Source organism: Gossypium hirsutum, chromosome A08 (assembly GCF_007990345.1).
Source record: "Gossypium hirsutum isolate 1008001.06 chromosome A08, Gossypium_hirsutum_v2.1, whole genome shotgun sequence".
NCBI lineage: Eukaryota > Viridiplantae > Streptophyta > Magnoliopsida > Malvales > Malvaceae > Gossypium > Gossypium hirsutum.
This window is the reverse complement of record NC_053431.1, coordinates 124,447,585-124,508,532: the sequence shown is the minus strand read 5'-3', so window position 1 is coordinate 124,508,532 and position 60,948 is coordinate 124,447,585. Positions and strand designations below refer to the sequence as shown.

General features: G+C 31.0%; 5 protein-coding genes across 9 annotated transcripts; 3 read left to right on the top strand and 2 right to left on the bottom strand.

Moving 5' to 3' along the window:
- Nucleotides 1–3,419: 3,419 nt before the first annotated feature.
- On the bottom strand, nucleotides 3,420–7,340 carry LOC121204742 (ADP-ribosylation factor). The gene is made up of 7 exons (XM_041075190.1): nucleotides 6,966–7,340; nucleotides 5,549–5,639; nucleotides 5,233–5,348; nucleotides 5,061–5,120; nucleotides 4,906–4,971; nucleotides 3,781–3,986; nucleotides 3,420–3,665 (listed from the first exon to the last, which is right to left on the bottom strand). Exons 1-6 carry the CDS (start codon nucleotides 7,020–7,022, stop codon nucleotides 3,795–3,797), a joined length of 582 nt encoding a protein of 193 aa, XP_040931124.1. The 5' UTR covers nucleotides 7,023–7,340; the 3' UTR covers nucleotides 3,420–3,665; nucleotides 3,781–3,794.
- A 1,706-nt stretch (nucleotides 7,341–9,046) lies between these two features.
- Nucleotides 9,047–21,758, bottom strand: LOC107909064 (protein EXPORTIN 1A). Of its 4 annotated transcripts, none has more exons than XM_016836442.2 (32): nucleotides 21,241–21,758; nucleotides 19,514–19,630; nucleotides 19,186–19,278; nucleotides 18,995–19,066; nucleotides 18,581–18,688; nucleotides 18,419–18,501; nucleotides 17,885–18,023; nucleotides 17,687–17,755; nucleotides 17,516–17,593; nucleotides 17,273–17,335; nucleotides 17,142–17,186; nucleotides 16,731–16,838; nucleotides 16,514–16,612; nucleotides 15,871–16,074; nucleotides 15,385–15,444; nucleotides 14,604–14,714; nucleotides 14,373–14,470; nucleotides 14,004–14,112; nucleotides 13,502–13,567; nucleotides 13,291–13,389; nucleotides 13,104–13,184; nucleotides 12,886–12,975; nucleotides 12,408–12,493; nucleotides 12,225–12,305; nucleotides 11,958–12,140; nucleotides 11,340–11,406; nucleotides 10,606–10,716; nucleotides 10,340–10,447; nucleotides 10,114–10,251; nucleotides 9,903–10,040; nucleotides 9,730–9,834; nucleotides 9,047–9,592 (listed from the first exon to the last, which is right to left on the bottom strand). In XM_016836442.2, the coding sequence occupies exons 1-32, from the start codon at nucleotides 21,337–21,339 to the stop codon at nucleotides 9,470–9,472; spliced, it is 3,231 nt and encodes a 1,076-aa protein (XP_016691931.2). In that variant the 5' UTR covers nucleotides 21,340–21,758; the 3' UTR covers nucleotides 9,047–9,469. The 4 variants fall into 4 exon arrangements, 3 of the variants coding, with proteins under 3 accessions (XP_016691931.2, XP_040931122.1, XP_040931123.1); XM_041075188.1 differs by having other exon boundaries at nucleotides 15,871–16,032; XR_005899938.1 differs by lacking the exons at nucleotides 9,047–9,592; nucleotides 9,730–9,834; nucleotides 9,903–10,040; nucleotides 10,114–10,251 and adding an exon at nucleotides 10,889–10,930 and having other exon boundaries at nucleotides 10,396–10,447.
- A 3,141-nt stretch (nucleotides 21,759–24,899) lies between these two features.
- Nucleotides 24,900–37,997, top strand: LOC121204741 (protein EXPORTIN 1A). 2 transcript variants are annotated; one of them, XM_041075186.1, is made up of 32 exons: nucleotides 24,900–25,406; nucleotides 26,821–26,937; nucleotides 27,173–27,265; nucleotides 27,376–27,447; nucleotides 28,280–28,387; nucleotides 28,466–28,548; nucleotides 29,267–29,405; nucleotides 29,537–29,605; nucleotides 29,707–29,784; nucleotides 29,999–30,061; nucleotides 30,152–30,196; nucleotides 30,426–30,533; nucleotides 30,653–30,751; nucleotides 31,277–31,480; nucleotides 31,818–31,877; nucleotides 32,512–32,622; nucleotides 32,762–32,859; nucleotides 33,094–33,202; nucleotides 33,497–33,562; nucleotides 33,682–33,780; nucleotides 33,882–33,962; nucleotides 34,094–34,183; nucleotides 34,588–34,673; nucleotides 34,780–34,860; nucleotides 34,945–35,127; nucleotides 35,600–35,666; nucleotides 36,271–36,381; nucleotides 36,600–36,707; nucleotides 36,795–36,932; nucleotides 37,002–37,139; nucleotides 37,219–37,323; nucleotides 37,465–37,997. In XM_041075186.1, the coding sequence occupies exons 1-32, from the start codon at nucleotides 25,308–25,310 to the stop codon at nucleotides 37,585–37,587; spliced, it is 3,231 nt and encodes a 1,076-aa protein (XP_040931120.1). In that variant the 5' UTR covers nucleotides 24,900–25,307; the 3' UTR covers nucleotides 37,588–37,997. The 2 variants fall into 2 exon arrangements, with proteins under 2 accessions (XP_040931120.1, XP_040931121.1); XM_041075187.1 differs by lacking the exon at nucleotides 36,271–36,381 and having other exon boundaries at nucleotides 24,957–25,406.
- Nucleotides 37,998–48,202: 10,205 nt separating this feature from the next.
- On the top strand, nucleotides 48,203–49,606 carry LOC121204740 (feruloyl CoA ortho-hydroxylase F6H1-3). The gene is made up of 2 exons (XM_041075185.1): nucleotides 48,203–48,788; nucleotides 48,879–49,606. Exons 1-2 carry the CDS (start codon nucleotides 48,283–48,285, stop codon nucleotides 49,450–49,452), a joined length of 1,080 nt encoding a protein of 359 aa, XP_040931119.1. The 5' UTR covers nucleotides 48,203–48,282; the 3' UTR covers nucleotides 49,453–49,606.
- An 8,764-nt stretch (nucleotides 49,607–58,370) lies between these two features.
- On the top strand, nucleotides 58,371–60,055 carry LOC121204739 (feruloyl CoA ortho-hydroxylase F6H1-3). Its single transcript, XM_041075184.1, has 2 exons — nucleotides 58,371–59,097; nucleotides 59,321–60,055. The coding sequence occupies exons 1-2, from the start codon at nucleotides 58,592–58,594 to the stop codon at nucleotides 59,892–59,894; spliced, it is 1,080 nt and encodes a 359-aa protein (XP_040931118.1). The 5' UTR covers nucleotides 58,371–58,591; the 3' UTR covers nucleotides 59,895–60,055.
- Nucleotides 60,056–60,948: the final 893 nt, after the last annotated feature.

Here is a 60,948-nt window from a genome sequence, read left to right as displayed (position 1 = left end):
GGTGGAAAAAATGGGGAAAAGAAGGTAAGGAGGACTGACATTGATAGATTTTCAGAAAAAGAAGAAATAGAATAGATATACAGAAAATGGAAGTGTATATATAGGACTAGGGCTTTGCTAAAATGGTTAATGTATGGCAACTAAGAATGTACCATAAAAGCATAATTTTTAAAAGGAAATATTTCTTAAATAGGCATAATAATTTAATTAAAATAAAAATGCCACACAAAATTGAGGTTGTAACTACCTTTTATTATTGAAATTTACCAAATATGGGTTTTTTTTTGGATTTTATCATTCAACAACACAATCATTAATCTTTAATTTTAAATACATATGTATATTGTCAATTTTTATGTATAATTATATTATTAAATTTTACCATGAATTTGTTGTATAAATTTGTTATTTTATATATTACTAAAGATAATACTTGGATTGATTTGATAGTAGTACAATATGTTATTCAATTTAACCGTTAAAACTATTAAAATTTTAGTAATACAGAATACATATTATGAAAGTGTACAAAACTAATATAAGTAAACTCGTTCGAAAAATAAATACACTACAGGAAAACTAAATTTAATTTCACTAATGACATTTCAAATGATTTAGTATAGGTTAATTGGGTTTAGTACCAATAAAGGCCCATTTCCGAAATTATTTATAGAAATGGGCTGTTTTAAAAAGTAATAACGGGTAGGGACCGAAAACTTAAAAACGCATTGATGTGGGAGCGTTTTACTAAAAAGCGTTGACAATGACGCGTTTTTGGTCGTGTTTTTCTCCAACGGTCACCTCTAACGGCTGTTTAAAAATTTGATCATTGGGCATCCAACGGTTAAGAAAAAAAAGAATAACTCCCCCTTCCCCCTTAAAAAAAAACTCATTTTACACCAAAATTTATTATTCTTCCAAATTTCTCTCTAAATTTCTCAAAAAAGCTCTCAAAGCTCTTTAAATTTTTTATTTTTGTTTGAATTATTATTTTTTATAATTTCTAAGAAATTTGATCGTGTTAGCAATGACCAGACAATTAATTCGTCTCGATGATAAACATATCTCCATCAACCAAATGCAAATGGTAAGGGTTAATTTCAATTTTTTTAATATTATTTAATTTTTTTATTTAATTTTTATAATTTAATTAATATTTTTAATTTTTTTTATAATAGCCGGTAGATCGAGTGTTACAATGTTTTATTCTTAATTTACCTGGTCCTCCATCACCATTGATTGAAAATTACTTGAGGGAAGCTGGTTTTTGGCACGTGGCCAATATAGGCCGAGGGTGCAAGTTGGACCTGAAACTCATCAGCACTTTTGTGGAGAGGTGGAGACCTGAGACGCACACATTCCATATTCCATGTGGGAAGTGTACCATCACTTTGGAGGACGTGCAGTTACAGTTAGGGTTATCAGTGGATGGGTCTATACTTACCGGGTCCGCTCAATCTGTTGATTGGGGAGCCATATGTTATGATCTTTTGGGTGCGATTCCAGATAATATTTATGGAGGTTGGATCGATATGAGTTGGTTACGAGAGACATTCCCGGTGCTGGGGGATGATTCGATTGAAGTACAAATAGTACAATACGCTCGGGCGTACATCCTTCAGATCATTAGAGGTTATTTGATGCCAGACAAGTCACGAAACTTTGTACATCTGAGGTGGTTGCTGAAACTCATCGATTTTAGAGCAGCTGGAGAACTCAGTTGAGAGTCTACCGTGTTGGCGACATTATACCGGGAGATGTGTCGGGCGACACAACCAAATAAAATTAAAATCGGAGGTTGCCTTGCACTACTACAATCATGGGCTCGGTTTCGCTTTTAATTTTTACGTCCTCAAGTGAACCACCCGTATACATTCCCACTCGTAACAAGGTAAATTTTATATTAGATTTTACAATTATTAAAAAGATTTAAAATAAAATATTATGCTAAAATTTTATTTAAATAGGTGGAACCATTCCCCAAGTTATAAGGGAATACCTACCGCTCTTGAAGACATACGGCTTCTATTAGACCAACGATCGGAAGCGCATGTAAGTATTTATTTCATTTTGAACTGTATATACATAACATAGTTGATTTCGTATTTAGTATTATGTATATAACTAATATTTTTATCACTTTCATATAGTTTCAATGGACACAATACAAGGATCCGGCAATTCGGACAGTAATTCCAGATGAATTCCTACAGAATTCGAACATCTAGCACGTTAGGGTCCCATTGGTTAGCTACGCTACCATCGAGATGCACCAGACGGATAGAGTGTTGCGACAATTCAGATTCCGACAACCGATTCCCATGGCACTTGAGGTGCTCGATGATGAGCACAAAATCGATTTACGACGACCAGATACACATTGGCCGCTCTTCCACTCGAAATATATCGAAATATAGGAAAATTAGTACAATAATATACCTACTCGTGAACCGATTATCGTTCCGGAGTTAGCGTGTAATCCGGATTACATGCTATGGTTTAGGATCCATGGCAAACCATATTTGCTCTCGGAAGAGGAGAGGCGTCAGCAAATCTGTCCCAAAAGGGAACGAAAGGGCCCTTTAAATCCAAGGACAAGGGGTGGCGTGGCGGGTCTATCAACAACACTCACGCAATCACTGGCCCCAAAAGAGCAAGCAGCGATGCCTACACCACAGCCCTTTCAGATTATGCCAAGTGCATATTCTAACCCTTATATGTATCCTTTTTCCACTCCTATGTCATGTTGGAATATATGGCCCGGTGCATCTCATTTCTCAATGAATTCAACTCAATCGATGATATATAGGCCATCACCGCAGGAGGGACCACACAAGGCACCATCAAAGAGCTCAACTCATTTCCAATAACCAGCATCGTGGGTGATGCAAACACCTACGAGATCCTTTTTCTTTCAAGGTGAGTCATCTTCCCAACGCCCACAATCAGAAGCTGGTCTCGAACAACCACAACCCTGGCCGGAAGTTAAACCAAGAAGAAATTCAACGTGTAACCGTCGACCACCCCCATTTGGCACTGATTCTGACCGATACATGTATTGATTTATTTTTGTACAAATTAATTTTATATTGTTTCATTTAATAAAATATAAGTTTTTCTTTGAATATTTTTATACAAATTATTTTTATATTATTTCATTTAATAAAATAAAAGTTTTTTAAAATTATCAGTAAAAAAAAAGCATCCAACTAGCAAGAATAAAAGATGAGAATAACAAGACTTAAATACATATTATACGAGTATCTGACAAAAGCTTTAATCATCTCCCCATTCAAATCAATACTCACACATTATTAATTAATTTGCAATCTGATAGTGACACAAAGTAATCACATACCAAAATGGTGATTCAAAATTTTACTTGCACAATTATAATTATATTGTAAAATAATTGTAAATATTCCTAGAGAGAGTAACAATTTCCATTGAACATTGTAGAGTAACCAGCTTTGTTAATATACACAATGGAGGAATTTATTCTTGTCTAACTTTCATCAGCTTTACACTAACAAAACAAATATTACAACATCTGGGTTTTAATTTCCCATTGGTAACACATGGCTTTTACAAGCAAGTCATTTATGGCTTTTACAAACATCTGGCTTTCACTGCCTCTCATGATGATTATGATGATGATGTAGTACCTGAAGAGATTAAATCAAGTCATTTATGGTACTGATATTATTTTTCTCATTGACAAGCTCTGATTTAATGCCATGCCATACATATAAAGCAAGGGAAGGGGTTCCAAGTTCCAACCTGTATGATAATGATTAGATCGATGATGCACCCAGCGACGAATATCCGGCAGCTCTCATCTCCTTGAGAGTTTCTGATAGCCAGTCTAATCCTTCATACAGGCCATCTCCTCGAAGCGCGCAAGTACCTTGTATGTGCCATTTCCGATTCTTTATATCGAATAGACCCAATCCCTCCGATACCTCCATTGGGGTCATGGCACCTTTCTGGAAGGAGGAACACAAGATCAGATAAGTGGAAAAGGCATACTTCATCGATAAAGCTTCGGTTTATGCACAATGAAGCTAAAAGGCAGTAATAGTTTATTCGTTTCAACCAGAAAGCTCAAAATATGAAAATTTTAATCAGAACCTGATAACTAAGTTACTCTGGTTCTTTTTCTTCTACTTTATATATAATATCAATTACATGAATTAGACGTATATTTGGACATAAGCATGGGGATATAGCACCTCCTAAGGACCTACCAATAAAAGGAAAAAACTTAATAAACTTTTTTGGGATACGTATCCGTATTCAACACTCACACCCAAATCTGAGTAACAGTCTAACAGCAACATGCCAACATCTATGTATTATAAATTCATCCGCCAAAAGCAATATTCAGTAATGTTTAGTTCAGGGAAGAAAAGCACCCATACTGCAACTTCATATGCTTTATCCATTATTATGCCTTGCATGATCCATTTAAGGGAATTACAGTTTTCAAACAATGATAAAAATGAGGCCTTCTTCAAGAAGCAGAACAAGGCGAAACATGTCAATCTAAGGGCCTTGGAGCTAAGGATTACATTCTATTCAGACACATTCTTAATGTTTGGTACACTGCTAACGAAGCATCGCATTATGTTAATCGAAAGCCAATAATACGAAACAAAACAATGAAATGAATGAAGTCATCAAAAATGCAGCTATAGACGACACTTCTCACTGACCACAAGAAAATGGAGGATCTATGCAAACAACAGCAGAACCTATTTTTCGAAACTAAAATATCCTTGACATTGGTACTTCCAGCAACTAAAAAATTGCATGTGTTCAGAGTAGTTCAAGCAAATACTGCATGCATTTTGCTATATACAGAAAAAAAAAAAGACGGGTCTAAAACAGCTAACTGAATCATACCAAGTCCTGCTTGTTGGCGAACACCAAGATGATAGCATTGCTCATAAACGGATCATTGATTATGGCCTGGAAAAAAAAAATTTATTAAGAACTAGAAAGATACTATGTTAAAACCTAAACCGCTAACAAGTTTGTGCTCATTCTAAATTTACAACCTGAAATTCCTGTTTAGCTTGGCGAATCCTCTCTCGGTCCAAGGAATCAACAACGTAGATCTGCAGAGACAAATATAGTAGAGAGAGAGAGAGAGGATTTTCATTACCGGTCCATCTGTGTCGTTAAAGGGAGAAAAGTTCCTTTTTTTCCTTTGAGAGAGTTAATTATTACCAGTCCATCCGTGTTGTTGAAGTAGTGCCTCCAGAGTGGCCTTAGTTTCTCTTGGCCACCAACATCCCAAACCGTGAACATCACATTCTTATATTGAACTTTCTCGACATTGAAACCTGGACAAGACAACCACACAAGAACTCAGTCGTTATATCAACTTGTCCATCCAACTCAACTGATATACACACTGAAATAGATTTCACACGACCACTTTGTTTGAATAACAGCTCCTCCGTGGACAAACATAACAGAAAACCATCAAAATGTGAGAGCCTCAATCATTTAAATCAACCATATCTAAAACCAAGTTGCATACCGATAGTGGGAACAGTTGATAGAACTTCTCCAATGTGTAGCTTATATAATATAGTTGTTTTGCCAGCTGCGTCGAGGCCTAGCATCACAACCTATATCAGCTCAAGAAAAAGTAAATGTAAGGACAGAGAATATAAAGCAGAAAAAAAAGAAAACAATTGCGGTATAAAAAGACATGAGAAATATGCTAATCCGTAAGTCAGATAGGAGAAAACAATATACTAATTTAACAACAATGCACTGGTTTGCATGCTAGATTCATATGGAAAACGGACTGCTAATATAAAATGTTCTCCTTATGCATTATCTATCGTACATGCTTATTAGAAACAGAACCTGTATCAAAGTTGTACACAAAGGTACATATATTTTGAGCCTTGCCTAGGGAGAAGAAAACAATGCAGGGGTACTTTTATCCGATGTTTTTGGAACCAGACTGATGGTTGAACCAGTTAAGCCACTGGTTCCTGGTCCGACCACTGGTCCAGTTTCAGTTAAATAAAGGTTAAAATATGCCATAAGTCCTAATACTCTTCACAATTTTGAAATTTAGTCCCTCTATTTTTCAGATTTCAAAATTCAGGTCCAACAGTTAAAGCTGTTAAATTTTGCAATGAACCTGAATTTAATAAAATAATTTTAACATTGTTAACAACTAGATTTGAATTTTGCAATTTGAAAAGGGACTAAATTCCTAGAAATAAAACTACAAGGACTAAATTCCAAATTTCAAGAGCTTAGGGACATATAGCATATTTTAACCTTAAATAAACTATTAAAAAAATCATTAAAAATTTCAAAAAATTTATAAAACCTGGTTCAACCGCTAGCTCAACCGATTTTTCCAGTCTAACTGGAATTTTTTTTTTCCAGTTTGGGTTATTTATTCGGATCATTTTTTGCAATGATCATGTTCGGGTTTGACTTTTTATGATCAAATCGAATCAGGTTTATCTGCAGGTTGATCAGGTCAGATTTTAGGGTTGGGAGTCAAAATTTCCAGGTCTATTCCAGCTAAAACAAGCTATAATAAATAGTTACAATACAATATATTTGGGATTATCTTCCTTCCTATCAACAACATTATAAATGTAAATACTTGCAGAATTCAACTAAAATTTATGATCTTCCTTTCTATCAACAACATTATAAATGTAAATACTGGCAGAATTCAACTAAAATTTATGATCTTCCTTTCTATCAACATCATTATAAATGTAAATACTTGCAGAATTCAACTAAAATTTATGATCTTCCTTTCAAACTACAATTAACAGTAACAAATTTCTTCAGTTCTACATTAACTATAAACCGGAAATTTCAGATTTTTTTTAAACGAACAATTACCAAAAGAATCAGTTCAAAAAAAAAACTAAAACAAAGAAAAAGAATTAAACAGAGAAAAAAAGAAGAAGTACCCTCATCTCTGTGTTACCGAAAAAGGTATCAAAGAGCTTGCGGAAAGCTTGACCCATGCTTCTTTTAAGCTTCGATTTTTCTTTTCTACCTTCAAAAAACAATTTTTTTCTTTTACTTCTGTTTTTGATTTTTTGTTTCTCTCTGTGATGAGAAAAGTTGGAAATTTAGATTGATCGAAGAGATAATTTTATAGAAGGAAAAAAAAAATTTGGCTGCTGTCTCTTTTTTTTTTTTTTTTCCGAAGATCAGATTTTTAAATACAGAAGTATAAGGGAAGTTTCTTTTTTAAGGGAGAAAAGGTCGCGTTTATTTGCCGAATGGGTTCTGTCTATGGGCCGGGGGTACCACCGGAGCCGTTCGGGCCAAACCGGATTACGAAATCCTGGTTTTGGCAGTTGCACTACTCTAATATTGTTAAAAAATGGTAAATTGTATCAAAGGTTATTAGTAAGCTTATATTTTGGTCATTCAACTTCAAAAAGTTACAAAATGACCCCTAAATTTTTCAAAAGTTTTTATTTAAATTATTTGGCTGTTAAAATCGTTGTTGTATGGCATTCTCTTATCACACCATCCGTGCTAATCAAAAGCTCTCATTATCATTCTTCTCTTCTATAGTTTAATTTTTTTTATTAAAGAGGTTTGAACATCATGAATTTACAAAACAAATTTAAATTTTTTGAAGTTGAGTGATTGAAATGTAAATTTATTAATAGTTCAGTGACAATGAGTGTAGTTTACTCTTTAAAAATTTTAAACATAATAAGTGAAAAAAAAGCTTAAACACTAAAACAAATTTGGTAAAATAATTAAAAATCAATCAAACTCTTAATTAGAAATGATAATCAATTGAACATTCAAAAGTTAAATCACTGAAATATAATTTCTCTTGAAGCCTCTAAAAGTGTGATTGGATAAAGAATTTTAAAAATTTTAGAATTCATTGATATAAAATGTTTGCATTTGTAATTATTTTGTTGGATAAATAATTATTTTAAGAAAAATAAAGTTATTAAAAATTTACAAAATAAAAAATAATTATAAAAGGAAAAATAAGTAGTATAAAAATATTCAATATAAATATTATTAGATTTGTATAAATTTGTACATATTTTTAATAAATTAAAATTTAAAAGTATATATCATATTTACGAGGAATTTTGATAAACCACCTCACTTGGTGAAAATTGAAAAGGAATTTGAGTTACTTAAATCCCTTCTTGAAATTCCTTCACAAATTTTGAAATTTCTCATTATTTTTAATCAAGTAAATTTATTTTTAGACCTTGATAAAAATAAAATATCTACCCAAATCATTTATCCAAATACACCCTAAGGAGTCATTAAGTAATGACGTGATAGGTGACATGAATAATGTTTAATTATTTTTTATGAAAGTTTAATTGATTTTTTAATTATTTAAACTTTAAAATTATTAAAATATTATTAATTAAGTCTTAGCTCGAATGTTGTTGTCACAAGAGATTATGAGTTTAAATACATTAAAGTACATTACCTTGTATTTAAGGGAGGTTGAAAGGAATTATGAGTAATTTTAAGTATTATATAAAAAAAAGATAATTAATATTAATACAATTCATTAACCCCTATTCAGTGTAATAAGGAATAGGAATCTCATTTATTCACATCCTTCTTTTCCATCTAACCAATCCATAACCCACCCAACACAGTGAACCAAGATATCTCTTTCTCAAAAAACGAAGCTGCTATGTTTTTTTTTTCCTTTCAATATTATGCTCACTCTCTTACTCTGTTTGACTTGAAATTTCTTTAATTTTTTAATTTTTGATTGCTTTGATGACGATTTATTGTGATTTTTGAAGAAAAAAATGTCCGAATCAAGCTCATGCCTTTGGAAGCAAATCTTCTCTTCCTTCACCTCTACACCGAAGTAGCTTTGCTCAATTTCTTAAATTTATGTAAAATTTGGGCCTGCCAATTTATCTATAAAATTGAATATGAAATTATTTTCCTGTTATATAAAACATGTATAAGGTTTTTTTTTTAAAAAAAAAGAAACTACAAAGCCTTCTGTTAACTTAACACTGAAACCACGTAATAATGGAATTCAACTTAAATCAACTCAAAAAAGAAACCGATAATATTCTGCACAACTTTCAGAGGTTAGTGTTCCCTTTTTAACCTTGTATGAAACCAACATTACTTCAAAACCAGTCATCTAAACGGTACAAATATCAAGCTGTAGCTATGGAACTTCTATAATACGATTCAGGATCGGATATAGAGAGAGATATAGATCCCTACCTAAATGTTCTACACTTTTCTAGTTGACATACATGCAGCATCTCTAGCAACCGCACTTGTGAGCAATGGCAACTTCGTGACTCACCATTTTTGATAAAGGAGAGATGAGTAACAATGGGCAAAAAATGGTGCATCTGTTTATATTCTGGGATACGGCCACAACCTTAACTCCCATGTCAAAACTTAAGAACTTGGCTAAGGCAAAATTAGGCCACGTCTACGAGTCCAACATCTCATCTTGTATTTCGTTTGGGGCTATGAGACCTGGGATTGAAAGCATCCGTTGCCGCTCTTTTTCCCTCTGTACAGCAGCCTCTTCCGCATAGAGATCTTTATTGTCCTGCAGAAAATACAGCTAAAACAATCAGCTCGTTCATTGAAGCAAACCACAGAAAACTCCACCATTGATAGCATAGATCTATCTACGAGCTTGTAAGCTAAGAAGGTTTGTTCATTTTCCTCTTTCTAAGCTTTTACCTGAGCTGAAAATTCTTTTGATTGCACAAGAAAATCCCGTATGTGATTCTTAAATGTTGGCAAATCATTTCTTGACTCAAATAGTCCATTCACTAATTGAGTGACCTGAAATCCGCATAGATCAGATTATATCAACTCGATAGATAAAAGAATTATCTGAACCAATTATTTACCTCAGCTGCAGTCATGTTGGGGAATGATGTAGTAAGAAGTTTTATTGTGTATTCACGAACAAACATTTCATTATTTGGATACTGAAATGGAACCGTAGCAGCATCCCACAAAGGCTCAGTCAATAAACCATTCTCAACCTGAGAACAATTTGTTAAGTAAGATAAAACTGATCCAAAGTTGGAGCAATCAAGGCCAAGTACGATACTTAACCAGGCAGAACAGCTGCTGTAAAATCAAGACATGCAACTTGAAGCCAGGTTTGTGAAATGTGTCTGTCAAGACGGCAAATATTTCTTGCTCAATTGTCAAAAAGTAGGTTCGATAGAACTGGTTACAAAATTCAGAAGCCTGCCAAGTTACCAAAACCGAAAACTCAGCATCTGGTTCATAAATCAACACACTAATCAAATATGCAAAAACTACAACATTGTCAAACCTGAAAGTTTCTCAGCATCTCCAATAGAAGATTTAAACCAGTTTCTGCAATATTCTTCTCTGTATGCCGAAATGCCCAAATGATTGAATCCATAACTAGCTTTAGTTGCTGATGCAAATGCATGAAAAACAAAAACCAGTAATTAACAATTGACATGAAACTCTTTCAAAAGTTTAGACCGAAAAAGAAATTTAAAGAATTATTTCAAGCTTTTAATTATAGGACAGCTATAATTTGATCAGCAAAAAAAAGAAATCATTACTAACCTGACTTGACAACTGAATAAGTGCAGGGAAACAATGAGTAGCAATGGCACGAAGCAATGAAAAGAACTTGAGGCGATGTTCCGGGTAATCTTCAAAATTTTTGGTTATCATCTGCAGGCCATGGCAACAATGAATAATAGGCAAAGCAGCTTAAGAAAAAAACCTGTGTTATTCCGATTCTTCGTTTTCCCAAAAGCATCCATTTCCCACACTATTCAGACATGGGAACCAGGATACAATCTTCCAAATGTAGAAGAGAACTTGAAAAGAAAATTAAGCATACCCATTTCGGACACATACGGGTATCCGACACTCACCCCGAGTCCTAGTAACACATGAACAAACTATAACATTTCAGCTTCAACGGATCATCAGCATCAGACTTTCAGCAAAAATATTATCAAATAATGCCTTTATGGCAGTTAAATGTCAGCACCTAATTCACATGGTAAGGATCCAGAATTTATCATATCTCAAGGAAATGTGAAAACAATCAAGAAAAATTCCACCATTAAGATATAACAGACCATAACTTCTGCGGGACCTTCAGTTTGCTTAGTGACATGTATGCTGCATTTCAGCACCCATTCTTAACATGCTTGCTCCAGTAATTTCTCATGACTTAATACACAGTATCAGAATTCTTTTTAGGGTGCTTTTCCATTTAGTACCAAATCCTAAGCTCTTCCTCCTTTCAGTAACATGCATAAAATAAATATATAAATAAAACTCACCTCCAGCGTGCACTGGAAAACAGCTTCAAATATACGGGGAACATCATCTATCATTGCAGCTTTGTACCTTCATGCATAAATAACAGGACCAAAATTACAAGAAATGCAAAGATTTGATACTTGAAATGACAACCACCAATGATGCTAACAAGAAATGGAAATACTATACGCCAGTACCAGTGTGATAAACAGACGGTCAATGTTGCTATGTTTTACATAGATACAATGTTGCACTTAGCCTTAAAACAATTAACTATGCAATGGCTTGAAGAGTTTTAGACAAAGGTCACAGCATATGGGAATGAAGCACCAATTTAAAACAAATAAATAAAATAAAAGTATTTGGACTAACAAGGAAAAGATAGCTGCTTCAGAGGCAACAGTCTTAGCAAAATTAATGTGTAAAAACAAAAAGTGCTTCCCATACCTCTTGTCATCTGGGCCGTATAATTAAATAAGAAAAACAGACATAAATATGCACTAATCAACAAATACCAAATACATCCTAACCTTTACATCTGAAGGACCAAGAAGTGCTCCATTTATTCAAGAAGTTGCTGATTAGTGTTAAATATCACATTATTGAAAATGGAATACTGTATTAAATGGTTATCATACTTGTTTATTATTGTAGCAAAAAGTGATAAAACTTCAGACTCTCTAGCATCTGGCAAATTCCTAGCATAATCACCAAGAACTGGATCCATCATTGGGGGCACAAATTGTTTCCCAATTTGCGGTTGATCTTCTGCCTTATCTAAAAATGTCTCAATGAGCTTAAGAGTCTCCCTCTTAACAGATCTGCCTCATAAAGCATAATAAATAAATGAGAGACTATAGGATGAAACAAACAAAGAAAAGGATGTCTGTAAAAATTGATCTCACCGTAGAAGTTTCACATAGGATGTTTTTGAAGCAAAGGGTACACCTTCTGCAATACTACTTGATATAAGCTCACTGTACATTCTGTCCAATTTATTGCAGAATCATAAACTATTCATGTTAGCAAAGAAGACAGTTTACAGAATTTCCATGCTCAATTTTGCAATTTGAACAAATGAAATTTACCTGTACACATTGAGCATATCCAGGAATATTAAAGAAATCTGAGATAAGAAATATGTTCCAAGAGAACTGGCCACACTAGTATTTGTCTGCAAGGTGAAGACTCATTCTAAGCCTCACAAAATCCCAATAAGCATTGAATTATAACCACAGGATGCATACATCACAAATATCAAGTCTGCAAGGAAAGAATAGCTCTAATCCACCACCTAAGAATCCATCAACAGATGCATGGGCATAAATAATTAATTTATCATAGCAATTGAGAATCCTCCCCTCCACATAAATAACAAGCTTTTGAGCGAACTACCTTTTTAATTTCTATTTTTTTTTTTGTCAATACAATAGAACCAGATAAAAGTAAACATGCTTATTTTTCAGCTTAAGGCAGATACCTGCCAACCATGTGAAAAAATAATATGTTCCATAAAGTTCAACAAAAGAAATAAAAAATAAACACTTCATATTAGAATAAGAATACCTGCAGTATGTTCAGCACAGTCCTTATCACATCCTGATCTTTAAGGAAGTCAACACTTTGACGTGCCTGCCCTATAATTTCACCCCATTTCTGCATAACAAGCAGCATCTTCAGAATCAAACTACCAGCACAACCTCACCACATTTGCATGCAATGACAGACACATGCACATATACGAGCAAACAAAAAAGGTAACCTTATGTCTATCAATAACAAACCTGGTTGGGAAGTGCCATCAGTCTCTGCAAGTATTCATCCCTCTTATGGGGATCAGATTCTGCTTGAATCATATGACCAACCTAAAATTTAAAATTAAGAAAAACACAAAAAGGAGAATTGAGCTCATTCAGCAACAGATTAGACATGCAAAGATCTGGACAGTAGAGGCATTGAAAAGAGACATACAGATTCATAAAAGGAATGAATCTGATGAGGCTCTAGATCAGCAACTGTTGTTGCAAGAGCAGACAGAAGTTCAGAAACAAATGGTTCATTTTCTCCAACCTGAATTAACAAGATACAGTTCATCAATATAACAGGTTCTGACATGCATGCATGCACGTGCACAGATAAGATATTATAACCATAAGAGGCAAAACGCCGAAGTAGATGATACCTGAACAATCACAAATTTTCGCTTGCATTTCTGAACAATTTTCAAGAATGTGTCACAGGCCATATCCTGACACAGCCAGCTTGTTATATTAGGACATTATAGTATGAATAACAGCCATAATATTGTCTTATCATCATCAGAAGCAAAGTCATAACATAATGAGATGATCATTAACGAAATTAGATAAAAGGCAATTCTGAACTTGTTGGTATACTTTCAATTACACTTTGCAAAGCACCATAATAAACAAAAAAATATATACTACAATGACAAGCACATCGATGATGTTAAGCATACAAATGTTTTCACCATGAACCATTGGATCAAAAATTTCAAAAGATATAAGTTGCTCCGTTTTACAATTAGTTTACCTGTAATCCAGGATGTGTCTCATGCATGAACTCAAACAGCTTATTGACAACAGTTTTCAGGAACTTCTTTTCGCCATAGAATTATTTGATCAAACATTTCAGAAGATAAAAATGATTTGTTTTTAGTTTACCTGAACTCCAGGATGTGTTTCATGCATGAACTCAAACAACTTATTCACAACAGTTTTCAGGAACTTCCAGTGAGCCCTTAAAAACCTTGGATACTGTCCAACAACATACCTGGAATAAAACCAATAACAAACATTAAATTAATACAAGCAATTTTAAAATATAGCAAGAAGAAAACAAGCAGCAAATAAGTTCCTTCAGGATCCCCAATTCACCAATAAGCACATGGCATACTAAAGATGACCAAAAATAGTCATGCCATCCATATAAAACCCAGGTTTTAAAAGAAAAGTAGATGCTTGAAAAGGTATAGATTCCAGAGAGAAATCAACAGGACAGTCTACAGATACCCTTGAAATTATATATCTTACATTATGTTACTAGCAATAACAGCTTTATTGTCTTTCCCTTTAGTGATTTCACACAAATTCAGCAAATCACGAATGACCATCACCAAAAACCTATTTTCCTGCCATGAACACCAAAATTTTAACATATATCAGAATTATGCATACAAGGAGGGGACAGCAACTGATGCAAGTAAATGCATGTCACTGATCACATTGTGTCTAATGGTCAACATTTCTTGGTGTAAAGGATACCTGCTCTTCCATCATGGAACCAGAAATGGATCCTATTGCCCAACATAATGTGTTCAAATTGTTCCAAGTCCAATCCTCACCACTCAATTGCTTGCTCAATTTCTTTAGCATCTGCATTACATAGACAACAAAACAAATCCAAATTTAATTGAATAATTTAACATCTGCCATGAACTTCAAAAAAGAATAAATAATAGAAAATAGCTAATAAATAAGATCCCTAGAGGGTAAACTAAGCTCCAAGACTAAACTATAGTGGAATCCTTCATTCTCCCTAGGTTCTCAAAATTGGAGAGATGGCTTCTTTTTTATCTGATGCACAAAGGGGCAGACTGCGGCGCGAAAAAATTTTACATTCCTTGCTCAGGCTCAAATCAGGCCAACCCACTAACCCATTTCACTATTTTAAAAAAGTAAATATATTAAAAGATATTTTATATTAGTATTTATATATTTTTATAGGTATATTTAGATAAAATAATGTTTATTATTATTCATTTGAGCTGGGTAGGCATGAATTCATAAATACCTTATCCAAGGCCTCACCCATATGGGGCAGGCAGGTAGCCTGGACCTTTACAGCTCTATATTGTTTTTTGTTTTTGTTTTTTTTTTATAGAATCCATATTGTTGTTTAGGGAAGATATAGAGAAAAAAAAAGTTTCATTTTGATTCATGACCAAATACACTCCAAGCTTCAGGAGAATTAGGTCGGAAAGCAGTACATAACATCATTTAACTTTATGAAAACAGAAAATTTAAATGTCTCAGAGGACTATACCTGCTTTTCAGTATCCTCGTGATCTAGGTGAGACAAATAGATCAAAGTCTCCCTCATGATCTGCAATATTTAACTTCATTAACAACAGAATACGGGAAGAGAAAAACTAAATTTTCACATAAGACAATAACAAAACACAAGCTAATACTGTAAAAGCTGTTGGCATAAAGCTTTGACGTGTTTGCTCTACATATCAACTCCAACATATTGTTCTGAAGATAGAAGAGTTCCATTTACAGGCATCTTTATACAAGATAAAAGCACCTAGTAGATATCTTTACAGGTGAAGTATACAAATCATTGCAAGAAGAAAAAAAAAACCTTTCTTAAGAAGAAAGCCACAAACTATCATTCAATCCAGTTGGCCACAATCAGCCAGTACCATTTCAGGGGAGTAAAAGATTAAGCACTTGTAAATGGGAATTATATGTCATGAAAGTTAGTCATTTAGATTAAGCATCACAGACTACATTTGAGATCTATCACCTTATATTGAACAAGAACATCATTATCTTTCATTGTCTCTCGAACAATGTTGCCATTTTCATCTTCAACTATCAGAACCTCCTCAGGCTTAGCCATACGACAGATCATAAGCATTCTTAACTTTGACATTGTACCAGCATAAAGTCGGCGTCGTTGCAGAAGCTGGGCACAAAGGCCATCAACAATACCAGGAAGCAAAGACACCTGTCAGACTCAATTCATTAAAATAAATGACTGACCCTTCTGCAGTAATCAGATACTAGCAGAGTGCTGTCTAGAATTAACAATAACAATTTCATATCAATCTCCACAGAAGATAGAAAAGATTTACAGAGAGAGAGGTCTTATCTAACAAGTCATCCATCTAAACATGCAAAAATATGTAGTCCAACATGATTTTTTTCTTTCACTTCCTAATATATATCATTGCTGGATTTGACACCAATTATGTCTAGCTGGCATACTCTCAGACAGAAACCAGAGAAGAAAAGGAGAAAGATGCCACCAAAAAAGTGGCAAAAAGAAGAGTTACAAGGCGCGATGCACATGATAACACTTGCGCTGTAATGAAGATTTGCAGTACTTTTTCTGAATTCCCACTATTTCAAAATAAATGAAAAGGTAACATAAATAATCCGGGTACCTGCAGTCCCATCATGTTTGCAGTTACAGCAGGATTGTCCATGTTATGATGTGAGTCAAATAGCTCCAAGATCAAGGAGTTCCAATAGTCCAGGCAAACCTATTTAACCAGATAATCAGCAAAATAATACTTCAGAAACCAAGTTCCAAAAGGTTAAAAACGGAACAAGCAGATACAACAAAATTTACAAATAAAGGATATTGAATTGCCATGGTACCTTAAAGACCTCTGTGTCATCCACATAAGATATGTTGATAAGATATTCCAGACCCATTAACAGCGCAGAAATATTTTCTTGTGAAGACTCTAGCACCCGAATGTGAAACTAAAAACAAAGAATAATTTTAGTAACACAATTTATCAAAAAATAAACTGCAACTAGTTCAAAACATTTTAAGCTTGATCAATCCAATATTTAACATATGATTAATCACAAAAGAAAAAAGCCAATCTTAAAAATCATCCATTAGAATTACAATATTTGCATCATTCTTTGCATCAAAATGCATATAGGCACCCATAAACCAACTCAGGCACAGAAATTGGTGGGTGCTAAACTATTACCAATGATCAACCATCTTTCGCCTTATGACAAAAAGGAGCCTCGTTCATTTCATAGGCAGCTTACCTTGTAGAATGAAGTGAAGAACAGTGCTAAATTCTGAATGAATGCCTGGTGTAAAAACATTAAAACAATAATTAGAGGGGAGGGGGGAGAGGAATTCATTAGACAAATTTCAGGTGTACCAAAATGTATACCTGTTCCTCACTGCTTCCATGTGCATAAGCCTCAGGGCTGTTTGTAGTTGGTGGCAAAATAGTCTAAAAACACCCCAGAAAGTACCCACATATTAACCAGTGAACAAAGGGAAAAAGAGAAAAAACACGATGAAGAAAAGCAACATCAAATCTATATATCAACTTAACAAAAAAAATTTAAAATCTGGAATTTAAGCTCTAAGTGCAAATCTCAATGAACTTATAAAGCACATGCTGACACACCTGCAGCTGGACCATGAATATATTGTACATCTTAACATACTGCACATTATAATAGTCCCCAAAGTTTAGGGATGCAACCTGCAATAAACCAAAATATAAAATAAAGCTCCACCCTCTTAGAGTGACAACAATATAACTTTATTCATTTAAGAAAATCTTATTAAACAATACCTCTGTTAAACATTGGAGTGTGAGATTCCGAGATGATGGCACAGGGAAAAACTTTAGGAGAGTTTCCAACTGTAAGATATGTAAATACAGCATGAGAGGAGAAACAAATGACAATAAAAAATATGAACAACTTCATCAAAAGAGTAGTACGCGTGACATACTGACAGCTAAGTCATTTGAGAATCCAGAATTACTAACCAAAGTTGATTCAAAAATATAGCCCAGAGGAATCCAGGAAAGAAACGCATGCAAGGTGGATAGTGTAGCCCGTATAAGCTCTATTCTCTGAGAAGCTGATAGCACGTATAAGCATAACTCATGAATGAGTTGAAACTCACTGTAGAAAACAAATACAACACTTAGAAAAATGGATTGCACAAAAAATAAACCATGCTTGATAAAACTATCATCAGCAAGACCTTGACTTGCTTAATACAGACCAGCAAGGTGAATACAAGAATTGATAATAGAATCTTAAGGAGAGACCTTCAGGCCTCAACCTACATTTTTTCCTACCAACAATAATGAGTAGAGTTCATTTAACAATTTTTTACATGTAGATTAGAAAATATATATCAGGATATACAGCTTAGAGGAAGAAGACAAGCTTGATATTTAGAGGGCAGGGGGGTCATTTTGGCCCTGTTCATTTTCAAACCAGTTTTACGCTTAAAATTGAGATCCACAAAAGTCAATTCCTAATACTTCAAAAAAAAAAAACAATTGTTTCACCTGTTCAGCGATTGTTTAAGCTCTTTGATTTTCTGTTGAGTCATTTCACCTCTTGAGAAATCAAAAACTTCTTCGCTTAGAAGCTAACCACAGAAAAGCTCATATTACCATCCAGATTCTGCAACCAATTTTACCAAGAAAAAATCCTAATACAAAACTTACTTTCAGTATTGCCATGCAATTTTCGCATATTGTTTCACTAGTTTTCGCAGCTGCAACAAGATCAGGAATGAAGCTTTGCCATCTAGCAGGCCAATCATGCTTTAAGATCTGTACATCCAGTACGCATATATTGTTTTAGACAGCATTTAGACTAAAAGGTTAATATTTGTGAAACCTTAAAATGAGAAATTCGTAGAAACACATCAGTAGGGTAACCATGAAGAATATGGAAAGAATACTTTGATGTCATAACTAGTAAACATTGTCATTGGTAAAAGAATTAAATAAAAGAATAAAAGGGCAGTCGGATAAAGCCCCGACAGAGGACCTCCTAATTTGTTACAAACTCAATGAAATCTAAAACAAGCTTGTCTTCTTTTAAGAAGTATATTTTTTGAGGCAGATAAGTTATACCTGAACCAGTATGATATTAAGCTTGTTGACATACAGCCTTTCTGCTCGGAAGGAGGCCTCGTTACTTGACAACTAGAGCAGGACATTTCAGGATGATAACACAAAGAGAGAAGAATTAAAATGGAACGAAAGGTACAAATTTTTCAGATTCCTCAGTCCTAAAGAGAAACAGCAATTAAGAAATATTTTACCTGGACAATGACTTCAGAAATGTAATTTTTCATTCCATCTCGCTGCTCAACAGGCAACGCATTCCACCTATACTTGATAACACCTTCAAGAACCTGTAGGCAAAGCACAAGAAAAGCTCCCCAAAATCATCACTAATTTGCAATACTCTAGTCATTTGTTAGAAAAAGTTCTTGCAAACTATCAATCAACTAGCCAACTACAAGAGCAATAGCAAACTATAGGTACAAACACCACCAGACAACATATGGATGTCAACTAGAGCTCCCTTGGGCCAGTTTGATGTACTTGTTATTATAGATCATAGAGAAAACAGTCGTTTTGACTGACCTGCAAGGCAAAGAATTTGGTATTCAGGCTCTTTGTCTGCTGCAGGATGTGCACAACTTGAAGCCACATATCTGGATTATTTTGCAGATATCGTAAGATCTGATCTGCAGTTGCTCTCTGTGAAGTTATGTAGAATTAAGGAAAAAATTGTCAACAAATAATGGGAAGACCAAGCCAGAACATAACTATAGGTGAATGAAGCATGTCACATATGAAAAATACAATGGGACGTAAAATTCCGGATATATGTTAGTAGAAACCATCTGACAAACCATTCACTTTTATCAATAGTGCAACCAAAAAGACTGATAATGTTTGAGCAACAAGGTGGAATAAGAAGTATACCGAAATGTAAATGAGATGCTAGACTTAGGATTCTTAGGCTAGACTTGGGACTTTTCTTTACCTCTGTTTCAAGAGGGTATAGAATAGACTTAAGGTTGTTAATTTGTTAGGAAACATTAATATTTAAAGGTCTTTTGCTCAAAAAACCAGGGTACCACATAAACAACTTTGATCGAAAAGCACATTTAACTACTCAGTTTAACTTCAAAAAGGTTGTCGAAAACATTTAACACACAACAGAAAATTTAACTGCAGAACAAAGTTTTGATATGACCACTTGCCAGTTTCTAGAAAAATGTTTATCACCACTATGAAATCTTAAGACTTAACAGAACTTGCTTATACCTAGAATTTATCATGGCCAGCAACCTACAGAATTAAGGTCATAGCCGGTCAGCTCTTTCTACAAAGCATGAACAAGTAGCAACCAAATTAAAAAATGCATCCAACTACAAAGAACCCAAAGCAGAATTTTTTTGTAAAAAAAAAAGGAAAAAAGAGGAATAAATCATATAAACTTGGCTCATTTGATATATAGCATAAAAGAGGAAAGAAAATAAATGATAAGAGAAAGTGAAATAAATTAAACGAAATTCAACTTTTCTTTTGTTGTATAGTCCTGAAAAATTAAATGAGTTATCTATAAATTTAAAGCTCCTATCCATCCCATCAATGAACTAACAATAAACAACCCAATATTTGGTTTCATTTTTCTCCAACTCTATTAATATTCAGAGAGATTCGAAAGATTGGTCAAGGGAAGAGAAACATAAGAGACAAGTCGTTTTCTTTTTACATTTATCATAGTTATATCAAACAGAAGGACTAAAACCCAAAATAAGGCCAAAAGCTTACCATGTTCTGAACCATAAATCATATCAGCTAAAAACCTTCAACCTTCATTTTTTCCAATAGTTGAACAAGAATTCTAACAAGTTTTCTTAGTTCTAATTTATATGCACATGTAAAATTCAAAAAGGCCTAATTGAATGCCAATTTTTTACTTCTGCAATCATATGCCACTTCCCAAAAGCAAGGTTCATTCACTGAAAGCTCTCCCATCCCCACACTCGCCGCATTTTCTCACATAATCCGGAAACCCAGAAAGAAAATTAAAGTTCTCCCTATTAAACCCTAGAAATTCGAAAAAAAATCCTCCACACTTCCCGGAACTTATCTCCAATTTGAAGTAAAATGCCCAGCTATATTAAAGTCTATCAACCAAAATCTCCAACACTCTTCCTTTACTTTCTAGGAAACCAATCAGAAAACCAGTCTCAACTAAAAACACATTCAAACACTCATTTCCAGTCAAAGAGTGAAGCAAAGGAAACAGAAAAAAGAAAGTAAATGGACAGAAAATATCTTTTAAAAAAACGAACCTCTTCTTTAGATCCGGTGCCATAAAAAGCTGCAACCGTAGCATCAAGTAATGGTACATCAATCGGCTGACTCAAATCCTTAAGCCTCTCAGCCGCCATATTTTTTAAAAAATAGATAAATAGAATAAATGAACTCCCCTATCTTTCTCTCGCACTTCACTTCCCCAAAAAAACAAATAAACCCCAACACTACGATCTCTTCCACCAGAAATGTCAACAAAAACCCTATAAACTGTACGCACCAAACCCTACAGCGATAAAAGTGACAACAAATAAAAACGAAAAAGAAAACGAGAGAATCTTCTAGAGAAAAAAAAAAGAGGAGGGTTTTGGGTTTTGCTGAGAATGAAGGAAATAATTGAAGGAATGGTAAAAATTTATATGTGATTTTAGAGAGTGAATTGTTCGTTTTGTGAAAAAAAAAGGGGGGGTGGCAGCTTAAAATCGAAGCAGAAAGTAACGAGGGAGAGAACCAAGGGAGCGTTGAAGAATGTTTGAAACGTTATTTTTTCTTTATATTTTCGCTTTTGGCTTTTTTGCAGAAGGGTTAATATATCATTTAATACTTAAATTTGACTTTAATATTTAATTTAATACTTAATTTTGTTTGCAAGATTTTATTTAGTACCTAAACGAGGGAAAAGATTATATAAAACAGAAATGTCACATCATTCTATATTCCTTACAATTATTTAATGTTAATTCTAATTATTTAATGTTATTTCTGTATCTTTTTTCATATTATTGACACATCATTTTAATAATTTTTTTAACTTGAACTTTGATTCACGCTCTAGGGTCAAATGTCTAAAGTTTTAGGATCTAAGGTTTAAGTTTAAAAAATTACTAAAATGATGTGTTAATGACATAGAAAAAGATGCTGAAATAGCATTAAATAATTGGTAAAGGAGATAGGATGATGTGATGTTTGTGTTTCATATAATCTTTTTCACTCAGACAAATCAACTATATAATGAATATTTGACACAAGTATTCTATTAAAAAAAACATAAGAAATTAATTAAAACAAAAATAATTAAAATATCAAATTAAACATTAAAATTAAATTTGAGCATTTAATTAGGATAAAATTTTGAAATATAAAATTGAAAAGGGCTAAAGTCAAGATTAAAATTAAACTCAAGTATCAATTTGAATTAAAAATAATTTAAGTACCGAACTGAAAATTAAGGGTGAAATAGTATATTAACCCCTTTTTAAGAATATGAAGAACGAGGGTGCAATACAATGGATTGTGGTTGGGTCCAGCTGAGAGCTGAAAAGTTTTTCTTTATTTTAATATTTTATTTCCATTCAAGCAGGTTCTAGCTTATTTGACAATCCCCTTCACGTTGCTCACATGCTAATCAATAGTAGAAGTGTCCAAGTTTATCCCGTGGCCCGGTTAAAAAAAAAAAAAGTTTCTTCACTCGTTTTTGGGTGTTTAAATATGATAAAAATGGTCGTCGAAGGTTATAAATATTATTATCAATATAAAAGGATATGAATTTAAGTACTTTAAAATATATTAGTAGGATATAATTAAATTTCTAATAAGATTGTAAAAAAATTATTAAAAATATTTTATAATTTAAAATTGAACAACATTAAAACTATATTTTTATTTAAATTTTATAATTAATTTTAAATTTTTAAAATCTTTTTATTATTTAAATTTAATTCAAACCGACATGTGAAAATCTACAAAGGTAATTGAATTCAAATTATATTAACATCACTAAGTATCCAAGCTTTGTAACTGCACTTTCGTATATTTATTATAACATGAAGTAATAACTAAATGGTATGTAGCAAATAGAATTTATCCCCATGATTCTTAAGTCATATATCACGTGATTTTTCACATATTATCAGTACAATCGAGTGACAACGTATAATTTCATAAATTGGCAAAGAACTCACTTTTGAAGATGAATTTTTCGACATTGATGAAAATCGGGTCATTACATACTTATAAGATAATTATTAGTTGTATTGGTGCACTTATTAGAAATGTCGATGTTATGGTTTGTTGTTTGAAATTTTCAACGTGACGTAATTTAATGGTGTGTTTGGTTTATATTGTGTAATATTTCACATTGTAATTCCCCATTCGGGATTAAAATTGCCTTATTTTGATCCAAAACATTTCCACATTTTCATAATCTCGTATTCTCAAATAACGTTAAGATGATGGAATATAGGCTGCAATCTAAGTACCACCCATCCTTTAGGTTATCTTATTATTATATTATAAGCGAAATCTAAAAACTTGAATCAATTTGTCATTTGTTTTTATTGTTTTAATCAACGAATGAGTTTGAGTTTAAAAGATTAACCACCAAATGACTTTGATAAGACAACATACCTGATTGATATGCAAATATGGAGTGGGAAAAAGTTGACGCGGACACACAATCGTTGATGTATCTATCAATGACTCGTTAGTTTGTATCAATTCGTGATCCGAGAAAATCATCCTCCATCACATGGACATGATTGTTTGTTCATCCTATTCTACATGTAGTATGTTGCCAATGTGGGTTTATGTATCTCTAGTAACATGATAAACACTAATGGATACGCAACTATTTTGGAAAACCTTGAACCAACTTAAGCTATTGTATAATCTGATTAGTTCGATGCCACTTAACGATAGGAAAACATATAAGTGCAATGAATGCTTTCCGTAGACAATTGTGCTCGTATCATTCTAAAAATACTATGACATTAATCACTTTATTCCGGTACGACATCCACACAAATTATGAGCAATTATGCTAAATACAATTATATTAATTTTATAAAAATATATATTAATAAAAAAAGGAGTGTATTGATAACTCACCGATTCAAAAGCATGTTGATCGATTTGTTATCGAAGTATATTTATATATATGCAATCGAGATATATTTGCATATATATAATAATATTAAAAATTATTCAAAAAATATAGATAAACTTAAAAAAAAATATTAAAATATACCAATACGGGTACATATCAATATAAAAAAACACTCTTAACATATCTATTTGTATGGTATTTAAATTTTATAAATTTATGATTTTCCTAAATATTATAAATTTCTGTATTATCTTTAAAATTGAATTAGTAATTATTATAAACATGTTTATCTCTTTTTACATGTTAATATAAAATAAATAAAAACTCAAGATTTAAATACTGATACAATAAATTTTAAACATTTTTTAGATTTAATTATACCATTTAATAAAAAATCATTTAATTTTTAATAAAATTTTAATAGACATTTAATTCTATCATTTTAATAAAATAATCATTTAATTTTTATATAAACTTTTAAAATGAAAAAGGTTAAATATTTCATAGGTCATTGTACTATTTACAATTTTAAAATTTAGTCCCTATATTTTATTTCTAAAAATTCAGTCTTATACTTTTTTAAATTTTAAAATTCAGGTCTAATTATTAACATTATTATTATATTTGTGAGTATGACATTTTGAAAGAGTAAAAAATACTAAAAATGATGTTGTAATAAACTTAAATTTAATAGTGATAAATTTAAACTTTAATTTTAAAACATGAAAAATAGAGGGACTAACTTCCTAGAAATAAAAGTATAAGGACTAAATTCCATGTTTATGAAGAGTTTAGAGGCTTGGGACATATTTTACCCTGAAAAAAACCCTTCGAAAACGTTTTCGAACTCTCTTCAACGCTCTTCGCTCTTCATTTTCGCTCCTTTCTGCTTCAACTTTAAGCCGTCTCTTTAAAAATAAAAATAAAAATAAAATCTCTAAGATTATATATAAATTAATTCGATCTCTGAAAATTAAAATTTCAATTTTCATTCTTCGAAAGCCAAAATCCCTCCATTCCCCTTATCTTTTTTTTTATAGAAGGAAATCCATTTTTTTTTCGTTTTCAGTCCCTTCTTCTTTATCACCTATTAGGGTTTGGTGCGTACAGTCTCTAGGGTTTTTCTGGAGTAACATTTATAGTGGTAGAGATTTTAGTGTTGGGGGTTATTTATTTATTGTTTGAGCAAAGTGCGATAGGAGTTCTTTTTTTCTTTTAAATATGGCGGCTGAGAAGCTTAAGGATTTGAGTCAGCCGATTGATGTTCCCTTACTGGACGCCACCGTCGCGGCCTTTTATGGCACCGGATCTAAAGAAGAGGTTGGGTCTTTTCTTTTTTAAAAGTTCTTTCTATATTTAGTTTTTTCTGTTGTCATTACTTCACTCTTTTGAGTGGGAATGAGCGGGGAAACGTGTTTTAGTTGAAAGTTGTTTTCTGTTTGGTTCCCGAGAAAGTAAGGAAGAGTGTGGGAGATTTTGGGTTTATAAGGTTTAATTTAACTTGGCATTTACTAAAAAGTGGAGAAGCTGGGGGACATGGGATTTTTTGTTTGTTTGTTTGAATTTCTAGGGTTTAACGGGGAGTAATGCTGTTTTTTTTTTACTTTTATATTATGGCTTTAAATTTCTTTCTGGTCTGCTGGATAATGTGGGCTAAATGCAGTGGTGCTGCATGATTACAGGAGTAAAAATTGTCACTCAATTAGTTCATTGATGAATATGCACTTTAAATTCGTAGACAACTTATATAATTTTATCAGTACTAAACAACAAGAGAAAGTTTGGCCAAAAAAGAAGAGAAAGTTGAATTTCATTTATTTCATTTTATTCTCTCGTAATATAATTTGTGTTCTTTTGTCAATCTAATAAGCTGAGTTGATTAGGTGTATGCAATTTTTTTTTTCTCAATTCTTAGAGTTCTGCTTCGGTTTCTCTTTAGTTAAACATGTTCTGTTTGGTTGTACACACTGGAGAATTGTAGAAAGAGCTGACTGTCTATGACTTTAGTACTGTAGGTTGCCGCCCTTGATAAATTCTAGGAATAAGCAAGTTCTGTAAAGTGTCAATTTTATAGTTTTGATAAACATTCTTCTAAAAACTGGCAAATCGTCGCTTAAAATTTTGTTCTGGAGTTTAATTTTCTGTCGTGTGTTTATTATGTTTTTGACAACCTTTTTGAAGTTAAACTCAGTAGTTAAATGCACGTTTCGGTTAAAGTTGTTAACGAGGTACCCTTGTTTGTAGGAGCAAAAGACCTTTAAATATTTAATGTTTCCTTAGTGATTAACAATCTGAAGTCTATTCTCTACCCTCTTTAAAAAATAAAAAATAAAACATAAAAACTCCTGAGCCTAGCCTAAAAGAAAACCAGAAGTCTAACATCTCATTTACATGTCAGTAATACTCCGTCTCCACCTTGTTTTGGTCAAGCATTATCATTTTTTTTTGTTGCAACATTGTTAAAAGTGCTTGAATGATCAGATAGTCACTACAACTATCATATTTCCGGAATTTAACGAGTCTCCTTTCTATTTTTCATATATGACATGCTTGCAACATTGTTAAAAGTGCTTGAATGATCAGATAGTCACTACAACTATCATATTTCCGGAATTTTACGAGCCTGCTTTCTATTTTTCATATATGACATGCTTCATTGGCCTATAGTTATGTTTTGGCTTGGTCTTACCAATATTGCTTTTTGACAATTTTTTCCTTGTACACAACATCACAGAGAGCACAAGCAGATCAAATCTTACGACATCTGCAAAACAATCCAGATATGTGGCTTCAAGTTGTGCACATTTTGCAGCAGACAAAGAGCCTGAACACCAAGTTCTTTGCCTTGCAGGTCAGTCAAAATGACTGTTTTCTCTTTGATCTATAATAACAAGTACATCAATCTGGCCCAAGGGAGCTCTAGTTGACTTTCGTTTGTTGTCTGGTGGTGCTTGTACCTATAGTTTGCCCTTGCTCTTGTAGTTAGCTAGTTGATTGATAGTTTGCAAGAACTTTTTCTAACAAATGACTAGAGTATTGCAAATTAGTGATGATTTTGGGGAGCTTTTCTTGTGCTTTGCCTATAGGTTCTTGAAGGTGTTATCAAGTATAGGTGGAACGCGTTGCCTGCTGAGCAGCGAGATGGAATGAAAAATTACATTTCTGAAGTCATTGTCCAGGTGAAATATATATTAATTGTTGTTTTCTCTTTAGGACTGAGGAATCTGAAAAATTTGTACATTTCATCCTCTTTGCATTTAATTCTTGCATGTCCTTTTTCCTGTGCTAGTTGTCAAGCGATGAGGCCTCCTTTCGAGCAGAAAGGCTGTATGTCAACAAGCTTAATATCATATTGGTCCAGGTATAACTTTCTGCCTTGTTAAAAATGTATTTCTTAATAGTTTACAGGATTGCTTTATAGTTCATTGAGTTTGAAACAACTTAGGAGGCTGCAATTGGGGCTTAATCTGTCTGCCCTTTTTATTTTTTATTGTTATTATTTATCTATGGTAGGGGCGTAAATGAACCTGGCTCAAATGAACAAAGCTTTGTTTGTGTATGTTTGTTTATTTTTGAAGTTGTTCATGTTCAGTTGAACTTGGTTCATTTGCTATTTGGTATGTTTAGGCTTGGTTCATTTAATGTTTGTGAACATGTTCATTTATATGTTTGTGAACATTAAGCGAACATGTTCACAAACAGTAAGCCAAAAGAAAAAAAAGAAAAAACTAAATTTAAATATAAAAATAGTGTTAAAATATTGTTAAGTATTTTTCATAGGAAAATATCATCTTTAAGTAAACGAGCTTGTTCGTGAACATAAATGAACCGAACACACCTCTGTTCAAACTGTTACATTTATTAATTGAGCATAAGTTATTTGTTCATGCTCGTTTATTTAGTTTAATAAACAAACATATACGACCATTACATGAACGGTTCACAGGTAGTTTGTCGAACACACTGTTCATTTACAGCCCTAATCAATGATGATGTTTACTAGTTATAAAACCAAAAATATTATTTCGATATCTTTCATGGTTACCCAACTGGTGAGTTTCTATGAATTTCATGTTTGAAGGTGTCACTCATATTACTTCCATAGTCTAAGATGAGAGGGTATTAAATATTACAATAATTTCATTTATTTGGTAATTGTTGTCCAAAACATTATATGCTTATTGGATATACAGATCTTAAAGCATGATTGGCCTGCTAGATGGCGAAGCTTCATTCCTGATCTTGTTGCAGCTGCAAAAACTAGTGAAACAATATGCGAAAATTGCATGGCAATACTGAAAGTAAGTTTTGTATTTGAATTCTTTCTTAGTAAAACTAGTTGCAGAATCTGATGGTAACATGAGCTTTTCTGTGGTTAGCTTCTAAGTGAAGAAGTTTTTGATTTCTCAAGAGGTGAAATGACTCAGCAAAAAATCAAAGAGCTTAAACAATCGCTGAACAGGTGAAACTATTTTTCCTATTTTGAGGTATTAGGGTTATTTTCCTGGATGTCAATTTTGAGATTTCCTTTATGTTTTAGTTTCTGTTTGATAAATGTTTTTATTCTGCACTATTCTTGGATCTTCATTGGTAAGTTCTCTGTTTGTATTTTGTTCCTGTTGTGAAAAAAATTATATTCTGGTTGAATAGTGTCATATGTAAAATCAATATTTTCTGAAAGAGAATTCTGATTAAATTTCAAGCACATCTTTCTTCCCTTGGATATGCGCCACTTGAGTATCACATTAACAACTATGATTTGTTGACGTGGCATGTTTGGGCATATGAGCTCATGGCTTGGACCGTAAAAAATTGGCAACATGATCTGAAATTAGTTCAAACTGTAAGTGAAAAACTGGTCTGAAAGGAACAGTGCCAAAGTGATTCCCTGCCCGCTAATTCCCAAATAGCAAGTTTGTCCTCTCCCTCTAAGCTATGTAATGTCCAGATTTTTTTAATCTACATGTAAAAAACTATTAAATGAACTGTAATCTGATGAATATAATTTTTGCCAGTATTAAAAAGAAAAAAAGAAGTGGGTTGAATGTCTCTCCTTTGCATTCTATTATTAATTCGCGTATTCACCTTGCTGCTCTGCATTAAGCAATGTTTATTCTTTCAAGCATGGTTTATGTTTTTGTGCAGTCCATCTCGCTAAATATTGTATTGGTTCTCTGCAGCGAGTTTCAACTCATTCATGAGCTATGCTTGTATGTACTATCAGCTTCTCAGAGAACCGAGCTTATACGGGCTATGCTATCCACGTTGCATGCATTTCTTTCATGGATTCCTCTGGGCTATATTTTTGAGTCAACATTGGTAAATAATTCTTGATCTTTCAAATGGATTAGCTATCAAATATGTCATGCATGAAGCTTTTTTGGTGAAGTTCTTGTATATTGTTGTTATCATTTGTTTCACATCTCATGCTGTATTTATATGTCTTACAGCTGGAAACGCTCCTAAAATTATTCCCTGTGCCATCATATCGAAATCTCACCCTCCAATGTCTAACAGAGGTTTTTTTTTTAAAAAAAAAAGAAGATATTCTTAAATGAGTCAAGTTATATTGTTTTCACTCTAAGATAGAGCTTTATTTTATATTTGTGGTTGATTGCAGGTTGCGGCCTTAAGTTTTGGGGACTATTATAATGTGCAGTATGTTAAGATGTACAACATATTCATGGTCCAGCTACAGGTGTGTTGGCATGTGCTTTATAAGTTCAATTGAGATTTGCACTTCGAGCTTAGGTTTCCAGATTTTGTACATTTTTCTTTTTGGCTTACAATTTTTTATTTTATTGGGTTGACATGTAGATTTGATGTTGCTTTTCTTCATTGTGTTTTTTTTTTCCCTTTTGTTTCCATTTGTTCTCTGGTTAATGTGTGGGTATGTTTTTGATCTGTTTTAGAGTATTCTCCCACCAACCACAAACATCCCTGAGGCTTATGCACAGGGAAGCAGTGAAGAACAGGTATATTTTCTGTCAGACAGTTCTTGTCTGTTTACATTTTAATATACTTCAAATTTGTCTAATAAACTCATTTTTTTATGTTACCTCCAGGCATTCATTCAGAACTTGGCACTGTTCTTCACTTCATTCTACAAGGTAAATTGCCTATAAAATCAATGAAGCTCCTCTTTATCACTAGGTGAAAGATGACTGATGAGAGAGATTAGTTTAGCACCCACCAAGTCCCAAGTCTAAGTTGGTTGATGATCTCCTATATGTATTTTTATGCAGAGAATGATCAAATTCAAATATACGATCTTTGTGATCTTCTTTTCTTGTTTTGGTTTTGATGATATGAGTTACTAAAATTGTTTTTTGTTTTCAGTTTCACATTCGGGTGCTAGAGACTGCACAAGACAATATTTCTATGCTGTTAATGGGTCTGGAGTACCTTATTAACATATCTTATGTGGATGATACAGAGGTCTTTAAGGTACCATGGCAATTCAATGCTAGTTTTTGTAAATTATTTGTCATATCTGCTTGTTCCCCTTTTAACCTTTTTGAACTTGGTTTCTAAAGTATTATGTTGCTTGTCGTCTGGTCAAATAGGTTTGCCTGGACTATTGGAACTCCTTGGTCTTGGAGCTATTTGATGCACATCATAACATGGATAATCCTGCAGTAACTGCAAACATGATGGGACTGCAGGTATTGAGATTATTTATGATACTTTTAAGCATTTATTATGAAGTATATGGAATGCAGAAAGACTGCTTTGAATCTTCATTATAGCTCAAGTGTTATCAAGAACATCGTATAACTTTTCTCTTTGCCATTTTTATCAATATCTTCATTATTCTCTGGGTTTACTGAGGTATGCCTACTGGATACAAATGGCATAGGGGCACACCTTTATTCCCTGAAATCCAACTATTGATATATATTAGGAAGTTTGAAAGAAAATCATGTTGAACTGTATGTTTAGATGGATGACTTGTTAGATAAGATCCCCCTCTCTCTCCCCTTTCCCCCCCTCTAAAGTACTCTACTTCCTATATTGATCAATATGGAAATTGGTATTAATTCTGGATAGCATGGAGTTAGTTTTTGATTATTGTTGTAAATAGATGTTGTTGGCTGTATTTTCAGTGAATATTGAACTACTACAATATTGCCAGCTCTAGATTACTGTAGAAGGGTCACTCATTTCTTGTTAATGGTTGAGTTGGACAGGTGCCGTTGCTTTCTGGTATGGTTGATGGCCTCGGTGCCCAGCTTCTGCAACGCCGCCAACTTTATGCTGGTACGATGTCAAAGTTGAGAATGCTCATGATCTGTCGTATGGCTAAGCCTGAGGAGGTTCTGATAGTCGAAGATGAAAATGGAAATATTGTTCGAGAGACAATGAAAGATAATGATGTTCTTGTTCAGTATAAGGTGATGAATATAGATGAATAACTTCCATGAAATTTAATTCCCATTTTGGTTTCTTCTTAAGAAAGTTCTATTGGTTTTCTTCTTGATATTATTTGTATGCTTCACTTTGTATGATGTCTACTAGATGTGTTTAGCTTGTCTAAGGATGCTGTAAATAAAAATTTCTTTTATTTTCAAAACATTACACAGCACTATGCAGTGCAAACACTTCAAAGCTTTATTGTACCAACAGCTGATGTTTTAGAAGTTTATGTTTTGTTATTATGATATATATACACGTATTAAGAATCAGTTGTTTTTTCCTGGTTTCCGTTGTTCATGAAGTTTTATGTTGCAGATTATGAGGGAGACTTTGATCTATTTGTCTCACCTAGATCATGAGGATACTGAAAAGCAGGTATAGTACTAAGAGACATTTATATTTTTCTGCTCTCTTAAAGTTAAATGATGTCTTGTACTGCTTTCTGATCTAATTTTCCCGAGTCTGGGCGTGTATTGTGTTTGCTGATAAAAATGAAAAAGTTATCTTTCCTTCATCATTTGTAAACAACATAGACCTGTCAAGAGCTAGGTGGTGGGCCAAGCCTTTGATACGGTATTCGTGTGGGCCCTGCCCGAGTTGATAATTAATAATAAACTAATATTTTATTTAAGTTTAATTATATAAATATATAAAAAATTGATATATACTATTTTTAAAATGGTGAAATGGGTTAGTGGATCAGCTTGGTTCAGTCCTGGACAAGGAAAGTTAAAATTTTTTGGGCTGCAGCCCCATCCATCCAAGCACCATGGGTGCATCAGAGGAAAAAAATATATCTCTCTAATTCTGAGAACCTAGGGAGAATGTAGGCGTCCACTATAGTTCAGTCTTGGATCTTTGTTTTTGTTTTGTTTTCTTCTTCTCTCCCTCCGTTTCCCCTCTGGGGTCTTATGTAGTAACTATTTTCTATTCTTTTTTTTTTCTAAACTGTCAGTTTTTTAAATTATATGATTAAATTTGGATTTGTTTCATTATCTATGTGATCCAGATGCTAAAGAAATTGAGCAAGCAATTGAGTGGTGAGGATTGGACTTGGAACAATTTGAACACATTATGCTGGGCAATAGGATCTATTTCTGGTTCCATGATGGAAGATCAGGTATCATTTAGACCAAGAAATGTTGATCGTTATACATGATGTGATTAGTCACTTATGCTTCTACTTGCATGACTTGCTTGCCCCTCCTACTTATATGCATTATGCTGATGTATGTTAAAATGTTTGGTGCTCATGGCAGGAAAACAGGTTTTTGGTAATGGTCATTCGTGATTTGCTGAATTTGTGTGAAATCACTAAAGGGAAAGACAATAAAGCTGTTATTGCTAGTAACATTATGTAAGATATATAATTTCAAGCGTATTTGTAGACTGTTTTGTTGATTTTCATGACTACAATTTCCATTTTAAGCATGCTACATTTCTTTACAATCTGTGCGTTTATTTGGATGGCATGACTATTTTTGGTCACCTTTGTTGTGTCATGGGCTTATTTGTGATTCTGAGATCCCAAATGAATCTTATTTACCAAGTTGCTTATATTAATTTAATGTTTGCCTTGGTTTTATTGTAGGTATGTCGTTGGACAGTATCCAAGGTTTTTAAGGGCTCACTGGAAATTTCTGAAAACTGTTGTAAATAAGCTGTTTGAGTTCATGCATGAAACACATCCAGGAGTTCAGGTAAACTAACTGTAACAACAGGAAATAAATCTTATCTTCTGAAATGTTTGAATTGATGGTGAATTTTGTATGGTTAACATTGCTGATGTGCTCGTCATTGTAATATATATTTGTTATTGGGTATGACAAGCAAAGTATAATTGAATGTATACCAATAAGTACAAATTTGCCTTTTATATAATTGTGTTAACAATCATATAATTATGTTATGATTTTGCTACTGTTGATGATAATACGAGATTGTAGCTATTGTTTGTACTATAATGTCCTAATATAACATGCCGCGCTCTTCAGGATATGGCCTGTGACACATTCTTGAAAATTGTTCAGAAATGCAAGCGAAAATTTGTGATTGTTCAGGTATCATCTACTTTGGCATTTAAACTCTACGGTTATTATTTCGTACATATTGCTTGTATGTTTTTGCACACCTGTGTTGAAGCCTGTTATATTGATGAATTCTATATTGTTAATTTCAGGTTGGAGAAAATGAACCATTTGTATCTGAACTTCTATCTGCTCTTGCAACAACAGTTGCTGATCTAGAGCCTCATCAGATCCATACCTTTTATGAATCTGTATGCCTCTTTTAAATGCCACTACTGTTCAGATCCTTGCATGTCCATTCCGTCGCTGGATGAGCTAATTTTTCCTTTTTCTATTTTAATTTAAATTTCAGGTTGGGCATATGATTCAAGCTGAATCTGATCCCCATAAGAGAGATGAATATTTGCAGAGACTGATGGCGCTCCCCAACCAGGTTTGTCATCGATAGAGGAATGGTTACCTTTCTTTTTTTGCTCGTATATGTCCATTTGCCTGTGTCATTGCAGGCAAATGTGCTGAGGTTGTGCTGGTAGTCTGTTTCTTAAGGTATAGCTTGTTATGCAGAAATGGGGTGAAATTATTGGGCAGGCACGTCAGAGTGTTGATGTCCTTAAAGATCAGGATGTGATAAGAACTGTACTAAACATACTGCAGGTATTCATATTTTATATGAAGTGTCTTCATTTCTGTTGATTTTCTTATGGAGCATAATTTGCCTTGTTAATTTTTCATATTATTGGTAGGAACCTGCCTTTTGCTGAAATATAAACCTATGCTTTTTTGTCTGGTTCTATTGCATTGTACAGATTAAAAAATAGAAATCTATAAGGTAGTTCATTGTTGAAAGTTTTTCATGTAAATGGATGGAGGGCAGGATTGTTAATTGTTGTGATAAGTTAATGGTTTATTTCCATGTATCTGTTGACTGAAGTCTTTGTTGGTGGATTTAGGAAGGTTCTTTCCTTGCAGACTTGTTATTTCTGATGTATACATGCTGTGGTTATAATTCAGTGCTTATTGGGATTTAGTGAGACTTAGACTGAGTCTTCACCTTGCAGACAAATACTAGTGTGGCCAGTTCTCTTGGAACATATTTCTTATCCCAGATTTCTTTAATATTCCTGGACATGCTCAATGTATACAGGTAAATCTGATTTAATTGTTCAAAATGCGAGTTTGAATGTGGAAATGCACTATTTCTCTTTTCTTGCTAATATGGGTAATTTCTGGTGCTGTAATGAATTGGACAGAATGTACAGTGAGCTTATATCAACTAGTATTGCAGAAGGTGGACCCTTTGCTTCAAAAACATCCTATGTCAAACTCCTACGGTGAGACCAAATTTTACAGGCATGCTTTTCTTTGTTTGTTTTGTCCAAAAATTTCTCGTGTATTTATTGTGCTTTATGAGGCAGATCTGTCAAGAGAGAGACTCTTAAGCTCATTGAGACATTTTTGGACAAGGCAGAAGACCAACCACAAATTGGGAAACAATTTGTGCCCCCAATGATGGATCCAGTTCTTGGTGACTATGCTAGGAATTTGCCCGATGCTAGAGAATCTGAAGTTTTGTCACTTTTTGCAACAATAATCAACAAGTATGGTAGCTGTTTTATACGATCTTCCATTTTTAATAATTTAGTATTTAACATTAATCAACAACTTGTCAAGTTCATGAAGCACTTATTAGTCCTTCAGATAAGTTCTTATTATGGAATCACGTATGCTTGATTTTCATATTTCTTCTAAGGCCCTACTGAAAGTTATATTAGAAGCCCTTGTTGTCTTTGCACATTAATCTTGCTAAGGTTGGTGCTGCTGAAAGAACTATCCTTTTCTTAGTCCCTTGTTAGTGAAAATAGTTTTATTTTCTTATTTTTGGATTTAAATTGTTTAAGGCTAAGTACAACATTCTATTTGTGCCCAAAACATAGCAACGTTTACCTTCTGTATATCATACTCGTTATTGCTGAAGTAATGCCATTTCTCTTTAGTATTGTTTATTTTTGTTGTCAGTTTTAGTATATCTTGCATTTCTTATCTTTTTGGTCCTGTTGTTTATGCATGAAGGTACAAAGCTGCAATGATAGATGATGTTCCCCGTATATTTGAAGCTGTTTTCCAGTGCACGTTGGAGGTGAGTCTTTTATTTATATATTTATTCCACGCATGAGGATGATGAGCTTAGGATGTTGTCTGAAGGCAAAATTTCTTGAATGGGAATTATAAATGTATTAAGTTGTGCAATTATCAGAACAAGCACGTCAAGATTGAGTATGAATTCCTGTAGACACATCATTAAATAAAATGCAGGTTCCACAAAAGTTGTATTCTGTTATTTTATTTTTAATGGTATAATATTTCTAGATCGTTTTCTCATTTCCTTAAGATTTGATAAAATCTGGAATCTTACCATGTGAAATAGAGGATATTTCACCTGTCATAAATGCATTATTTGATAATATCCTTGCTGAAAGTCTGATGTTGCTGTCAGTTAAAGCTGAAATGTTATAGTTTGTTGCTATATTACTAGGACTTGGGGTGAGTGTTGGATACCTTTATGTTTGTGAAATGGTTATTGTTAATTTTTTTCTATAATTGCTACGTATATGAGGACTCTACTCCCATATCTGTCTGAATAGCATGGGTGCAACCATTTCGAGACAATGAAGAGTTGTACTAACATGGGTTTATTCTTAAGCTGCTTTGCTTATAATTTCTTTTGTTGCCATGTCCTGCAGATGATAACCAAAAATTTCGAAGATTACCCAGAGCATCGCCTAAAATTCTTTTCATTGCTTCGTGCCATTGCTACTCATTGTTTCCATGCACTTATTCAGTTGTCAAGTCAGGTTGTTGATAGAGTTTTTTCACTGATCTATTATTGCTGGCCTGTAATTAAAAATGATATGTTGCTTTAAATTTCTTTTTCAGTCTAAGCATTTTTTTCCTTTTTTTCCCCAGCTATTAATGGATAATCTAATTCCGATTTGGTTTTGTTGGATGTTTGAAAGAGTTTTATGTCGATTGTTGTTTATTATTAATTCTTTTTTTCATGCATCTTCATCAGCAACTAAAACTTGTTATGGATTCAATTGTTTGGGCATTCCGACATACGGAGAGAAATATTGCCGAAACTGGTTTAAATCTTCTACTGGAGATGCTGAAAAACTTTCAGGTCTGACAATGTTATGGTTTTGCATATTTTATATCCGTGTTGATTTATTAACCGGATGCTGAGTTCTCGGTTTTGGTAACTTGGCAGGCTTCTGAATTTTGTAACCAGTTCTACCGAACCTACTTTCTGACTATTGAGCAAGAAATTTTTGCCGTCTTGACAGACACATTTCACAAACCTGGCTTTAAGTTGCACGTCTTGATTCTACAGCAGCTGTTCTGCCTGGTAAGTGCTTTGCCTTGTTTGCTTCGATTTTGGATCTGGTTAATCTTAGTTAATGAAATATATTTTCAGGTTGAGAGCAGTTTGTTGACTGAGCCCTTGTGGGATGCTGCTACAGTTCCATATCAGTATCCAAATAACGGAATGTTTGTTCGTGAATACACGATAAAACTTCTTAGTACATCATTTCCCAACATGACAGCAGCTGAGGTATAATAAAAGGTTCACATCCAATCAATTTATTGTGTTATCTACAGTGATGATATAATCTGATCTATTCGAATCTCAGGTCACTCAATTGGTGAATGGACTATTTGAGTCAAGAAATGATCTGTCAACATTTAAGAATCACATACGGGACTTTCTTGTGCAATCAAAAGAATTTTCAGCTCAGGTAAAAACTAAATGCTCCATAAGGGGGAAAAGCAAACCTTCTTAGCTTACGAGTTTGTAGAGAGATTGATGATATTCAAGGTGGAGTTTTATGTGGTTTGCTTCCATGAAAGATCTGATCTTTTAGCTGTATTTTCTGCAGGACAATAAAGATCTCTACGCAGAAGAAGCTGCTTTACAGAGGGAAAGAGAACGACAACGGATGCTTTCAATCCCAGGGCTGATTGCCCCAAATGAAATACAAGACGAGATGTTGGACTCGTAGATGTAGCCAATTTTTGCCTTGGAAGCCAATTTCTTGAATTTTGACATGGGAGTTTAAGGTTGTGCATCCCTGAATGTAAACAGATGCACCATTTTTTGCCCATTGTTACTAAGCTGCAGTTGCCATTGCTTCACAAGTCGGGCTGCTGGAGATGCTCCCTGTATGTCAACCAGAAATGTGTAGAATATATTTAGGTAGGGATATATAAATATTTCTAAATACAATCCGAGTCATTATAAAGTCTCATCACACAGCTTGATATTTGTACCATTTAGATGACTCATTTCGAGGTATTCTTAGATTCATACCTAGGTTAAAAGGCCAAAACTAACCTTGGAAAGTTGTGCAGACGTTTTTCTGTTTGATTTGAGTTAAAAGCAGAAAGCCATTGTTATGTGGTTTCAGTTTCAGTGTTTGGCATACGGGGCTGTCTTTTTTTCTTTTCAGCTTTATAGTTTCCAAAGTGAAGAAAATGTACTTTTTAACTTGGTTATATAGTGCGCTTTATTTATCTATTACTTGGTTCCAGTTATTCCTCATAGGGTTTTCGGTTGTGACATGAATGGCAAATTCCATGGATTGGTTTGGCTGAGTGGAGTACGAGTCTGGATAACTATTCCGGCTGTATTCCTCAAGATGGGTCTAAATGAGACAGAATTGTAGGAAACACATATATTATTTCTTTTCAATCATTTAATGTCATATTAATAATTTTATCTTGAATTTTAAGATTTTATTTGTATTTATTTTTTTAAAGATAATATTTATGTGACATTAAACTATTAGAAAAGGGATACAAATGATGTATTATTATCATAGACAATCCCTTACCCTTCAAATAGTCTTATTTTTCTTGAAAATGCACAAACAATAGAAATTAAATTAATGCAGAAAAGTCGAGTTCGGGTGATTTAAGGTTTGGGCAAATGGGAAAGAATATGTACAAAAATGAGGCAGTGGCCAATTTAGATCTATGAAAGGCAAACCAAAAAATGTTTATGCACGCTTCCACATCATCATAATATTAATATGGCTTAATGCATAAAGTATATTGTGTTTCCTATTTTGTTTGTTATAATTTATTAAAATTTCTCTTCATTTTTAGTTTGATGTTTTTGTTTTTAGTGCTTTTTGGACATTAAAAAAAACTCGTCTTGAATATCTAATCAATCATAAATTATTATACGATGTCACAATAATGTCTAAAACAGAACTTTTAGAAATAAAAAAACATATAGGAGTTGCATTTTTTTAAAAATTACTAAAATAATTAAAAATAAAAATTGTAGCAGTTTTTTTTTTCTTCTGAAGTAGAAAAAACTATAAAAAAAACTATGCATTGTCATTTTCATTGATGGAGTGTCTTCACTTCTTTGTCATGTTTGTTTATCATCAACCCTTTCATACTTTCAGGCACTATTGAATCGTCACTGTCAGCTTTTCATCAACATGGTCGCTGTTATGGCCACCATAAGCATCTTCATCATCAACTTGTTCACTGTGTACGTCGCCGTCGTCAACCAATGTACACTGTAGTGTGCCATTCTTCGATGCCTTCATAGATTTTGGAAGGCTCCATTGCAAAGAATTACTAGAAAAAAAAGAAAGAGCTGTCAAAAGAATGTGAAATTTATCTTAAATTTGAAAGCCCAAGATTTGTATATTTATAATTCTAATTTTCCAATCTCCTACAATTTCTAATAGTTTCTTAAAATTTTTATTAACTTTTTAAAAAGTTTTTAATATTTTTTATTTTAAAGATTTTTATTTTTATTTTTTGAATGAGGTCATACGTTGTGATGTCATCTTACTATATGTGACAATTTATGATAGGATAAATATTTTAACCTAATTTTTAACATTTAAAGGACTAAATTGAAAATTTTTGACAATATCAACGACTGAAGGAACTATAAAGTGGGTTACAAATGGGAATGGTTGACAATTGAGAAAAGTGAGAAAAGAAAATATATAAAAAATCAGTTTCTATGTCATTTTTCTCAAATTTCCACTATAAAATATTTTCTTTACTCATTTTTCAAAAAGATTATCATTTTTTTATTTTTCCATCTTTCTACTTTTATCCACTAATTAAGGCTTTATTTAGTAAAGTAAGAAAAAATTGGAGAGAAGGAAAAATGATGAGATTTGAGAAAAGTAGAAAAAAAATATGGGCATAATACATAATTTACATAATTTAGTGTTCGAGTTTGATATTTTTAAATGTTATATTTAGGACTAGATTTTTAAAGTTACAAATTTGAGTAAATGTATAATGTTTTTTTATCGAATATTATTAGTTACTGAATTTTGAGGATTAATGATAAATTAATAAGAATTAAAAAAATTACACAAGCTTATGTTGGTCTAATTTTAATTTAACTTGTATCTATATTATTATATATTGTTAAAATTTTTAAAGATTAATTATTATTATGATATATTAATATATATATATATTAATTGGGTGAGCTTATAATATAAATAATATACCATTTTATTTAATTATTAGTGTTACTATATGTAAAAGCATTTACAACATGATAAACCCTACTACATATGTATATTGGTTACAAATCAAAATTCTTTGTACCTTTCCATTTCCCCAAAATGTGCTTATGATAATTAAACATGCCATACTATTAGTAAATATATTATAATATATTCTTGATTTTTTTTTGTATAATTATACGTGTTTTCATCCGTTTTATGATATGAAAATAGTTTTATTCGGGTCGGAATGATATTCAAGTGAAACCCTCTCAACAACATCAACTTTAAATTATATAATTAATTAATCGAGTTAATAAATATTAAATTTGTTCATAGATAGGTGGGATAAGATATTAAAATGCTTTGTGATTGTCCAACTATGATTTAATGCAATTGGCGAAATTTATTTCAACAATTAAAATAATTAATTTATTCTAAAAAAATCATACCAATTAAGGGTTAAGTTTAGAGGTGTTCATGGGTTCAAATTACACAAATATTTTTTAATCAAAAGTTTTAACTTTTGAATGGATGTAATTGATCACGATTTGACAAAACTACTATGCAACCTATTTTTAAAATGAATTCATTTTTTTATAAACTTTTTTTCCGAACATGAAATTTTTTGTTTTTGAATATTTTAAGTTAATATTAAATTATGATACATAACTTTTTTTTTTGTGAAATACAAAAATAAGGTAAAGCCTAAACAACAAACATGATTAATGTGATTAAAATTCAAGCCACACTTGGAGGGATGAACACCTGGACAATCAAACCATCACATAGGGCTTCTCAGAAGCACTCTTGAAATAAAATCATTACTAAACGAGATGCTTTTGAATTTTCAAAAGTAACCAAAAATAGAAATAAAAAATTCTAACTTTTACTCAAAAGTACTTTTTGATTAAAAGGCATTTTTAAAAAGCGTTATTAAACTAACCCTAAATCGATAATTTTTTTAAGCAAAAAATTATAATTTTGTTTTATTGTCACAAGATTTTGGAAATCAATGTGTTGAAAATCCAAATGGAACTTTAATATAGTGGAAGAGTTGTTCACTTTAGTTTTTTCCTACTGTCACTAATGAATCATGAAATGAAAATATTCCTTCTCCATCCTCTTATTTTAGCAAAGGACGTTATTGTCATACATTCAATTTAATCTGCAATTTCATAATAGGAAAAAGGGTTTTGATATTTCCATAATATATGGCTTCAGGTCTGCCAATATTACAAAAATCAGATTATTTTCACCAATCAAAACTCAGGTAAATGTCAAGTGAGGTATGCCATTGCAATCATCACTGCAACAGCTTTTAAGAATGGAAGTAAACTAACGAAAAAAGAGTGGGAATATAAAGACAAAATCTCAACTGCTGCACTACAGTACCTCAACTCCCCATCTTCCATCATTTCCTTTCATTAATTTCTCATCGGGTTCCCAAGTGTTATGGGTGGATCGAGTTAGCAATTAAGAAGAGTTAAAAAAATAATTTTTTTTTAAAGTGTTAGAATTAAATTATATATTTTTATAATAATAAAAATATGGTCCACCTGCTTAATACTTAATTCATCTCACTTCTTTTAATAAAAAATGATGTCATCTCGTGAAATTATACTTGAGTTTATTAAATTATTTATTAATTTATATTTTAATTAATAAAATAATTATTAAATTATTTAAAAATTTTCATTTAAGTCATTAAATTCTTCAAAAGTTTTTATTTAAATCATTGGGTTATAATATTTTTCTTTTTAAAAGTTTAACTAGCGAGTTCCAAGCGACAATTCATTATCGGTATAGTGGATTAATACCCATTGACAAGTAGAACAACACACTTTAAATCCAAATTGATCTGAAGCTCAGTGTCAAAGATAGGAGAACAAATTTGTTCACAGATATATAACATTTAAAGCTGTTTCGTGAAAAAAATGAATTGTAAAAGAGAAATGGAAAAAGAACTTGAAATTAGTACATGTTATGTGAACAGAAAAGATCATATAACATCGACTGTAAATAGAATAATTTATTTTTATATAAAGAAGATTTTTATTTCTTTTACATAATCTTTTAAAAACAAATTTTTAAATTTTTTTTATAAAAATTCATAATCATAATGTTATATATAATATTTAAAAACAAAAATTTGAGAAATCTTGTCAAAAAATCCAAAATCTATATATTTTTTTAAAAGCATCCTTGGTTGGTAGTGTTATGTTAGGTGAGTTTGAAAAATACTTGGCATTAATTTAGTTCTTACTTTGTTGATTTAAAGAGGTAGATAAGTACTTTTTGGTAAATTAAATATAAACACCAATAATTGAGAGATGAATAATTTATTTTAAGTGAAAATATTATTATTATGAAATATTTTCTCATTCTTTAGAATATATATAAATTTATTCTTATTAAAAATAATTCGAAAGTGTAGTACGATTAGTTCCTTAAAATATTTTTGTATTCAAATTCACCGCACAGTTTTTTTTGTCACTTGAAATTGTAAAAATATGATTAATGTTTATTGAGAGTCGATTTATTTGGAAGAAGATTTCATTATATCATCTCCCTAATAATTGAAAGTATTATCCTTCAATAGGATTTTGTTTTCCATACTCTATCAAAAACCGACATATTGTGGACTGTTGCTCGATAGGCATAATTCGCTTAAAATAATAATTAGGGAGCTAATCACCACACTAAAACTTTTTTTGTGAAGAAAATAACCAAAGTTTACATTAGCTTAAGACACTAGGTGGAACCTCAAATATCACTAACCCTTTTATTCTATCAAAGATCATCTTAACTATACAATCAATATCCTTATTATTTTCTCTAGGAATATATTGTAAAAATCAATTATCAGTCTCCTTCAACTTTTGTTGAATTGCTTGATCAGTTTAGAATTCGAAGAAGACATAAATAATCTGCATCAACTTTGTTGCTTCCATACTATCAGTCTGAATCAAAATGTTCTCAAAATTTCTATTCAACATAATGTTCAAACCATCTAGAATTTTCCTTAATTCTACATCCAAGACTGAGCATTTCCCCATATATCTATTATAGCCACAGATCTACTTACCTTCTCGATTACGTAAGATACCACCTAAAGCAGCTTTACCAGAATCTATCTTATTATTTTATTATTATTGTGAAAATGTTAACCCACTTAGATGTGAGAATGTGAAAATGTTTACCAGAATCTACAGCTTTACTAAAACTTTAACCCACTTTATATATTTTATTATCATTATAGTTTAGATGTGTCCCTAAACTCTAAACATTTATTAATAATAAAAGATTTCGTGAACCACATTTTTAAATTGGACTAATATGCAGTTTAGTACTTGAATTTTACCTTATTTTTCAATGTGGTACTTGTAGTTTTTTTTCTTAATTTGGTACTTAAGAAAGCACGTGGATTTTTTATTTAAAGAATTAGTCAACATGTGGAAGCATCATCTTGGTCCATACTGCCATGTCAGATTTTCATTACGGTTTGAGGCAAACTGATCAACGGAGTGATTTCATAGGTACCAAATTGAGAGGAAAAAATTATAAACATCACATTAATGAATGATGTATAGTTTAGGTACTAAATTGTATATTAACCATTTTTAATTTAAAGTTAAAAGAGTAAACTAAGTTACTTTTAAATTGCAGCATGGACATTGTTGTCGATGCAGGAGGACATGAGGTCGAGTGCGTTAAAGCGCATTATCCTCTTATTTATGGGTTGGGAAGGGCTACGGATAGTTCTAAACATTATATTAAAAAGAGCATATATTACTAGACATAATCATGAAGTCATCTATCTAGGTCCGAAGGTTGACTAGAAAAGTAAATGCATTTGGACAAAAATAAAGGTTCGAAAATGGATTCGGACCAAAAAAAGACCCATTTTCTAAATGGGTTGGGTCTAGGAAATTTTTTTTGGCTCGGGCTCGGACTCACTTGAATTTGCCTAATTTTTTTCCACTACTGTTTACTGTCAATTTGGTGTTGTTTTGTTGGGATTTTGTTATTATATTGCTACTATTTTATTATTATTGTTTTGGTATTGTATAACTCTTATTTTATTATTAATTTTGCTACTATTTTAGAGACATTTGATTGCTAAGTTGCAACTATCTTAATATTATTTAAGTATAAAGGCTTTCTTTAATGTATTTTCAATTTTCTAGAAACATTTTTATTTTAATATTTTTTGGTGTATTTGATGTATTATATTTTTTAAATTTATTTTTATATGAAAAATAATATTTTTTTTCACATATTTTATAGAAAATATTTCATCAAGTGTTTTTTTTTATTTTGGATTATCAAACATACATTTCACTTGATTTAATTTTTCTGTACCGATTTACTTTAAGTTAATTATTTAAAAAATGAAAAAACAGATTTTTTAAACTAATTTTATTATTTAAACATTATAAAAATAATTATATTTATCATAAAATAAAATTTAATAAAAGTTTTTTATTTCTTTGTAGAATTTACTGTTCCCAGCTTTAAATGGTAATGGAAAATATAGTCAATTGCCTTTTTCATTTCCCATCAGGAAATCATGTAAGCTTAGTCAAATTAAGTTGGGAATATGTGATTAACTAAATTATTTTATAATTTAAAAGAGGGTTTCGCGTGAAAATGAGGCCTATTGAACTCATTACTTGACCATTGACTATGGATTTTCCATTTGTACAAAATTTTTGTTAGTGGCGTGTCACTTGGTAATGATTTTCTCTCTCAATTATATTAAAAAATTATTTATATTTGTTCGTGATTGGAACTCGTGGTTACCTTCTCAATAATATTATTTGTCGGATTGCACCCACTTGTTCTGCTTAAAAATGTTAAGTGTTTATTTTATGATATATGATCAAGATTCATGACTGTCTCTCCTAACCTATATCCTCTATTACTTGTGGAAAAGAGATAATAACTTCACAAATTTGGAGTAGTCAGTCCATCAAAAATTGGTATCTATTGACTTGATTGAAATAGTTGTATGTTTATATAATAAATTTATATGAAAAAATAGTTTTATATAATTTTATAATTATAATTTTAAGATTTAAAGGTTATTAAAGTTGACATAATACCTTACTTTTTGCAAACTTGGCAAATGGTGACCCAAGAATGCTTGGAATAACTTAATTAATTATTTTTTTTGTTGACAAGGACTCAATTGAATTTTCTAGCGAGAACTTTTTGACCCTTAAACCATATTATAATAATTTCATCGTCCTTTTATTTTTATTCGTATAGATAATTATATTGAATTTTTAATCGATTTAAAATATTTAACTATTTTTTAATGTAAAAAATTAATCGTTAAATATATATTGATAATCACAATGTTTTCGATCGATATGATATAAATATTAAATCGGTTCAATAACACATAATATTCCTCATCTTACCATTGAATTATTAAAATATAAATTATAGAACGGTAAATTATAAGAAAATTAAAATAAATCGATAAAGATATTACATAATATTCAAACATTACCCAAAGATTTTTTTTATTGAAAAGATTAATATTAAAATATCGAATATTCTTTTGGTTTTATAAGTGTGGTTTGAATTAGAATATTAGTTGAGATTTGAGATAAGGTTAAATATTTCATTTTTAATTAGGTTTAGATCAACTAAGATTATTAATCAATTATATTTTTTATTTAAAGTCATGGGCATAATTAGGGGCTGGTACTGACCCGACACTTCTAAAATATTACGTCCTTTAAAATTTTAAGTTAGTAAAGATAAAATTACACATTATTCTCGTAAAAATGATAAAAAATTAATTTAATCATTTAAAAAGTATAAAGTTACTAAAATGATGAAATTACATTTCTACAATCGTAAAAAATACACTAAAAAAATTTAATATTAGATTATCATTTTTATCATTAAATAGTTTTTATCATTTTTTATTAGTAATTGATGAAGGAAAAAAAAAGGAAGTGAGAGGGAAAAAATAATTTGAAAAATAACATTTAGGTTAAAATGCTTTAAAAGTGCAATCATGACAAATTAGATTTGAAAAGAATAATTTTAGGTGGAGATGCTTTCATGTGGTGTTGGCTTGCAGGGCACTTCTTTTAGTTGTACGTTTAGATCTACTTTTTATGGGTTTTAATAATAAATTTTAGGATTAATATATAATTTGGTATTTAATTTTAGTATTAATATTTAATTAGTTATTTGATTTTTTTTTTCATAATTTGGGATCTAAAATTGGTTTTAATGTTTACTTTGGTACTTAAGTTGTTATAATTTGATATTTAAGTTTTTTTTTGTTTTATTACCTAAGTTTGACTTTAATGTTTAATTTGGTATTTAAGTTTTTTTTGGTCCAAATTAGGTACATATGTTTTTTTACAAAAGTACACATGTCAAACAATAATTGGGTCGTTTGGTCTAGGTACCAAATTGGGGAAATTTTTTTTGAAGGAGGTCCCTAAAATCCTAAAATTTCCAAATGATTCAATGTCCGACTTGTAATTTTTTTAATAAAAATTGAGTGAGCAAAATATAAATTTACTAGTAGTTGAGAGACCTTTTAAAAAAAATTATAAAATGTAATACAATAGAATAAAAACATATACTAGTAATAAAATAAAAAATTGGGGGTCCTTTTCTTTTTTTTTTTCTGCACGCAATATAACGTTGATCAAATAACTTAAAAGGTTAAAGATTTTTTTTTTCCACGTTAAAAGTTGAAAATTTTATTTTTCTAGCCTTGGGCCCTGGGCGGCCACACTCCCAAACTATCCTTAGGGCTTGGCTTAGATAGTAATTGGCTTTTTCGTGATGAAAATGTAATGATTATTATGAGATAAAATAAGATTATATTTGGTGAATGAATTTAACTCAAAGATATTATAAGTAACTTAATAAGTAACACACATATGACAACGCCATTAGACAATCACTTAATAAGTAACTTTGGTAATGATATGTAATAGGGAGAGCTCAATCTTGGTACTTTACTGGAGTGACTCATGACTAAATAATGTTTTTAGAACTTAGTTACAAACTATTTGAACCCTAATTATATATGTTTAATTGACCATTTTACTAGTTTGGTATAGCCTTGTATGACTTGAATTTGAATCGATGAGTTAAATATATGAAAATGATGAGTTAGAGAAATAGATCGCATATATTACTAGCAATAATGAATGCATTTTCTCGCTTTGAGCAAAAGATGCTTAGAGATTAAATTAATTTATTTAAATTATTGTTTAATTGATTGTAATTAAATAATTGAATTTCGAAGTGGAAACTAAATTAAATAGTCATCATTTTCTTGTTGAACAAGATAATTAAATTTATTTACTCATAAATTCTAGCACAATAAAGTTGTCACGACTTTAACATAATTAAATTAGATTAAGAAAATAATTTAATCTGGTACATTAATTAAATTTATTTTAAATAAATAATATATGGGTTGGTTAAATTATACAAGTTAGTTAAAATGTCAGACTATACTAAAGGTTGACACTTTATCAAAATTCATTGAAATTTATTTTTCAAATAACTTATAATTTTGAGAGAGTTTGCTTTTCAATTTCCTAACTCAGAGAAATTGGTTTTCTCACTAGAATAGCAAATAAGTTTTCATTGTGTTTATTGGTTTGTCCTCAATGGAATCTCAAGTAAGTTTTCATTCTTTCCATCGATTCATGGATTAAAACTCATACTCTAAATAAGTCGACGTTTGAGAATAGCGGAAAAGGTTGTAATAAAAACTTAAAAGAACGTCATACAGATCATGATAATGATAAAAAATAAAGCTAATACAAACATAAAACAAATACAAAATACTAAAGAAAAAAAAAAGAACTTACAAATAATCCTATGAAAATTATACATAGTATAATGTAATCATACGAATAATGTCATGTTCTAATGTTAAAAGAAAAGGTGTATGAAGTTGCATAAAATGCAATACGTGCCCCATAAATTCAGTAATAGGGCTGCTACATTGATTTTGTTTTGATCATAAAAAATAAAATATCATAATATTTTAGGGTCGGTTCAAAGCATGGTTGGCGAGTCTTTTTTGTATATAAATAGGTGTGGATTGAAACATAGTTTCACCATAACTTTCTCTTGTAAACACTATCCCAATCTCTTCGTCAAATACACACCTTTATTCTTTTAACTTGAAATCAATAGGAAACAATGGCTCCTACGCGTGCTGAACCATTCAGCGATTCCTCCGCTCTCATCGACTTCGTTATTAATCAAGGGAATGGAGTGAAGGGTTTGTCCGAAATGGGTCTCAAATCTCTCCCAAGACAATATATCCAACCTTTGGAAGAAAGGATGTGCATGATCAATATCAAAGCTCAGGAATCGATCCCCATTATTGATATGTCGAATCCGGACGATCCTGATGTGGAGAAATTGATCTGCGAAGCGGCTTCGAAATGGGGGTTCTTTCAGATTATTAACCATGATGTACCGATTGAAGTTTTGGAGAATGTTAAAGATGCTACTTATAAATTCTTTGGATTATCGGCTGAGGTTAAGAACAAGTATTCGAAGGAACATTCGTCGTCAAACAATGTGAGATTCGGCACGAGTTTTACCCCTCAAGCTGAGAAGGCACTTGAATGGAAAGATTACCTTAGCTTGTTTTATGTCTCCGAAGAAGAAGCTTCTGCTCTATGGCCTCTCGCTTGCAGGTAGACTGTATAAGTTAATAGTGCTTGACATGCACACAGTTTGCTAACATGTATATTAATGAGCTTCTTCTTCTTCATTTTTATTTTCAGGGAACAAGTGCTAGATTATATGAGGAAATCCGAAGTTGTAATTAAACAATTATTAAAAATGCTAATGAAGGGTTTAAATGTGAACGAGATTGATGAAACAAAGGAATCACTATTGATGGGTTCTATGAGGACTAACCTTAACTATTATCCTAAATGTCCTAACCCTGAACTCACTGTTGGAGTTGGCCGACACTCCGACGTCTCAACCCTCACAATCCTCCTTCAAGATGAAATCGGAGGGCTTTTCGTAAGAGAAAACAATTGTGATAATTGGATCCATGTTCCTCCGATCAAGGGTTCCCTTGTGATCAACGTAGGAGATGCATTGCAAATAATGAGCAACGGCAAGTACAAGAGCGTGGAACATCGTGTGGTTGCCAACGGATACAATAACAGAATCTCTGTCCCCATTTTCGTGAACCCGAGACCTAGTGATATGATCGGGCCACTTCCTGAACTGATCAAAGATGGTGAGAAACCAATTTATAAACAAGTTCTTTATTCAGATTACGTCAAACATTTCTTCCGTAAAGGACACGACGGGAAGAAAACAATAGAATTTGCTGAAATGTAAACTATAAACATAAAAGGTGATAATGTGTTATGTAAGTTGTCTTGTTGTTCTTTTCTTTTTTAATTAATTTCTCCATCCCAGTATTCTTCAAACTTATCACTTTAGTTCTAATTTTTTTATTTATTCAAATCAGAACCTAACGTTTTCAGCCGTTCATCGAATCAGTCCTTTGATGGTTTAGAAAATGCATCTAAATTTTAAAAATGAAATATTGGGTATTTACCAAATTCAATGAACAAAGAATGGAATCCTAGAAACGTCAGCTAGTTTTCCAGCATAGTTTATTATAATGATAATAATCATAATTCACATTTTTCCAGACAAGATCTGGAGCAGTAAACAAATATATAATAATATTAGCATTGATGTTTGTTTAATCAACCTCAAATTACTTCAACCCAATTCAAACAAGTTTGAATCAAACTCTGTTTTTTTTTAATGTTTTAAAATGTATGAATATAAAAAATATGAAATATTTATAAAAATTAATAAAATAATAAATAAGTTTTTTTTAAAGGCTCGAGTTTAAATTTTATTATGTGTATTTCTATATAAAAACTAATATAATAGCTATTTACAGTTTAATGAATATAGTAATTTTCGGTGATCAAAATTTAGTTTAGACCATACGTAACTTTATCCATGAATTTAATATTATTGAGTTGTGTGACATCTATTCTATTATTCTCACCCATTAATCGAGTTCCATTTTAGGGTCCAGAACGCTTGAAAAGAAATTGATCAATTGATATCATATTTTAAAATTATAAATAATATAAATACTTTAAAAAATAAATAATAAATATAATAATTTTAATTATGTTTAATTTTTAAATTAAACTATAGTGCTTATAACCAATGAGAGAATTAGGAGATATAAACAGTAAGATGAAGATAAAAACATTAAATATATCATTGAATAAGTAATATTTTAAAAAAATTGCATAACCAAAATCTTGATTTAAGGATAAAGATATTTGGTAATATTTCAAACTTTACCCTGTATGCATAGAACTGTAGTCAAATAAACACAAATAAAAAGAAAATATTTTGTTTTGTTGAAAAGGTCATATTAAAAGATGGAATATTCATTTGGTTTTATCATTTAGAATATTATATATGATCTCAGATAAGGTTAAATATTTTATATTTAAATAGGTTCAGATCCAATAACATTTTTTTTATTTAAATTGAATAATGGACCATATTGTAATTTTTTGATATTTCGATCCGAGTTGATCCGACATGTAAATTTTTTATTTGTGATTAAATTTTACTATTAGCCTCTGTACTTAAATGAAGTTGTGGATTTAGTCTCTGTACTTTAATTTGATCATTTTTAATCATTGTACTTTTCAAAATTTCAAAATTCAGTCGTTATTAAATGATAATTGTTAAATTCATTATGCGTAATGTAATGCCAACTTGTTATTTTCTCATATTACTCGCTAAATGTCTAGTTAATAGATTAATGACTGTCATTTGTATCAATACTGAAATTTCAAAATTCGAAAAGTATAGATACTTAAGATGATTCAATTGGAGAATATATGAATGAAATCTACAACTTTATGCATAGTATAGGACTAGAAATTAAATTTAACTAAACTGATTTAATTGCTACTTCTTGAGTCAAGACTAAAATTGACCAAATAGGGCTAAAATTGATCAAATTAAAGTACATGGGCTAAATTCATAATTTTTGCAAAGTACAAGGACTAATAGCATAATTTAACCTTTTATCTTTTTATTTGAAATAAATTTTTATATAATTAATCTAAGGACTTATTAAACGTTAAAAACTATTATTTGATAAAAAAATTAAAAACCAAAATTTAAGAGAGAATTTTAATGAAAAAGTTTTAAAGATTTATTAATATTTTATCCAAATAATAAAATTAAATATGAACTTACCCCTCATATATACAAAATAGTAAAATTATCCTTTTTCAATTATTTAATAACATTTCAACTATTTTTCTCTGTCATTGACACATGATTTTGATAAAAAAAAATTTTATTCTCAACCTTAAACCCAAAACCATGAACCCTAAGTCTAGAACCTCAAAACCTAAATCTTAAACTATAAACTAGTGTTCTAATTCTAAAACCTCAAATCATAAACCCTAAACAATAACCCCAACCCTTAAATTTTAAAACTGAACCCTAAACACCAAACTAGTAACATGTGACCTTGAACCCTTGAACATTGAGCCCGAACCTTAAATCTCGAATTTGCAACCCCAAACTCTTGAATCCTAAACATGAACATTGAATCTCGAACCTAAAATCCAAACCCAAATCAAAACCTTAAACCTTAAATCCTGAACCCAAACCTTAAACCTCGAGGTTCAAGATTTAAGATTTCGGGTTTAAGTTCAAGATTCAGGGTTTTCGATAAAGTAATTACCAAAATTATGTGTCAATAATAACATGGAAAAAGTTGCACGAAAATTACTAATTCTTTTTTTCAAAATTGATGGCACGAAAATAAAAATATTAACTTATGAAAAAAATGATTAAAATTTGTAAAAGAAGAAAAAATATTTGTTTATAGTTTAAAAAAGTAATTATTTTAAGTAATTTAATTAAAGTTAAATTAAGTTAGAAAAGATATTAAATATAAATGAGTATATAATAACACATTATTATCTTTAAAATTTAACAATACGACTTTATTTTATTAGTGTCTAGAAATTATACTTTTTAATATTCTATCTTAATATAATTATTCACAATAAAATATAAATTTTTTTAACGTTGATGTTTATCTAAGGACGGAAAGCAACGTAAAGTGAAAGGGAGAATTGATGGAAGTGATTAAATTAATATTCATTGAAAAATCGTTCGGTAAAGAATAATAAAAGGGTCAATACTCAATACGTGACAAATGGAGCAAAATTATAATAATAATAACAATAATAATAATTAATTACACAAATAGTAAAATACAAATAGAATATACTTAAAAAATGTTATTATACGTATATGCATGTCAAAACTACATATTTAAAATGTAAAAATATATTTATAAATAACGTACAATAAATAATAAAACATATTATTTGAAACTAATTAATAATTACACGTGTAATGTGTACGATATTAAAATAAAAGAAATTTGATTAAATTGTGAGTAAACAAAATTTATGTCGAAACCATTCTTTTGAAAACGGGGATCGACTTTGTTTGAAAGTGAAAATTAAAACGGGAGTCGCCACCAATCTTTTATTAGGTGTGATCGGATCACCTTTGTTTTAATAAATCAATTTTAGTTTACTAAAACAGAGCCTTTGGTCTATGAAACTTGAGAGAATAAGTTCGGGAGTCGGTTACGTGCGAGGAAGGATTAGCACCCTCGACATGCCCAAAAAATTAGTACCGAATTGATTAGTTAGTGTCTTAATGTCGAAAATTAAAAATCTGGAAGGGACTTGAAATACGATCTTTTCTATTAATACCGATTTTAAAATTCTTGAATTAACTTAAATCGATTTGTTTAAAGATTTCCTTATCTCGAGATATCGGAGTATCACATCCCGTAAGTTATGACACAATACCATGAATTCCCGAGCACAAGATTGTCTTTTAATTTAAATTGAGTTTCGTGTGTTTTAAAACTCGAAAAGGATATTTAGCTATTTAGAAATAACGAGAAAATCGAAACCCCATAAGTTAGGGCACAATTCCTTGATATCTCAAAATGCATAACATTGCCTTATTTGGAAAATTTCGTTTTTGAGTAGTAGCGAATATGGCATTTGAACGACGTACATTATTTGTTTGGAATAAAAAAATCAAGCGATCCAAGTCGGGCAAGTATGTTGGGTTAATGTATGATATGATTTAAACTAGATAAAACAAAAATATAACATAGAGTACATAATAACAACACAAATACAATATTATACAAGCAAATGGCAATAACGAAAATATGAATAAACTAATTATACCATACACAATGGCAATAATCACATAACATATGTAACTTGAATACTAATCATTAATAATCAAAGACAAGTGAATTAAAAATATTATAACGCAAACTAAAATGACTAAAACGTAAAACAAATTTCAAAATAATTAATAAATGAATTTAAAATAAATAATGAGAAAAAAAATTTAATCAACAATGTACAAAACAATTTAAAAATAGAATATATGTACACATATATATAGTAGGTAAGGAATAATAATATATATAAAATAGACCAATATAAAATATATGCATAAAGCAAGTTAAAATAAATAATAAGAATTTAAACAAACAATACATTAAATAAGTTGGAATAGATGTAAAGTAAATAACATATAAAATATTTTAAATAACACATAGGTGAAATATATTTTTTTAAAAGTTAATAAATGGATTAAATAGATTTAGGACATGATTGAAAACGAGTTAAAATTTGGGGTACAAAATTATAAATACTGGAAAGTTAATCAAGGACCTAATAAAAAACCAAACGAAATCTGAGGGTTAGAATTCAAAAAAAAAACAAAAGAAAATTGGAAATGGGGGCCGATTGAATGGAGTTGCGAATTGAAAGGACTAAACGCACAAATATCCCTTTTAGGGAGAATTCACAACCCCCCACTACACTCAGGATACCTTTTCAAATGATTTTAAAAAAGTTTCCTACTTTTCTATTTTGGTCCTTTTTTTCAAGAGAAAAAAAACCAAAAACTCTTTCCTTCCCCCTTTTCATTTCTCTGAAACAAACCTCTCTCTCGCCAAGGTCAAGTGAGAAAGCTCCTATTTCGCCCTCCGAGTACTCGTCCCCCTCTTCTTTTCCATGGCCTAAACGAGAAACCTGAGGGGTTTCGTCGCCCTTTTGGATCGGGGAATCTCCGATGGGGGCGGGACGCGAAGAATAGGTAAGTTTTCAGTCCCTCTTTTGTTTTTTATTTTTATTTTTTTAAAAGATTTAACACAGAAAATAAAATAAAAAAATCTAAAGAAAGAAAAAAAATCAAGGAAAGAAAATATGAAAACAACCTTTTTTGTTCTCTTTTTTATTAATAATCTGTGTAATACAACCCCCTTTTTGTTTATTGATTTGCAGTAAATTTGAAAGGAAACTAAGAATAAGTTAAAACGAAATGAAAACAAATAAAATGAAATCGAAGATCCACCTTTCTGTGTTTTTCTCTTGATTGCTAATGTTTTTTTTTGGGTTTTTTTTTGCTGGAATTTTTTTGCTCTTTTTTTTTTCAAATGGGAGAATCCTCTCTTTTTTTTGTGTGTTCCTTTTTCATTTCTACCATTTTGCTTATTTTTTATGCCATTTGCAGGTAGTGGGTGAAGAAGGAACAACCACCTATGTTTTTGGCCTGAAAATCTAGGAAGTGGGTGCCCCAAATCACGTAATCTGTCTGAAGGACCAAATCACAAATGCAGCAAAACCTCTGGGGCTAAATGTAATTTAAGGAAAGTTTAGGGGTCTAAGATGTATTTTTTTTGAAATTTTTTTATTTTTTATTTTATTTTTTTAAAATTTTGGAACTTAAACACGAATTCTAGTCGGACAAAAATTTAGTGCTTACAATTTAGACACGTAAATATATTAGATTAAGAATATTAAATGTACTATAGTTGATTATCAGGATGTTGTCATCAATCTTGAGTTGATATATGTCGAGTTAACTTGTGAGACCAACTCAATCAACAATATTATTAAAATATACAATTGATTTAGGTAATACAATGTGCATAATAAAATTAAAATGTATAAAATATAAAATGAAGCTTTTGTTAGAAGAATGGTGGAGATAAAGTTTGTGGTCACAAATAGTCAGAAAATTGTATGGCTAATTCATTTGCAAACGCTGGACTGTTCAGGAATCACTTTTTTAAAGCTTATTGGTAATCTATTGCTTTTTTGGTGATTTGTATTAGTGTAGTGTGCTTGTTGTTATATTTCTTTGTAAGTTATACTACTATTTTTTGCAGTTCTATCCATCAGACATGAGCTGGAAGTTTTTATTGCTCCATTTCGCTTGTAATCAATTGATTGAGCTAAAAAAAGATGAAGCTTTTGTTATGTGGTAAATTTAAAGTTTTTCTAATGCATTTAACTTGGGTTTAAATAAAAAGATTAAAGTACTTTCGAATAATTTAATTTATTTTAAATAAAAATAATATTTTAATAATTTTAATTAAATTATTATCTGATTAACTCATGACACCGACTCAATTAGAAATTTATAACTTTCAACAATAAAAAATAAATAAAAGAAAAGGTCAATACTTCCTTTTTGGTATTGGATTATAATTACTTATGGTAACTTTTCAATAAAAAAACTGTTTGTAATCAATAAAGCAATAGATTAAGAATGGAAAAGGGAGAAAATTTGAAAAAAAATTATTAAACTATTACAGTATAAATAGATCGAGAATTAAAATAATTTAGACTAATGCATCAATTATACATAAATAAAGTAAGGACTAGAATAACTCATACTAACACCAACCAACATAATTAAAAATCGAAGCACACATAGCAACAACACATGATAGGATTTAGAAACCTACACATATAATTACACATTATGAGTATCAAACCTCAATACTTACAACCCAAAACTTCCATTTTTATCAACTGTCGCTACAAGAAAAAGAGGGTATTACCAATGCTAAAAGTTGTTATTAAGTGTTGTATTAATGTTGTTAAAATTTTATTGTAACGACAAAAAGTTGTTGCAAAGTTGTTGCGTATACCTATGTTGTCTAAAGTATGCGCAACGACTTTAAAAATTAAAAACTCATTTTTAATTATATATATTGCAACAACTTTTTTCATTTTCAAATATAATGCTTTTTTAATAACTTTATTTATTTGTGTAAAAATGTTTAGTTACAACAAAATTGGTTACGAAATTTATAACTCAACGGCAATATTTCAGTTACAAAAATTATTATATAACAACAATATACTAGTTGCAAAATAGGATTTGTAACAATGTAAATTTAGATGCTAAATCTTTTACGTAACAACAATATAATGGTTGTCAAATATTATTTTGTAACGATATTTTAGTTGGTTGTGTATTACATTACACGACGACTAAATGTTATTTCCAAAAACAAAAAATGTTTTAACAACCATAAGATATGTTTGCCAAATTGTTTACGTAACAATAATACTATTGGTTGCCAAATATTCTTTTGCAATGATATTTTAATTGGTTGTGTATTATTACACATCAGCTATATGTCATTGTCAAAAATTTATTTTAACAACCATAAAATGTGTTTGTCAAATTCTTTACGCAATAATAATATAATTGTTAATACTTTTACTAACAATATTTATATAGCTACGAAATATTAATTTGCAACGACATAATAATTGGATACGTTTTATGCTACATAACGACTTTTAGTGATTGTGTAAAGTTAATTTTAGCAATGATATATTTGGTTTCAAATGCTTATACATAACGATGTTTAATTTTATTGTGTAGTAAAATATAATCCAATTGATAATAAAAATAGACAACGACAATTATTTATTTAGAAATAATATTATTTAATTGAAATTTAATTAAAATAAAAAATATATAACAAAATTAAAGAAATTTTTAAGAAATATTGTAATAAAAAATAATTTCACAATTAAAATTGAAATAACCCATAAAATTGTAAACTATTTTTTATTGAATCATAATAAAAACATAACTAAAGTTTACTAAAATCATTATCAAGCAATGTATTAATAAAATTTTGACGGCAAGAAAATTAAAGGTTTATATGATCTAAGTTTGAAATTTGAACCAATGCACATGTAAATACCTTTGAATAGTTAAACTTTATCTTGTAATTGACAAATTGTACAATAAAGATTAGAATATCGATAGATATTCATAAAAAAAAAACAACTAAAGTATCATGGACTTTACACATTTAATTCATAAAAAAAAAATATTAAGTCACATATCAAGACTTTTAACTAAATGACGACCTTTTTTTCAAGAGAAAAGTTGAGGCATATCTTTTTGAAGGCTATTTGCGAAATTTTAGTAACCAAATATGAAATGCACAAAGAGATTTAACATTGGATACAACGTAGTACTTTACTTACCAACGAAGGCATGTAGAAATATTGCTAATATTGCATCATCAAACTGAAGTTTTCACTTAAAGTAATGAACATATAGGCTAATTTCCACGACCTAACATGAAGTTTATATCTATATATATTTTGATAACATCTTCTGAGATATTGATTCTCCGATCTATATATATGCAATAGTGAAAGTTGAATTAATCTTCTTTAATTTTCAAAGTGTCTTTTAGTTGTTTGAGTTTCATTTTTATAAACAATAGCTCTTTCTATAAAATTCCTACTAGATATATGATTTTTTCCGGAAAAACAATTATGAACCTCTTGAAATTTCCATTTTCCTCTATATCTACTATTCATCCTATACAATATCATGTATATATTAAAAACAAATGCAAAAGTAGAATGTATGATAGAATATATTACCCGTGGTTTTTTATCCTCTTTAGATGAGTTTTTTTTACATTAAATTTGTGTGTTTAATTTTTCAATTTCTTTCACTATTTTTTACTTGTTCGCTACTTAAATTGAGTCAATATATTATTTTACAAAAAAGGGATTCATCCCTTTAATATAAGGATCAATCTTTTTCTTAATAAATTTTTTAATGAAAATGAATTGATGTGTTTAGTATAGGGACTGATCCTTTTATATGATAGAAGCATGGATTAATCTTTTAGAAAAATGGATGAATTTTTTTCCAGTTTAGTGCCAAAGTCGTACGAATAATGTCGTGTTTTAACATTTAAAAGAAAGTTGTAAGAAGGTTGGCTAAAGCTGAAAAGGTGTCAAAGTCGTACGAATAATGTCGTGTTTTAGCATTTAAAAGAAAGTTGTAGGAAAGTTACAATAAGTGGCAAATCAATTCAAAAAATTGAGCTGCGACAGTGCTCACCATTTTTGACCATTTTTTTTCTTTTAAAATTTCAAATATTTGAATATTATAATGTTATTAGGGTTGGTGAGGCTTTCAGACGGGAAATTGTGTATAAATAGCTGTGGATTGAAACCAAGCTTTCATCATTGCTTTCTCTTGCAAACACTATCCAAACCAAATCTCTTCACCAAAAACAATGGCTCCATCACTTTCCGAACCATTCAGCGATTCCTCAGTTCTCATTGATTTCGTTATTAACCAAGGGAATGGAGTGAAGGGTTTATCCGAAATGGGTCTGAAAGCTCTTCCAAAACAATACATCCAGCCTTTGGAAGAAAGGATGTGCATGACCAACGTTCAAGCTCAAGAATCAATCCCCGTCATCGACATGTCAAATCCGGATGACCCCGAAGTGAAGAAGTCGATCTGCGAAGCGGCTTCGAAATGGGGGTTCTTTCAGATTGTTAACCATGATGTACCGATTGAAGTTCTGGAAAATGTTAAAGATGCTACTTACAAATTCTTTGGGTTAGCAGCTGAGGTTAAGAATAAGTATTCCAAGGAACATTCGTTGTCAAACAATGTTAGGTTCGGCACGAGTTTTACACCTCAAGCTGAAAAGGCACTTGAATGGAAAGATTACCTTAGCTTGTTTTATGTCTCTGAAGAGGAAGCTTTTGCACTATGGCCTTCCGTTTGCAGGTAAATATATATTTTCATCATAAAAGATCCTAACCATATATTTTCTTAAAAAATCTTAAATATGTCTTTGATTAATTGTCTAATTTTTTATTATATATATAACCATATCAGATACCTCATTCAATTAATTCAACCGACAAATTTAATCTGATTTTCTCAATCGTACTTGACATGCACATAATTAGCTAACAAGCATATTAATCGATTTCTTTTTTGGTTATAGGGAGCAAGTGCTGGATTATATGAGGAAGTCCGAAGTCGTAATTAAACAGTTATTAAAAGTGCTAATGAAGGGTCTAAATGTGAATGAGATTGATGAAACCAAAGAATCCTTGTTGATGGGTTCGATGAGGACTAACCTTAACTATTATCCCAAATGTCCTAACCCCGAACTCACTGTTGGAGTTGGTCGACACTCTGATGTTTCGACCCTTACAATTCTCCTTCAAGATGAAATCGGTGGACTTTTTGTTAGAGGAAATGACGGAGATAATTGGATCCATGTTCCTCCGATCAAGGGTTCTCTCGTGATCAACATCGGAGATGCATTGCAGATAATGAGCAATGGAAAGTACAAGAGTGTGGAACATCGTGTGGTTGCCAACGGAAGCAATAACAGAATTTCCGTCCCTATTTTCGTAAACCCAAGACCTAGTGACATGATCGGACCATTGCCCGAATTAATCGAAAATGGTGAGAAGCCGATTTATAAACAAGTTCTTTATTCAGATTACGTCAAACATTTTTTCCGTAAAGCACATGACGGGAAGAAAACAGTTGCGTTTGCTGAATTATAAATATTTTAATCCCATAGTTGTAAACAGTCGTAGATTTAGTTTTCGAGAAAATGGGTTATAAGTGAAAACAATAAATTATAAGCATAAAAGCTGATAATATGCATACTGTAAAACGCCACAATGACTTTTTTTAATTTATTGTTCTTTTCTCCTTTCTTTAATTAATTTCTTCTTGCACCTTAAGACAACTTTTTTATTTATTTTTAATTAATTTCTCCATGCGAGTACTTTTTTTTTTAATTTATTACCAATATTCTTCTTGCAAACCAATGTTATATATATAGAGAGAAAATATATTAATTTTTTTCGAGGAAACAAAATAAACATGACGTGTATTTTACTATTGGAAAATGATAATATGAAATAATGATGTCACATCATTTGTATCTCTTTTTTTAATAATTTTATGTCAAATCAAAATTCTCATCCTAAAAAAATCAAACCAAATTAAATTCTTGAAATTTAGAATAAAATTGTTGATATGGTATAAAACTATTGAAAATGAATAATATCATTATTTCATACAATCCGTTTTCACTACTATATTATATATTCATGATTAAAGGATTTAATAAATTTATAATTTTTTTAACATTAATTTTATTATAGGTTCTTATTATATATACTCTTTTTAATATAATACATAGAACTACGCATAATCTCTCTCTAACCCTTAAATAGGATGATAATGTACTTCAACATACTCATATCCATGTTTTCCTGCACTAGTAACAATACCGATATCAATCGAGTTAAAACTCAACTGACATAAATTTATAAATTTTTAAAAAATTATAAGACCAACATAATACAAATACAAACATGCAAATAAAAGAAGTCCTTCATAACTCAAAGGATAACCTGTCAAAATATACAACCCCTTTACAAAAAAAAAGGTAAAAATACGTCTCAAGTTCCTATTAATTTTGAAAGTAAGCAACTAAGGTCAATTAATTAAATTAGTTAATTTTTTTGGTCAATGGTATATAATCTTAATTGAAATAATAACAAAAGCCCTCAATGTTTATATATTCAATCTATTTGGTGCTAAAAA

What these genes read in the sequence shown, in the direction of transcription:
- LOC121204740 (XM_041075185.1), top strand. Translation starts at nt 48,283, where the DNA reads ATGGCTCCTACGCGTGCTGAACCATTCAGCGATTCCTCCGCTCTCATC. An exon ending in CTATGGCCTCTCGCTTGCAG is followed by an intron (nt 48,789 to 48,878) that starts GTAGACTGTATA and finishes TTTTATTTTCAG; the next exon opens with GGAACAAGTGCTAGATTATA.
- LOC121204741 (XM_041075186.1), top strand. Translation starts at nt 25,308, where the DNA reads ATGGCGGCTGAGAAGCTTAAGGATTTGAGTCAGCCGATTGATGTTCCC. An exon ending in AGGGAAGCAGTGAAGAACAG is followed by an intron (nt 30,062 to 30,151) that starts GTATATTTTCTG and finishes TGTTACCTCCAG; the next exon opens with GCATTCATTCAGAACTTGGC. An exon ending in ATGATACAGAGGTCTTTAAG is followed by an intron (nt 30,534 to 30,652) that starts GTACCATGGCAA and finishes CTGGTCAAATAG; the next exon opens with GTTTGCCTGGACTATTGGAA.
- LOC121204742 (XM_041075190.1), bottom strand. Translation starts at nt 7,022, where the DNA reads ATGGGTCAAGCTTTCCGCAAGCTCTTTGATACCTTTTTCGGTAACACA. An exon ending in TCGGTAACACAGAGATGAGG is followed by an intron (nt 5,640 to 6,965) that starts GTACTTCTTCTT and finishes GAGCTGATATAG; the next exon opens with GTTGTGATGCTAGGCCTCGA. An exon ending in TCGCCAACAAGCAGGACTTG is followed by an intron (nt 3,987 to 4,905) that starts GTATGATTCAGT and finishes TCCTCCTTCCAG; the next exon opens with AAAGGTGCCATGACCCCAAT.
- LOC121204739 (XM_041075184.1), top strand. Translation starts at nt 58,592, where the DNA reads ATGGCTCCATCACTTTCCGAACCATTCAGCGATTCCTCAGTTCTCATT. An exon ending in CTATGGCCTTCCGTTTGCAG is followed by an intron (nt 59,098 to 59,320) that starts GTAAATATATAT and finishes TTTTGGTTATAG; the next exon opens with GGAGCAAGTGCTGGATTATA.
- LOC107909064 (XM_016836442.2), bottom strand. Translation starts at nt 21,339, where the DNA reads ATGGCGGCTGAGAGGCTTAAGGATTTGAGTCAGCCGATTGATGTACCA. An exon ending in GCACCGGATCTAAAGAAGAG is followed by an intron (nt 19,631 to 21,240) that starts GTTCGTTTTTTT and finishes ATAACTTCACAG; the next exon opens with AGAGCAACTGCAGATCAGAT. An exon ending in ATGTTCTTGTTCAATATAAG is followed by an intron (nt 15,445 to 15,870) that starts GTGATAGATCTC and finishes TAAATATTGCAG; the next exon opens with ATCATGAGGGAGACTTTGAT.